Here is a 55572-nt window from a genome sequence, read left to right as displayed (position 1 = left end):
CAGAAAAACTATATATATGTTCGTTAAATCATACACTATCGATGTAACCCACCTTGCTTATTAGAAATCTTTTATTCGAACTCAACATATTTCTTTGATCGCTTAAGACTTTTGGTGGGGATCGTGTTGCTAAGTCTTTAGTTTTCTTTGTTGGGTTTAGTGTACTGTTGTATATACGTTTCTTTTTTTTTAGCCAGGGCGTGGTCATTTTAAATTCGACTTATGAGTTTGAATGATCCTATGAATGTGTTTGCCTCTCCTTTCTATATGTACTAGCAAAAAATACCACTTAAAATGTTTAGTGATACACAGCTTGAGTTCGTATATCTCAAACTGTTTTGATGCACTGATGTATCATGTAAAAAGTTGTGATTTTTTAGTAAGATTTCTTCCATATAAGTTTGAGTTTTTTTAGTGATGAGAGTCTTACAAAGTGATGAAAGTTGTAATATTAGTAAGAGTGTTTTAGCGGGGCAAGTACATCGTAGTCTGAGTTGTCATTAATTCAAGACGCATTGAATACACAACTATTTCTGCCTGCAAAGAAAATGTAGACGGGAAAAAATCGGCTACATATCTTTATTTTTGGTTTAATAAGTTAAGGTACGCTTATTTAGGCAATTACTATATAGAGTTATAATGTTCATTACATACAATAACTTATTATTATTATATAATACTATGGACGATCGTTTACTTGGAGACAAACCGGCCAAAAAAATGGTCTACAAATTCAAAAGTATAAGTTCTCCAGTTTTGTAGATGATCTTGCAAACCCACGATTTGTATTAAAATACTGATATGTAAGTCTGTTTTTATGCACCGAATAGTCAACATCTTTTGGCGAAATACAGATCTATAATTATTTAATTCATACGAGATATATGCAAAAGTTTGACGCGCCGTAATTGTGCTGTATTTCTAAAGAAAAAACATCAATCTGGTTTTAATATGAACATGCAAATTAAAGAAATAATTAGAACTATCGAAAATTTAAACTATTGAGAGTATCAAAACTGCATTGATGCATTCATAAACATTCAATTTCACAGATATGTAATCTTATACTGGCTTGAACTGGAAATTAAACATATCAATTTCATATTTCATTGTTTTAAATACTTTGACACGTAACCAATAATATTATTGTTTCAAAACATATGAAAGTTTCTTCTGAAGATTTGCGTAAGCTTTTACTTTTCTACACTGATTTCTAGGAGATGGGAGGAAAAAGGAATTTTCCCTTGTTTTATTCAAATCAATCCTCTTTAAGGTTTCAGCAAATTTACAGTCAATCGTAGTGTTCTGTCTACCGAAGATAAATTCTTTGGAAGCGTCCAGTTTTGTAGATGATCTTGCAAACCCAACATTTGTATTGAAATACTGATATGTAAGTCTGTCTTTATGCACCACTGAATAGTCAGCTTTTTTGGGCGAAATACAGATCCATTATTATGTTATCCACCCGAGATGTATGCAGAAGATTTACGCGCCGTAATTGTGCTGTATTCCTAAAGAAAAACATCAAACTTGTTTTTAATATCAACATGTAAATGAAAGGAATAATTAGAATTATCGAAAATTTAAACTATTGAGAGTATCAAAACTGCATTGATGCATACATACACATTCAATTTCACAGATATGTAATCTTACACTCGCTTGAACTGTAAATTAAACATATCATTTCATAATTCATATTTCATTGTTATAAATACTTTGACACGTAACCGATGATATTATTGTTTCAAAACATATGAAAGTTTCTTCTGAAGATTTGCGTAAGCTTTTACTTTTCTACACTGATTTCTAGGAGATGGGAGGAAAAAGGAATTTTCCCTTGTTTTATTCAAATCAATCCTCTTTAAGGTTTCAGCAAATTTACAGTCAATCGTTGTGTTCTGTCTACCGAAGATAAATTCTTTGGAAGCGTCCAGTTTTGTAGATGATCTTGCAAACCCAACATTTGTATTGAAATACTGATATGTAAGTCTGTCTTTATGCACTGAATAGTCAGCATTTTGGGCGAAATACAGATCCATTATTATCTTATCCACCCGAGATGTATGCAGAAGTTTCTGTAAAAAATGACAAATTATAATTAAGATAGCACGCACAACTAAATGGTCTTAGTTTGCAAACATTTATATTTTATTTTTATTAAATACATTGGATGTTTATCACATTCATAAACTAATCAGATTATTTATAGATTTTATCTGCAAATTATCTTGTAAAACCTGTTTGAACATATTTTGTTTAAACCTTGTCCCTTTGCTCAACAAGGTATCCGACCTAATTGATATTGCAATAATTTTATCGGACTTTCACTTTTTGATATACTAAGTATGCTGGTATTCTACTATCAAACGCGTTGTATAGTATATTTCTATAAACAGTGTATTGATCAATGGTGTTTGCTAAACGAGCGGTAGAAAATGTTTCATGCATATTAAGGTTTATGTACCCTTCTCATTGGGAAAGCCACAGATCGATTCTGCGCCTCCTTCCATATGACGTAACGGCCACAAAATCAAGGGCGACAATCGCGATTTTTGCATAGAGGGCGACAGTATCGCGCCATCTCGGTAACTTGTTTATATCGTGTACGTGTGATTTTTCGAGAAATTTATTATTAAAGACAATTTAAACTTGTGTCTTTTCATCATCAATTAGTTATATAGGTAAGTTTTACAGGTGACCATGCTATTTTTTCTTCTTAAGAGATTTTATTTTACAAGTAACGAACATCTGAAAATGGCAAGTGACATTGTTATCTTGGAAGATAAAAATATGGCGGGTGTTTTCCCCTTCTGAAAATAACTGACACATTTGCATCCTATTGGCTATTTAAATATAAAATAACCAAAAATAGTATCTATGATGATAGGAGTCCCTAAATATTTGCATAAATACTCATCACTCCGTGAAAAGGAAGCACATAAATCGACGCCATTTTTCAACAAATCCAGGTTTCTGAGTTCACGAAATCCTAGAATTATTACGTTTAATGGTTAGTAGAAAGATATGAACATTATCCATAACATAGTTTATTGATCAGATCGGGTTATGGCTATATGTTTGCCTCTGTACGATACTGAAATCCATTAAATTCCCACAGACCACACGAAATAAACCCCCCTTTCTCAGCCCGAGACTTCAATTTTGATTAAAACTTGAATTTTGACATGTCAATGTTAGCATTTAAATTTTAATTAAATTATTACGTTTGTGTAAAGCATTTGTACTAATTTGTTTGGTTGACTCGAATAGTAAAAAGGTTAATTAAATGATTTTATATTATTATTTTTGAACCCCAAAAGTGTGTCTGTATGACAAAAAACAAAAACAAACAAAATTAAAAACCAATTGTTCAAAGAACAATTGAAGGTCTTTCCACCAATAAGGATCTATTATTATATGAAAATATTAAGATTCAGTTGAAAATGTCAGTTCCTATGGCTTAATGATGTATAAATATAAATTTCAAGCATAGGTCAAAATCTAGAACGTCCAATTAACCTATAACCTTGACCTCAATTTCAAGGTCATAAACCAAGGATCCCAAATCAAAAGACCCTAGGTCTGTATTATGTATGGTCGATGAGTAATATCACATTACGCATAATTCTGAATATAAGAGGGGCAAAAACTCCCCTTTCTTGTCTACTCACCCTCCCAATGAAAATTTATAAGTTACGACATGTCCCAACTTACAATTTAGTAAAAATTATTTGTCGAAATCTTATAAAGTTAATGAAAAAGAGTGAAAATAAGCCAAAATCAAAATTTAGAATTTGACCTTGACCTTTGACCTTGACCTAATTTTCATTTTTTTGGACCAAGGATCTTAAATCAAAAGACCCTAGGCCTCTATCACTTATGGTTTACCAGTTAAAAATGCATATTCTTATATCAAACATAAAAGGGGGGAAAACTCTCATATAGAATCTCTGTACGGCTTCGGTCAAAATATAACGGAACATCCTGAGGATATAACGAGTAATTTGGAAAAATAATTTTGTCGGTTACTAATACGGTTACGAAGCCTTAGAGATAACAAGAAAAACAGTGTTTGGGGAGATAACTCTTATATGGGAAAGTATTCGGTTAAGCAGAGTTGGTTTCAAAAGCGTATAAACTGTTCGATACCATATTCCAAAAATCTAAGCGACATCTTGCGAAACAAACAGCGAAGGAAAAAAATTAGGCGGAAGAAAAAAAAATAATCAGAAGAAGAAATCCAATAGGTCTTTCCACGGAAAAGTGAAAAGACCTTATAAAATGATAGGAAAAAACATAACAACTACATAAAATTATAGTTTAATTTAATCCTAAACCTCTATCCATCATATCTATATTGTTCAGGGTGAGGATTCACAAAATAGGGAACCAGGGGTAGATACAGCTGTTTTGAAAAGGGGGTACCCTACCCAAGATAAAGGGGGGGTTCCAACTAAATGTCCCCATTCAAATGCATTGATTGTCCATAAAAAGGGGATATTCCAATCCCAGAACCCTATCCCTGGATCCGCCACATGGAATTATGGTTAAAGTATAAAGAATTGAGAACTATGACTAAAGGAACAAAGAATAGAGAAAATTTACTATGTAATAAGGAATAGAGCAAATGACATGCTAGTCCAATTAATTATGACGTCTGACAAGGCTATTTTATTTTTTGTCTGGAACGCCTCCCTACGCATCCCAGAAAAAAATGATAAAATATCCTAGCCAGATGTCACAATTATTTGAACTATTGATGTGCTAATCTATATATTGAGAAAAGAGAAATGATGGACAAAAAGTAAAAAAAAAAATAGAGACAAATGAACGTAAAGAGTAAATTATAAAGATAAGGAGAACACCCCATTCAGACGATTGTTTATCTGAACAGCAGCACTTTTATTTTTGCTGAAGTGCATACAGGCATTTCCTGTTTGAATGGTTTTTCATTAGTAATTTAGGGCCCTTTTTAGCTGTTAGGTGTTAGCCAAGGCCCTTTTATAAATTGTTATTTGGATGGAGAGTTGTCTCATTGGCACTCACACCACATCTTCCTAAATCTATGTAAAATATCTTTTAAAGATTTCAGGTATATGAAATATTAACCAGTAGGACAGTATAAATTCCGCCCCTCCTTCCATTAAAAAAACCCAACAAATTATGTGATTTATTGTTGAATTTTATTGCCACATTCAGTATTGGCTAGGTGTTGTGGCCCGGTTTTATTGGTGGTAGATACACTTAATATCAATTACTGGTATAAAGAATTAAAGATATGAATGATTGAATGAAAAGTTACCTTTTAAATAACAGATACATGGAAGATAATTTAATTATAAAGTCATTAAAAATGAATTAATTATTTACATCAAAAGTCTAAAATAATTTTTTTATTTTTGTTGAATCATATGAACCTCTGTTTGCTTATTTAAGATTTAAAATAAGAATGATTTCAATTTAAATGAAATGATAACAAACATCTGAAAACAATCATAGTTTATTCATTATGGAATTTTCTCATGTTTAAAGGCTTTCATGAAGCCAAAAAAATGCCAATATATCCACTTCAAATGAGTATTTTGGGATAGTTGTCTCATTGGCAATTATTCACATCTGTTTAGTTTTCCATTAGTGAAATTCAAATAAAAAACATTCAATTCCATATAAATGTGAACCTTCTGAAGTTCTCATTCTTGGACTACATAGAAGACCTCATAGAAATTAGTAGACAATCAAAATATATTATAATTTCATATAACAACTAGAAAAGTTGGAAATTATTTTCATTTGATAATATCATCTGCATAATTTATATATTTTCAGATAACAATAGGAATAAGAAGAGCAGGATTTCTATTTTGAGGATTTACATGTATGGGACAGAGGACTATTTGACTTGATTTTACTTTAACTTGGACTTTTTAACAATACTCTTAAATTATTTAAAAGATTTTGTACATTTGTTTCATTTTAACACTATTTTTTTGACTGTATTTATTTATCATTAAATAAACTTTTATTTCTAAATATTTTTATATTTTTAAATATACAATGTGAAACACTCAACCATTTTATATTGATAACGTGGGGTAAATGTACATGAGACAACAATGCTGTTGCAATACAATAAAACCCTGAGATTCATAGATGCAAAGCTAGCATATTCATAGGGCTTTAGTTATTGATTAAATAGGGAATCACTGGAGCGGGCCTCTCTTAAGTCAGTCAGCTGCCCCCTAGAAAAAGTTCTGGATCCGTCACTGATATCAGGCATATACATTTGTACATGTATGAACCGTAGAATTTGAGACATAAAATTTTCAGAGATATAAAAAGTCAACTTGATGGTCTTAAATGATTTATTAGGTGTGAAGGACTGAAACAGAAAGGTTTTAGAATTGTCACTTCTTCTTGACATAGTGAGGTATCATTGAGGTCTCTCAAATGGCCTATCATGACTTGACTTTTCACTGTTTTCTGAAGTATGGTATCCCCTGCATCTAAATAAATCATTTTCAGTAGTCTCTTTTCTTCATACTTTTTTTTATGAAAAGTCTAAAGTAATATTCAAATTAGAAAAAAGAAAACTGAGCAACTTGAACCAACAACATACAATTGATATCAGGTGTTCTGGAAGAGTAAGTAGATCCTGCTCCTAGTGTAGTATTAGGAATGAGATGTCTTGGTGCGTTTATGTAATCACATAATTTTGCAAATTATTGCAATTGTGTGCTTTTAGAATGGAGTAAAATTTGTGAACAATTATTATATTGCAGAAATCAGCACACAGATATAGGATTGGTATGATTCTGATTAAACTATAGATCTTGTGTCAATGCTTTGTTTTCTTGTAAATTGGTGTAAAATAAAAATGTGGGTCAAGCATTAAAATATCAATGCAAGAAAACAGGATCACTAAAATCAGAGTGAGACATTCATATGCCATTTACAAAGTAGACCTTTGTCATTTTGTTAATGCTTTAAATGGTCATATATCTTTAACATGTATTAAGAATTGGATTTACTAGGCATTGAGCATTCCTATTGAATGTTAATCTCAGGTTCTCAAGATTTAAACATGCCCCAGGGCCCAGAGTCCAGACACACTCAAACATGAATGGTTAGTGTACACTAGGTTACTTGATATGCATGATATTAAGGACAGGAGAGACATTTATAAACATGTGTGAGTGTGAACTTCCAACTTGCATAGTATTTTTTATATAAACAACAAGAACAAAGACTAAAAATCAAGTGAACATTATTCATGCATCCGATTAATATCTGTTTATTGGTACTTTTTAAATTTGACAAGCTGATTTCAGATTAACTTTTAATAAATCAAAGAATGACTGTAACCATTACCCTAAAAAATTGGCTTAAAACAAAGATTAACTGAGTGCTTACACTTTGCACTTGCGTAGGCTTTTTATCCTGACAATAACTCCCTTACTGAACTTTTTGAAAAGTTGGGGAAAAAAGGGGGGGGGGGGGTACTTTCAGACATTGAACTGAAGTCATTTGGACAAATTCGTTCATAGATTAAACCAGTTTCAATGTACTACACACATCTGTTACACACTGCAGCATAATTAAATAACTACAGAAAATGCAATACGAGGAGTTTGAGCAACATGAAAAACATCAACAAATGACGGTGTAAAGCCTTCCACCCATCATAATTTTAAGTAAAATTATATAAAATCCTGGTAACATCATCATCCTTCATTGTCTCAATCAATTTCGTGGTTAAAAGCTGTAAAATATGACATAATGTGCTTAGTTTTGCGACGAAATAACTCCAAAAACGTTTGAAAAATGTTGAATTTTGACCTCCGGTTGAAGTATTTTTTATGTAAACACTACTCAGAGTGACGGGGAATCCTATACATAGTCATGTGCCCATATGTTTCTGGGTCACATTTATTTATATCTCGACCAATGAAAAGCTTTAGGATGCATTTGTGTCAGTTCCTAGTAAACAGGGGGATTACCCGCGGTTTTTTTGAAATCAACGGAGGACGTCTTTTGATTTATCACATTTCAGTAACGCAGCACTTATTTTAATACCCATTTTGGCAGTCGTGTGACAAAATCTATTCTAATGAAAAATTAACCTCAAATACTGATGGATGTTTAGTTGTTTTGATATATTTATTGTCTGAAGCACAGGCTATGTTTTTCTTACACGCTGGTTACAGCGCCATCTCGAAATTTTTAGATTATCTCCCCTTTCCCTCGTGACCACCGGAAGAAGCTCTTCAATGTCACTGGCTTTCCCACTTTCTGTAGCCATTTTTGTACGAAGTTTTCAAACTTCAATTGTATCAAAACTACCGATATAATGAATAATATAGATTTGCCATTTTGTACATATTCCAAGGGGAAACTTGATGCTTAGCATTATTTTTTACTATTCCATTGCATTCAATAGAAAAAGAGGACTTTGTGGCAAATAAATCAAGATTTTTATAGAAAATCCACAGCCTTTATCCTTGTACTCTCATATTTGGCAGTTTGATGACTGATAGATATAGGATTATTGCATGCAGTGCTAACATTGATTTCCTTAAAACAAGTTAATAAATGTAGTTATTGATTAAAACAAATATAAATATGGCCAAAATCAAGTACACCTTTTAGAGTGCGCTCGACTTAATTGACTCAGCACGAGGTGTTTTGGTATTTACAGGTTGCTTAGAACTTTTTGTAAAAAATAAACACTAGCACATCATAGAAAATCAAGTGAGTAATTTATGTTTCAAATCTTATAACAAAAATCTCTGTTTTAAAGGCTGTGGATTTTCTATAAAAATCTTGATTTATTTGCCACAAAGTCCTCTTTTTCTATAGAGTGCAATGAAACAGTAAAAAATAATGCTTTGCATCAAGTTTCCCCTTGGAATATGTACAAAATTGCCTATCTCTATTATTCATTTTATCTGTAGTTTTGATACAATTGAAGTTTGAAAAATTCGAACAAAAATGGCTACAGAAGGGTACACAAACCTTAAGGATGATAAGCAATAACAATAAAAGCCCGTGTAAATCGGTCGGGATGGAGTCAGGGAGGAACATTTGGACTGCTCTTACAACGATGGTATGTTGTATAGGTACATAAACTAACAGCTTTCCATTGAACCTCACAACTTACAGATACCATGAAAGAGTTGTTTCGCAGGTCGGATCTGCGTTTCAACCCAGACATGACAGCGTATTTATACAGCTATGATAGCATTACGAATACCATTGGTTTTCTACTGGATAGGAGAAGTCGTGGATGACCAAACTTCTATAATATACCAAACGCAACGCATGGTGTACGGAAATATGGAAATCAGATTTTTGTTAAATTGAATATAATTTTACAAGTGGACTCGATGCTAGTATTGGAATCAATTCCATTCCAATACTAGATTTTTCTGACAATTTAATCCTATTCTTAATAAATAACTTCGAGTTATCTCCACTTGTATGACACTTAATTACACTTTGATATATCAACCGAATAACACCTATCAAATAAGTATACACAACTACTTTTGCATAGGTACTATTTCTGTACTAAAAATATGTAGTACTGGAAATTTACTTTTAATGTTTAGTACTATTTCTTCACTTTAAAATTATTATAATATTTAGGTACTTGTAGATTACAGTACTTGATTTGTTCTAAATATTTTGGTAAAGAAATAATACAATATTCCATGTTTGAAAATCATAATTTTAAGAGGTTTAAAATAGAAAAACTTTCAAAATGCTGAAAATGTAACGGTAGTAACCAAAAATCTGTAGTACTTAAATTACAAAAAGTACAAATTAAGTACTGTAAAATACAGGTACATAAATATTACAATACTTTTAAAGTAACAAAAAAGTACTGAATATTAAAAGTCAATTTCCAGTACTACACATTTTTAGTATAGAAATAGTACCTATGCAAAAGTAGCTGCATGTGTGGTTAAAGAAAACCGTAATTGTTAAACTTAAAAATCAAAATTATATGAGATCTTACCTGTTTTCTTTGTTTTTCATGAAGATATGAACGTTCCTTACAGTCATTCAATTGTAAACATATATTTTTCTTTTAGAGATTTACTGAGACTGGATTACTAATCATGTAAATACTTACCTCTGATACAAACAAATTTCTTATCTCCTTCGTTTTTATTGGGATACATATGTAAATCCCAACTTAGATTATTACACAGAAGAAGTTTAGATTTAACTTTATAAATAAACTTTTTAATTTCAGATAAGGAAAACCTTTTGCTTAACAAAAACATAATTGTCACGTCTTTAATTATTAACTGAATAACTAATGTACATTGCGAATCTCTATGTTTATTAGAGTATATGAAAAGTAACGTTATGTTCAAAATAATTTTTTTTTAAAAATAAATCAATTTTAGATGTATTCTTTGAACCTAATTGAACTTTGTACAGAAAAGTATTTCAAATAAAATTGTTTATTAAATATATCTAAATTAAACAACAAAATTATACGATGATAGCAAGATACGACAGAGATATAACTGCCCACGTCTCTGATATCCGTATTTTTATAGTAATATGTGTATATAATTAAGGGGCACAAGCTGTCAATTTGTGTTCACCGATATGACTCAAATTATCATATTTGATTTTTAACCATGTAAAATAGTCATCAAAATTATGAAAAGTCTTAAACCAACAATTTACAGGACATGTGCTCGATAATATGTAGCTTCGGCTCGTGTAAATTTAAGTCTTGACGCCATCTAATTAACTATAGAGTTGATCTCCGAAGACCTGTGATGGTCATTTCAGTGATATAAACTTGAATATAGACATAAATAGGTTGCGAAATCGTGCATTTGAATTTTTCTAGGTCATTTTTATTTTTTTATTATAGATTAAACATATATGTTAATCATCGTTTTGACATGTACAAGAATATATTTTTGTTGATCGACTCAGTCAATCAAATGGTTTATCTTGTTTAAATCATTTTAGATATTGAAATTATTTTTCTTTAAATATTCGAATACGCACAGTGCATGCGTTATCAGTTTTTGCTAAGGCGTTAAATTGAAGTTCACATGAATGCGGATTTAATGAGGTCTAATTATTCACTTGCAAGTTAATCATTCATCATCAATGTTTCTCAGCTTAATTTAACAAATTGAACCACAATTTGCTGCTAAAATCTACTTGTTACTTCACTATGTCACTTGCAATTTTTATTAAACCAAAAACATCATACTTTTGATTTTTTATTTATCTCGTAGCTAGTGCCCCTTAAATTTGTTAATAAGAATGGAAAACAAGAAATGTTCTTATCCATGATTGACAACCAGAGCTTTAAAAGCAAGCTATATACTATTCAGCTAATATCGATACTTCATATACATCCTTTAGTTTAGAATAACTTGACTAAAATCTTTTTACTTTAACAAAGAAAGTTGATACACTTGCAAATGAATGTGCTTTTCTAGAGGAAATATTTGTTCATATTTAGTAAATAAGAGAGAAGGGTAACCGTTAATTTAAAACAAATCACATAGCCGCATGAACCAAAAAATCATTTTAATAAATAAGCAAAGAAAAAACTTTGACCAAGAAACGGTGATACCTGGAGTAAACAAACAGCCGTACGACACGGGTTTCTCGAACAATTATTTTTTTACTTATGTTTTGTTTTGACATGGGGTAGTAAGTTTGTCTCCGAATAATGAATTTGAATATTCCTAGGGTATCTCCTGCATCTCATAAACAATTACCTTGACTTTTAAATAGCTTTGATAGATTTTAGTGTAAGATTTGATTCATATCATGCCAATATTGTATCACTTTACTGTTCTACTTTATGGATTCCTTGAAGAGGAACTTTCGAAACTAAATGCACTCAACGTTTATGCAAACATGAAAATAATTTACGTTATATTAATTATTTCTGCAAAACAGTTTAATGTAAATAACAAAATTTACCTTATTCTCTTCAAAAAAGAGAGTACCATCCCCAAATTTGTAGTCAGCTGATTCTTTTTTATCATGCACATGATTTTCACAAGGTACGTGGTGAAGTCTAGTGAATTGACGTTGTAGTTTTGAAAGAGGAGGGAGATCTTGTTCATCTTTATCCCAAGGTTTTACGTTTGATGATATTTGTTGGTCATTCATATTTTTGAAAGCTTTGTTGGCAGTGACTTTTGTTTCAAATGTTGGCCCTGGAGTGCAACGTTCTAACGGATATATGCCATTTGATGCTATGATGTCTTCGCCCTCTCCGAGACTGATATAGTTTCTTTTGTCTGTAATTCTCACATTTTCCTGTTGCCCCGTCTGGTTGGCTGTGCTATTATTTTCTGAAGTAGTATCGAAATCGTTTTCATCACTCATACTTATGCATTTAGAATTTACAGTTTTTGTCTCGTTCAAATGATTTGACGACTGTTGATTCGTTCCTTCTGAATTATGCTTATTCATTTCATTAGTTGTTAATGAATTGATGTCTGTTTTAGAAATATCGGTATTATCTTTAACGATATGTTCGTCCATGTTTTCATTCGAATTTTTTCGAGTATTTTCTGTTTCGCTTTCTAATACAAATTCTGTCGAAATTTTGGAACTATTTAATGTCTCTTTCTTTACGGTACAAGAGTCTTTACCATTATGCATACTATCAGACTCTTCGGTGTCGTCATTAAAAACTGGTTGTTGGATGTTAAGATCACCATCTGTATGAATCAAATTTGTGTCATTGTTATCTCCTCCTATATCATCATTATTATTCGTATCATCTTCATTGGTATTACAACCGATCTGACGATCTTTGGTATCTTGTTTAGCAGTTGATTGCTCTTCGATATGATTATTTTCGCTTTCACGTGCGACCTTAACCGTCATTTGACTTTTTTCTTCAGCATTGGCTTCTGAAAGATTTTCTTTTAATAAATTTTGAGTTGGATTACAAAAGTGTCTATCATCTTTTACATCACCAACATCGGCTGAGTTTTCTCTCCGAGTCTTGCTGTTATTTGTTAATCCCTTATCATCGTTATTGCTTTCTTGAGTGACGCTGATTTGTCTTTCAAAGGAATCTATTTTGTTGTGTTTTGTTGCCGAAGATTGTGCGAAGTTTTCGGACTCCTTGCGATCATTCTTTTCTGGAATGTTATTTTTGGAATTATCGTCTTGACATTGATTTATAACACCGTCTGGTAGTTCAACATTCGATTCATGTTTTTTATGTTTTCGATTCGACCTTGTTCCTGTTGACATGGAGTTTTTGCTTTGAACAAAATCCAAATCAGCAGAAGTTTCTTTTGTTGGTTTCATTGCTTCTGAATAAGACTTTCTACTTTCCTCAAGTTCAGTAGATTCTTTCCATTTAGAAATAGCTCCAATGACTTGTTCACTGAATAATTGCTCTTCTTGCACGTTTTTAATATAAGTCTGCATTAAAAGTTCAAAATCTTCGTTTTTTTTCTTTTTATCCTTTTCTTGATCTTTGGCTTCTTGTAAACCATTTGCAGGACCTTGTTTCAAACTCATCTGTGAAAATAATTATTGCCAATTTCAACCAATGAATGATAAAAAAAAACATGAGTTATAAGGATTTCTACAATACTTAAACCTCGATTACCATGTAAAAGGTCTTACCCTATCTTAAATATAGAAACATTTTATCCAAAAACCCTTTACATACAAATTAATAAGATGCAGTCTGAATTATACAAAATGATCAACATTACCCTTGATGGCTGCAGTATATAACTTCCAAAAAAATATATATTATTGACTATACTAAAAAAATTGGTATCTATTTATGAAAACAGCAACTACATCAATGGCGATTTTTTTTGTCTCCTTTTAAATTTATAAACTTGAATTAATCCATATCTGTAAAATTGCATGGCAAACATGACATCAATATTTCTGAATAGGGATCTATTTAAAAAACACTTAAAACCATATACTGCTTTAACTAATTCAATAATGGACAAGTTTCGGTCAAATGGTTATTGATACATGTAACATTACACTGCTCCATTATTGCACGAAAACAGTATAAAAACCATGACATAATATAGCTTATAAGTAGTTCTATCATGAACAATACAAACAAGCTGTTTTTAAAGCATACAACGCCTACTCGTTGTCAATTGTAACTTCACTTTCTGTGTACTTTTCTTACAAATTTCTTATCGATTCACTGTCAGTTTTTTGTGTGTATATAAATAATGGTGTCCAGAGTACGACATTCAATGGAGGACTAAAGTTATTTGTTGGCTGAGGTAAACGCGATTGTCATTGGACATTGACCACATGTGTATATTGCTTGTGATAACTATGTTGGAATCGTTTAGGTTTCTATGTTGTTTCTTGTGTACTATTATGTGTCTATTTGTCTTTTTGTATTTTTTAGCCATGACGTTGACAGCTGATTTTCGATCAATGAGTTTGACTTTCATTCTGTTATCTTTCGCCCCTCGTTTGGACTTACAAAAGAGTGGTTAAAAGTTAAACAGACGCCCCAGTCATTGTTTTTAGTTACGGACTATAGAATGTCAAATCAAAATTATACTTGAACCATTGAAAATACTCAATTCAACACAAAATGTTAACTATTACACGAAAAGCATTTTAAACTTAGATTCCAAAGATCTAGGATTAAATATCACAACCCCCCCCCATTTTCCCTAAATATGAAGAATTAAAATTGCCGTAAATTTTAAGCACCTGGACTGCTAAGGACAGGTACGTTTTGTTTCTTAACTTCAGAACATATTTAATGCATTTAATGTATATTTTATAAATCGAAAGACAATGCATGAAAGTAATTGTTTTTTTCAGATTTGAATACCGATAACCTGATACTTTTATTTTTTTTAGAAGACCACAGTTGTAGTTATTTGACATTTATCATATACGAAAATAAGCGGGAAATAACTAGTATCAAAAGGAGAGAAATCAAGTACAGTTAAACGCGTCTTTCGTTTTCAAATATTTTGATCCCTGCCTTCTTTTCGTAAGTTTTTAACAGCCATATCAAACTAGTACGACTAAACAATAGAAAATGACGTTATGTTTGTTTAGTAGATAAGTACGTCAACTGTCATATCTGTCAAAAGTACGTATTTTCATTTTCAATTCTATATGTTTATCAAAGATGTTTAAATAAATAACCGGGCTCGATAAATCAAAAATGCAAATAAACACAAGTATACTTTAAATATTTGTAAGTTTAAGAAAAATCAACATTGAACGTTAGAACATTTACGCTTCGTCGCGTTTGGCGTAACAAATTAAAGCTTAGTATTGTTTATGCGTGATTAAAGGTCCCTCAGTATAACTCGTCCAAGTTGTAAAAGGGAGACGGATTTATATAAGTTTTTCTTGTTTCTGAATCCCTGTATTTCATATTGTATAATTATATTTTGTGCACTTCTTGAAATAAAATATTGTTTAAACTAAGTTGTAAAAATAACTCAATCGATGACCGTAACACTAGTAAATCAATTTTTGTTTCAAACAATTTTAATTTGAACAGGAACTGAAAATTCAGAACAATACATCATTAAGGAGTTTAGTATGACGTCCATTACCACTGTCCAAGTATGCATATTTTTTTAGGGGCCAGCAGAAGGACGCCTGCGGGTGCTGGAGTTTCTCGCTACATTAAAGACCCATTGGTGGTCTTCGCCTGTTGTATGCTCTATGGTCGGGTTGTTGTCGCTTTGACACATTCCCCATTTCCTCATTTTTATTATCTAATGCAGTATTTTCAGACAAAAGGTCGTTTCCGGAGGTTGACAGATAGAGCCTGAGAGAATATTTTATACGACAGAGTCTCCGTTGTGTCATTAAAAAGTAATGTTAATAAGATACATAAATATATATGAATAGTGGTTAATTTGTGGTTTGAATATTCTTAAACTTTTAAACTTATATTTGCATTTTATTTGTCTCTTGTCATTCATTTCACTTCATTTTCATTGATTCGATTATAACAGAGGGGATGTATTACTAAAGGATGCAGTTGAGCTTCACCGCCTGATTCACACCTTAACGTTTGGTTAATCATTTATAAATATCATTATAGATAGCTGGTTTCATCATTACAGACTTGTATTGCAGGGTTATTGTCATATCTTTTTAATCTATTGGATGTGTATGTAAATGTTACCTCTGTGCCAATAAATTCATCAATTAACCTATTGAAAACAGCGACTTTTGAAAAGAGAATGCAAGGTACTGTGCATATGCAAACAACAATTAATGTCAGATACGAGTTGTAATTAGAATCAGAAGTAACTTTTTTAGACAGCTTCGTGTATCTGTTTATGAAATTGCAATCTAAATTAGAAGCGTGTACGCGTCAGTATGTGTTTCGGTCATTTGCATACCCCTAAAAAAAACCTGGATATTGTTGATATTTTTTTCAAAGAAATCTAAACAACCGTCATAGTCATGTGATATTTTTGTGAGTATTGTATAAACACACTTCATGGTTAATGATATATACAAACGTTACAATAACCTGCTTACCTTGTATGTAATGTTATAAAGCTTACAAAATCTGCCCTTACGAAATCTGCATTTACATCATTTAGTTAATTTAAATACATCTGAATTCAGTAGAAAAATCAAAATATTGATTATTTTTTACTGAGTTTTTTTTTTATATAAACACTAGAACACACCCGCGAAATCGCGGGCATTCAGAGCGTAGTTTAAAGTATGTGAAGTGTTGTTGGAAGAATTTTGTAAAATATTGAATGACTGGAGAATTTCAGCAAAAGTATCATAAGTCATAGGTTATTGGGGACAGGAAAATGCTTTTTTTTTTTTTATCCCTCCTCCTTTATTTCCAATTTTCCAATTTTTTGTATTTCTATCAATTTCAATATGAACATACATTGAGTATGTTATGAACATTCAAGTAAGGACCCTGTAATTCAGTGGTTTTTTGTTTGTTTATGTGTTACATATTTGTTTTTCGTTCATTTTGTTGTACATAAATAAGGCCGCTAGTTTTCTGGTTTGAATTGTTTTAAATTGTCAGTTCGGGGTCTTTTAAAGATGAGTATGCGGTATGGGCTTTGCTCGTTGTTGAATGTCAAACGGTAACCTATAATTGTTAATATCTGTGTCATATTGGTCTCTTGTGGAGAGTTGTCTCAACATGGCAATCATACCACATCTTTTTTGTAATCAATGAATTTTGTAAAAGATTTAATGACTGGAGAATTTCAGAAAAGGTAGCAAAAGTTCACATGAATATTTTTAGCGCTTATCTGTATATTATGAACATTCGTTACTTTATAAATATAGTGTATTTACTTTCAATTCTAAGTTTACTAATCGATCCATAGTGGTCATTGATATAGTATACAGACCCTCTTTATTTAATAAACTCTGTGACTGCGATGGATAGTAAACTTGAAAATGATAGCAGATAGAATTCTGAATATATGTATGTTCAAAGTATACAGAAAAACGCAAACCGGAAGTCTAATCTGACTTAAAATTTCGTCCAATGACGGGTCAATATCCGGATGCCATTTTTCTCGTTTTTCTCTGAAAATAACTCAATCTGAATAATCATATGAATGGATGACAAATGGCACTACGCACTGTACCTATAGGACACAGAGGCGTGTTGATCAAATAATTGTGGAAAGAAGAGAAGCTACACCCAAAATAAGGTCTTCTCGTTTAATAGTATAGATTGATGATTGCGCGTGGTTTTTAAATACTGTCGGATTTAAAACGATATTGGATAGGGTTTTGTGACAAATACTGGATAGGGTTTTGTGACAAATACTGGATAGGGTTTTGTGACAAATACTGGATAGGGTTTTGTGACAAATACTGGATAGGGTTTTGTGACAAATACTGGATAGGGTTTTGTGACAAATGAACCTGTCTAATGTTTATGCATTGGAAAATAATATATGAGATGCTTTAATTTATACATATTTATATGTAGTGATTTGGGAAACACTTTTTACAACTTAAAGTATTTCCTTTCCACTTTGCGGGTCCGAGTTCTGCCTTGCTCTTTTTTTTTAAATCTACAAGGGTGTATTTTACGTGCTCTCTCTGAACACGGGTCTGCCATTTATCGACTTCTTCCGACGGACTATCTTCGTTTCCGCAAGATCATACTCGCAAATGGTGTCAAGGGAGAGCCGAACATTCAATTGCTGATAAATAATTTTGATTCACACAAACAAAGCAGTATTTTTGCTATGATTAAACTGATTCATGTGTTTCTCAAAGTAACAAAATATCAAGGCTGCTGCCATTTAAATGGAGTTTTTGTAAGGCGATTTGTGAGATTTAAAAAAGCAATGAATTTAATTTTCTTTTTGCCAAAAAAAGAAACATAACTAAAAGTTTTAATATGGAAAGTTAAGTCATCTAACATATGCATGTTTCTGATTTTGAGCCCCATTTTGAAGTAATAAAATCATTTTAGATTCATTGTAAGCATCATTGTTCTAAACATCAATCGGAAAATAGGAGCGGAAATAAAAGCTATGCTTTAATTGATTATCTCTAAATTTTAAATGGTTTGTTCAATTTTGTCTTTTCAAAGATGAAACAATTAATATTGAAAATTTAGTAACCAACTAAATTTTACTTGGATGGAATCAATAAAAGTGCATCAGACAAATTGTACTTAATATTATATAATAATGTAAATAAAATATACATTATAACCGGTTTAGACCAGTTTGCTTAAATTTAACAAAATACAAAATGAATTTTTGCTCTATATGAAAATTTTCACTTAGCATTTTCATTAAAATTTTTAAAATGAAAAGCAAAATTAAAAGAAAATTTAAGTGACCAGGAGTTGAGTAATATTGTCTTGTAATGAATATAAATTTGGATGTGATAACTACATTAATAGAGAGTGAATACGATTAATAGTACCAATGTTACTGCACCGGGGGCACGAGTTATCATTATGGTACGGTTTTACGTGCGCTATTACGAGTTGGTTTAGCCTTATGTGTCATAGATGATCATAGATGACAACTGATATGTTCCCATTGTCGGACCAACAATCCTGTCTTTTCTCGATTGCGATATTACCGAATGAGACGTATCACAGAAAATGTACTTTAAGAACAACATGATGGGTACCGTATATGGAGTAGGACGAGTTTATGTTTCTCAATCTTTCTTTTTAGTGTCTAGTGTTCTTACTCGTCTTATCGCATGTTGGTTTTTTTGCCATGACCTCGTCGTTTAAAAAAAAAAAGTAAGTATAATTTTTTGTTATAAGTATTAAATGTTCCCTTGGTACCTTTTTCCTTCTTATTAATACATTAACATAAAGCAATGATAACTGATATGATCATACAATTGTGGATATCGACTCAGTACAAGAAATGAAAAGTACACATTATAATTATCTCCACCAGAAACGCTCAAATCCAAAAATTGTAAAGCCGGATGTGTATTTTACACTTTATACATTTGTTGCGACTGAGGCGTTTTTCTGGTTGTACCTTCATTCAGACAGCCTAAATCTAAACATGGAACACCCAGGGATCTGTAAGTATTTTAATACGTGTGTGGCTATATAACCATGGTGGACGTAAATAGAATAGCCAAATATATCTAAGGTCATCGTGTCTGTGGGAGTATAAGTATGAAGTAATTATACAATGTGTATTTGTGCATTTTGTTTATAGATATGTTACTATGAAAAAATATAGTTATTAAAAATACCTTTGACACAGATCCTCTTTTTGAAACTACACTGGTGCGTCTGTCATGGTTATCTGTTTTAGAAATCTCGGTTCTCTTGTGTGAACTATTCTTCTCTGGTTTCTTCATTTTTAAGTTAGACCTGCTGTGTTTAGATGTATCTTTAAGGTTTTCTTCTTTCGTCGGAATTTTCTGGCTTTTATGATCATACCCTGTCTTCTCTGATCCTTTTTTTAATCCAGATAATTCAGACTTAGGTTTGCCTTGCACTTGTTTGTCTTTCCCTCCAGTTTCTGTTTTTGAGATATTACCTTGCTTGCTTTTTACTTCTCCTATATTATCCGAACACAATTGTTGTTTTTCTTCTTGATTTTCATCAAATTCTCTCTCTGTTTCTACTCGTAGTTTTTCTCCGATTGACTTGTCTTCCTCAATAATGTCACTTTTTCTGACATCTTCTTCTCTTTTACTACTACCATTTTCTACTTTGTTATCAGACATAGTAATTTCGTTTTTATTAAAATGTGGAATATCGTTCGCTTCATCGGGATTATTATTTTCCTCGCTTGAGTTATGCATAGTCGACGTATGTTCCATATCTTCATCAATGACAGGTAAAACAATAGGCTTTTCGTCGTTGTTTACAGGTATTTCAATATTTACATTCAAAATTTCGTCTTCCTGACTTGTACTACTTGTGATTTCTGTATCCTCATTAACTAGTTCGTCATGTTGTGATCCCTCAACAATTGAAAGAAGATTCCGAGTCTTTTTAGGTGTTATTGTAACTTTTGTTATGTGTTTAACTGTTTCGTCATCTTTTGAATTACTAGAGCCTGGTGCAGTGTTCTGCTTTGAAGAATTTCCTTCATTTGTTTCTCTTTGTACTTGATTGCATCCAGGATAATTATCCTCAATGGAAACATTGTCGTTACGTCTCAGTTCTTCTTTATTTATTGTATTTTCTCGTGATCTACTTGAATTTGAAATATCGCATACGCTTTTCTTTGATCCTAATTCTTTTATAACATCTGCCAAAGGTTTGGTTAGAGATGATGGCCTTCGTCTGTTTTCTGCACTATTAGAATCCCCATATACAATACGACTTCTAGGACTATATTGGGTAGAAAAAGTTCTCATGGTCTGTTTTCTTTTGCGTATAGTTATAAGGCTTTGTGAATCGCTTTCTATTGTAGCTTCTGTGGTCGGTGTAAAATTTTCTTTATAAGAAGTGGTACTTGGTACCGTTTCTGTATCGTAATTGATCTGTGAATTTTGTTTTGTTTCTTTTTTTCTCTTTTTCATTCTGTAATTAATAACATCTTCTAACGATGACACAGTACTAGTTCCTTTGGTTGAAGCCGAATTAAGATTTCGTACATCTGAACTTGACGTTGAATTCGAAGCTGGAGTAGATATACTTGATGGATTGTCTTGTCTTATTCTTATAATACGGTCGGCTAGTGTTTTCTTTTGCATATCTTAAATTATAAAAATATCAACATAGAAAACGACAAGTGCTACAATACTTTGTTACTTGGATAGGATAATGAAAAGGTTGTTCGTGGACTGACATATACTCAACATTTGTTTTTCATACTGTAAAACGTTCAAATATCCATGAAATGGTTGTCAGCTAGAAATATTTTCGTATCATTAAAGAGAAATATTTGTTTTAGTGAGCAGGGTCGATGAAATAAAGATAGAAAAATAAAAACTTACTAAAAACAAGGAAATATAATCTTAGAAGGAGTTCATTTGCCAGATTCCTAAATTTATACAGTATTTGTTCGAACAATGCATATTAAAAAGCAAATTTTGGGGATAAAAACTATCAGCAAATATTGAAAGTTTTTAAAAAGGCAAACAGCGTATTCGATGTACAAATAAATAATTTTAAAACTTTATATTCGTTTTGTTGATTGTTTTACGCATAATTTTCTTTCTTAATTTTATTTAAAAAAGCAAGCAAACATAGATCTAAATAAAAATTACATTACTTACTGTATGATCGAATGTTGTCAAAATAAATGTCTCTGATGGCTATAGAGTCAAAATTGAATTAAATTAATGACAATCAAGTTATTTATGAAAGATAAAAATATCAATAAATCACTTTCATATACGGTTACTCTTTACAAAATCCTACTCAGTCAATACAAGGGGATTTATACAGTTAATTAAAACATGTATATAAAATTATCTATATATTATCAATAAAGTGCTCTCCATGGAATTTACAAAATCAACAACGTCAAAATATTGATTATTGTTTGTCTCTGACAAAATTTTTACTGTAAACTAAGTTTCAGTTTTAATTTAAGTTTTGTTTGGTTAATGCGATGTAGATTAAATAATTGATTAAATTCAATAGAAATGTATCCATAGTCTAAAAAATATTAAGCTTATGCTCGGTTGAGCCATAGAAATAATAATAAAAAAAATAACACTAAAAGCTTTTTTAATTTGTTGATGGGTATGGAATGCTTAAATCTACAAATTATTTAAAAATAAAATAAGCTGTAGCACTGTAATATCAATATCTGGAATTTAATACCATCAAAATGATAATCCCAGTACAATCAGCCCAACAAACATTGTTTTTTTGGACACGTATTGAACTATAGTTGAATATAAAGTTTGAAGAAAGTGGATATATGAAAATTATCAAAGAGCAATCTGCTCAACCCCTAGACCTTCAAGATGTTTACATACTTCTTAACAATAGAATTATGTCGATAAAATATTTCTAGCTCTCAGTTACTTGGACTTGGAGTTTAGACAACCTATCACAGAAAGTCTCAAATATCTTCAAGGAACAGTGCATATAAAAAAAAGATGTGGTATGATTGCCAATGAGACAACTGCCCACAAGAGATCAAAATGACACAGACATTAACAACTATAGGTCACCGTACAGCCTTCAACAATGAGCAAAGCCTATACCGCATAGTCAGCTATAAAGGTTGCACTTTGTAAATACTCAAACCAGGCCTCTTTTCGGAAGATCTTGAATATGCATAGAAAATTAGTTTTGTTTACATACTGATTCCCAGTTGTGCTCTCCGTGTTCAATCTCATAGGGACATAACTTGAATGTTACCAGTAAATATACATGTGCATATTGTTTACATTAAAATATGTGGTAACAACTACGAGCGATTGATTGATTAATACGTGTTTAACAGCATTTTCAGCTCTATTGGTCTATTTCGTGGCGGTTAGTTTATATTGGATGATGATTGGTAAGAGGGAACCTTCGACCTTCGGTAAGATAATCTTAGTCAAATAAGATTGGAGTCAAGCGCACTGTGCCACGTGTGGGATTCGAAATTCACAGCCTAAGTGTTGATACGCTAATGATAGGGTAATTAAACTAGGTCCTTAGCCACAATCGAGGTTTTAACCAGACATTGGTACAATAATATGTGATGGGGTTCTTATAAGCTTTTACCACTTCCCTTTAAATTTCGATGGAATACCGAGAGCAACATAGAACCATCATGTATCTATTATGAAGTTGGTGCTTGTATTTATGTGTATTGGTGTAGGAATAAACACTGAACAGCTCTGTTTTTATCAATAAGCATTCACTGTGTATCCGAGTTAGTTTTTGTGTTTTACTATCGCTTAAAAATTAAAAGTCCTCCATATCGCATACATATGAATTGAATCAGTTCGACCTATTTATTGCGGCTGGTGAATAAGAAAAAATCCTTGCAATTTTCCTGCTATCAAATATGAATGTTATCAATTGCCGTCTTGTCATATAAATTATAAAGTTTGTTCATAAAATTTACCCTTATAAATGATATATCCCTTCCTAGGAATCCACATCTAAGATAAATTGATAAGAGAATGCTCTTTTTCTCAATAACGTCGAGAATATTCGGAATAGAGTAGAAACAAAATCTTTGTGGATAATTTTGTGGAAAATCTGGCCTCATTTACATTTCCGAAGTTAGATGGAAAATGACTTCCCAGAACATACAAAATTGTTCTTGAAATATTTGTCTGATCATAACAGATATCATATATAAAATGCATTAAATAAACTATACAACTTTTGAAATCACAACGTATCTTAAATACAATATATGAACAATATCTCATAGAAGTATGAATGGACCAAATAAACCAGTTACTTAATTAAAGACCAACTCTGAGTGAATCTGCAAAATAAAATTCGATTGTATCCCCTTGTACATGGGAAGGTGATGTATATTCCTTTTAAGAACTCAAAAGCTTTGTTAAAAAAAAAAATTTCAGGATTTCAGATATTCAAGTACTTATAAAGTTTCTTATTTAGTAAGACAATGTAGGCTGCGATCTACCAGGGTAAAAAACACTCATCAAAGATATTAGGGGCCTGATTTTCGAAAGTATCCTTATAAAATAAGATATGTCATAAGAAATATCTTAGAACAAATTTTATGACATATAATGTCATTCAAAGTATTGCTAGGATTTATGCTCGGAAAATTTTAGAAAGAGAAACTGTTTTCTTTAATTTTGACAATGTAAAAAGTTTGAAATATTTTCCTTATAATGAAATGAAAAGTAATTACAATTTGAGTTGATAATGTGTTTAAATTTAGTGTATCTTTACCTAATCAAATTTTAGAACTTTGCGTTTATGCGTAATTAGGTCTTTCCACTTTTCTGTGGAAAGACCTATTGTTTTTCTTCTGATTTTTTTTCTTCATTCGCCTAATTTTGTTCTTGCGATAAATATTTGTTTCGCAATATGACGCTTAGATATTTGGTAAATGATATTAAACAGTTTATGCGCTTTTGATATTTACCCTGCGTAACCGAATACTTTTCTTTGTAGGAGTTATCTCCCCAAACACTGTTTTCCTTGTATCCACTACTCCTTCGCAACCATAAAAGATTACGACAAATTCAATTATAAAATTGCTCGTTATATCCTTTGCATGATTTGTCCAATTTTGACCGAAGCAATATGAACAATTCATATGAGAGTTTTTCCCCCTAATGCATTTGATATAAGTGATATGCATTTCTATCTTGTAAACCATAAGTGATAGAGAACTAGGATCTTTTGTTTTGAGGTCCTTGGTAAAAAAATATATGAAAATTAGGTCAAGGTCAAAGGTCAAGGTCATATTCTAATTATAGAAGTTGGCTTATTTTCACTTTTTTTTCAAAAACTGTATAAGATATCAACAAACAATTTTTACTAAATTGTTAGTTGCGACATGTCGTGACACGTAAATTTTGATTGCAAAGGTACGTTGAATGTAAAAGGGAGTTTTCTCCCCTCTATTTTTACGTGTATGGTGATATAACTCATTAAGCAAATAAAATTAAGATCTATGGTCTTTTGATTTGAGGTCCTTGGTTTATGACCTTGAAATTGATCTAAAGGTCATAGTTTAATTTGACGTTCTAGAGTTTGACCTTTGCTTTTACCTCATATGTATACATGATAAAGCCATGAGACTTTTGTCAAACGGTATCAACCGTTTAGGTAGCACTCCACAGTTAGGTGTGTAGTTTCGCATTTTGGCCCCTGTGGATTTTAAAATATGAGAGCTAGTGTGAAATAAAATTCATTTTTGGATAGCTGAGTACTAAAATAGCCTTCGTATTGGGTTTATATGAACATCAATATAATGTAATGCAAGTAATATAGGCTGTTTTCTGAATGACAGTCTGTATTTGCATGCCCATACCATACATTGGTTCGGCAATTATAGTAATGTTTTTTCCCACTTTTTTGTCGCACGAACTTTGTGATTAGATTTTACGAAAAAATGTGGCGAAAGAGACATCCATTTTTTATTTGATCATTAGGAAGATCTATGTAAACAGTTTCTAAAAAGGTATCACTCAAAGGCATTGGAATTCTAGTTTAATCCAAATTTTGAGGGGGATATGTGACATGTTTACTCCTCTTTTTGCAATATTGTATTGTAAATAAATGCAGAATGTTGCCATGGATACACATAAAAGGAATTAGTTTTCACCCTTTTAACTTTGAAAAATCAAATCTATGGAAGATACTGATTACATACATATGCACATGTACAACACAAACAGTAAGGTCAATGTATTAGAAATCCAGGAATAGGAGATGATGAAACATTTTGTGGCTCATTTCTAATTTTATTTTCTAACTGTGGAGTGCTACCTTAACCTTGAAAAAACAACTGGAAGTGACCTTGTGTAAACCGGAAGTAGCTATTTATTGTACCTTATTAATATAAAAGTATATAGAACCAGACATTTTTGGAATCAGTATCAAGTAAATATTCAAATATTATCGGAAATAGCATTTTTTCAACCGGAAGTAGAAATGATCTCCCTTATTTAAAACATATTGTATAGAAACCATATAGTTTTGGAACCAGCGTACAATAAGCTATCGTTAGACGATTGAAATGACTTTTTAAACTTAATTTCACAACTTTCATATTAAAATACATTGTTTTGTTGGAAAGACTTTCAATTGTTCGCCTGAACAATTGGTTTTTGATTATACACGAGTTGTGATTTTTAACGAAATGCCCTTGTAATTACGGTAATACACTACTATATAAGGAAAGAAATATAATGTATATCAAATATAGAACATTAGGTAGGTTGACGAGAGGCCTTCTTACAACTCGTAGATTAATGTTTACCAAGATTTAATTTGAATTTAATGTAACTCCTATCATTTTACATTCAATTCTATTTCTTTTAAGATTTTGTTTTGCCAATTTTCAAAGCTTGAAATTTATCTGGATGAGCTTTAACTAAATAATAATCAAATCAGTACAGCATTTTGACCACACTTTCTTAATTTTTATGACATTCTGTATGCCAAAATCATTATAGGATAAGGTGTTGTTGTCATCCGCATAATTATATATAGTACTATTGTCAACTTAACCACAAATACTATTTATGAATATATTAAAAAGCTAATATAACACATACGTTTTCAGCTGATCCTTATAATAAGTTTAAATAACACGAACTAGAGATGATATGACTTTTTTAATGTAGGTTTTATGAACTCGTATCTAATTTTTAAAACAGGTGCATTGATTCAGAACAAGGAAGTGAGATTTGGAAATTCGGTTAGCTATCGCCTAATGTGTAACAGGATCCTATTCATATATATTGAACCTTATATAAAAACGGTGACTACATCAACGTTGTTCGTGCAGTTTAATGTAAGTGCAATTTTGATTTTTTACAAAATTTAGCTAATTTTGTCTTCAAATTGGTTTTAAACAAATGTCACTGATGAGTCTTAAGAAAATGATATTCATGTACATGCGTGCTAAATTATATGCTTAGTATATTGACACTTAGATGTCATTCATTTAATGTACTAAGTTTTCCCGCATTTATCATGCTTTGTCATAATATAAGACCATATGGCTGAACAAAACTACCTCTCCTAAAATTCATTTTGTACTTACTGTAATATTTGTGTAAAAATTAGATACACAAGTCGGGCTCGCAGTCTCTTGAATATACATGCATGTACGTATATGTTTTTTCCCTAAAATCTGAAAGATAGATACAAAAAGAAATTTGTCAAAATGCCCTGGTTTACAATGAATGCTAAATCACTTAAGTATGAAATTAAATAATGCAAAGAACAAAACCATTTTTTTTATTTGTTTTTTTAAACAAACAAAATCTACGACGTTCACAATGTCTGGATAAATCTGGTCTTATTCTCAAGATCCACCAAATTAGAGTTGAAATTTATATGTTTTGAAAGTACGAATGTCCAAAATCTTCGATGATTGGGTTTGTCCTTTTTTGGAGGATAATAATTTCGACAACTATTAAGCTACATTTATTAATAAAATGGTTAATGAACATTTCTTAATATCAAAGAAGTCAAAATGAATATTAAAATAAGGAGGTGTGGTATGATTGTCAATGAGATAACTATCAATGCGGACGATTGATAAATGACAAAGATGTGAAATAATTTAGAAGAGAACACAAACGACCAGATTCATGCTATAAACATACAAATATATTAATACAATTGTATGTGTCTGCCATAGAAATACAAAGAAAACAAATGTGACAGAAAAACAAGAAGCATAACCACTTGATTAAAGGAAATGAATATAGAGATTGAGACGGATCTAATAGGTTTATGAGCGCTTAACCATTCCCTTACACTGGAAGGGATGTAACAATACACGTTTCGTCCCCAAGGGTATCACCATCCCAGGAGTCAGCACTTTTGACATGACCATCATTTATATGGTCATTTTTATAAATTTTCTGTTTCAAAACTTTGATTTTTTCCAAAAACTAAGGATTTTGTTATCCCAGGAATAGATTACCTAAGTCGTATTTGGCACAACATTTTTGGAATTTTGGGAACTTAATGTTCCTCAACTTTGTACTTTGTTTTGTTTTGTATTTTTTTTTTATCTGGGCGTCACTGGTGAGTCTCATGTAGATGAAACGCGCGCACATAGTACTAGTAAACTAGACTGAGCAACAGAAACCACACAAAAAAACTTGAATTACCGTTGCTCTAGAGGGTAAGCAGATCATGTGCAACATGAAGAATTTACCAAAACTTTAATAAAAAGACAAACGTTACAAAGTTTCGATTCAAAATGTCATTACTCAAAGCTAGCACAAAGTCAAATTTCTACCAATAAATACATGTAAATAATTTCATAGACAAAAAGTATCAGTCTGTACAAACCCGATAAATTTAGTGTAAAATTGTCATTAGTGTTCAGAGAAACTTGCCAGTGGAGAAATTTAGTTCTCAGCATGATGTAGGACCATAAGTATTTTACATTGATAGCAATTCATGTTTAGTAACGATCCAAACTATAGTTTTCATGCAATGTATAAATCTTACAACAATGAAAAAACTGATAACCTTTTAGAATTTCTTGTAAGAACAATTATTTAATATAGAGTAATTTCTTTTAATTTACGAGCTCTTTCAACAATCTAATATAATTACTGACTTATATAATTGTATGACGAGTTTATTGAACTACATATTCATATACCGTACCCTTTATACATTTACATTAGTATGCCATTGAATGTAATTGAATATCTGAATTTATCAAGATTTCTTATAAAACTTAGAGATAGAAATTCATCCACATTTACTTTGACACATTTGTTTCTCTCCATTATTATTTAATCAAGTACAGAAAGATGGTAACTTATTGATATATATCCTTCAGCATTTACAATAACATATACAATGAATTGGTGTTAATTGGGTAAACGGTGTATATAAAACATATACATTGTTATGAATAAAATAAATGGTTTACAATATGAATATAAGGACATGTTATTATGATTAAAACCTTATACAGCAAAGCCGCCTATACATGTCCCCGAAACGAAAAACATGAAACAATTTTCAATTTATAGAACAGTCAAATTTAACAAAACAATTTACGTAAAACAAATATGAGAGGCATGAACCAAAGACAAGCATTGAAGTATAAACTCATCACAGATACCAGGATAATTTTTTTTTTATTTACGCCAGACGCGTGTTTCGTCTACAAAAGACTTATCAGTCACGCTCGAATCAAAAAATGTTAAAAAGGCCAAATTAAGTACGAAATTTGAAGAGCATTGAGGACCAAAAATTCCTAAACGTTTTGTCAAATACAGCTAAGGTTATCTATTCCTGAGGTAGGAAAGCCTTAGTTTTTCAAAAATTCAAAGTTTTGTTATCAGTTAATTTATAATTATGACCATCTCAATGATAACTCTAGTTAACACAGATGTCCTGACTACATGGCTGGTGATACCCCCTGGGAAATAAATCTCCACCAGCAGTGGTATCGACCTAGTAGTTGCAAATAAACTCATCATAGGATCCTGACTTTGGACAGCTTATACAGTGTGTGGCACGGCTGAACATGTTTGAAGGTGCCAACACTTCCGAAACCTGGGACACTAGTGCAACAGTACCACATAAAGACAAACTATACACATCAGTTAAAAGGGACTTTTTCTTATTCTTTATCATCCGGGAATTTTCAGACCCCTAAATTGGAAAATCCAAAGATGTATAAAACAATGATAGACAAGGATATTCTAAAAAGAATATATAATTGACGCAACAAGTGTTTATATTCCTATTTAGTCATTCAAAAATTTAAATATTTTCATTACTAGTATAAGCAACTATATTTATAGAAATAAATCATCACTAGTATTTTTGTAGTTAGATTTAACTTCCTGAATAAACAGTTATCATTATCTTTTTAAATACTTATTTACTTTGATTCGAAAAATGTATAACAAAAAGCCCGTTCAACAGACTTTTCTAGTTTGTTCTTATGTCGTTCTGTTACATCACTGGCTCAGTTTAGTGGAGGGTTTGTGACTTCGAATATGTTTGTCCCCGCCACATGATGTATGTACCTTTCCGAAATCAGGAGGCTGCAGTTTATTGGTTGTTTTTGGTTCATGTTTCCCATATTTAATTGTCGTAAGTTATTTGTTATAAAAACAATGGTGTTGAGAAAATTCAAACGACTCATTCTTAATTGCCTCTGAGTGAGAAGGACACTGGGCCGTAAACATAACAATAAATCAATTCCACGGTAGATTTATATCCCCAAACCTCTCAACACCAACAAAGTAAGCTATTTTTGAATCGATGATAATTTATGTTTCAATATATTTTTTATAATTAGGTTTAAGCATTTATAACTGTTTTGAAATGGTTTTTGATCTTTTTCGTTCTTGGTGAAGTACACAAAATTGCAAGGGTTTGCAGTTTCAATCAGTCATTATATATGTCAAAATATTCAGCTTTGATTGTATACCTTTTCACCAACAATTTTAGTTCTTTCATGGGTATAAATGCAGGATGACGACTATTAGATTATACATTTTACCATAAATATTGACATCTGACAAACTTATATGAGTCCAGGCTATTTAAAACATGTATGCTGGTTACAATATTTGTTCTTATAATTCTGAAAATAGGAAGTATTAAACAACTATCCTGACTGTTTATAAATGATTTCAATCTTTAAAATGTGATGCATCAGTGATGACTTGTTCCTATAAATAGAGTTTTTCATGATGAAATATTTAAGATATGTGTATTCAAAAGAAATATTGAATGATTGCATACGAATTTAAACAGGTGTTGCATCAAGGATGAAAAAAAATCTTTTCATAACATCCTTTACTATTAAGCTGTCATTTGAATTATACATCTTTGGCTTTTCCAAATCAAATGTCTAAAATTTCCTGTTGGAGGGTATTTCCTTCAATTTTAAAACAAAGATATGATAAGAAATTCAAAAGGTTGCAAATAACATTAATAATGAAATGTTTTTAATTGAAACAAATAGTTTATAAGTAGGTCCGGAAAATATGAAAATATAAACAAAATATTAATCCTCTCAAAAAAGTTTGAAGAAATTTTCTTTTTATTTATGAAATTTCAAATGAGAAAAATTGAACCCAATTTTTTAATCACATCCCCCTTTCCCTTATTCCAAAACTAATCTCAATTAAAATATTCTATTGGAGTTTGCAACAATAAATACTCATTTAAATACATCATAAAATATTAAGATGTAAAAAAAAACTGCGTGTTATCACTGAATGGTAAAGATTATTTAAATTTATCAGTTGGTAGTAAAAAGTGAATATACATTGTATATTGTATATAACAAAGATTTAAGTTTATTCTGGACAAAGAAAGATAACTCCAATTAAAAAAAAATCTTGATATTGCACAATAATGTGCAATAAGATATTTCTTGCTTAATATTCTGGACAAAGAAAGATAACTCTAATCAAAACAAAATTTGCTATTTCACAATATTGTGAAATTTGATATTTCTTGCCATTGCACAATACTGTGCAATTGAAAAGACTTGCTATTGCACAATACTTAATATAAAAATTTTAAATCCTGATTTGGACCAACTTGAAAACTGGGCCCATAATCAAAAATCTAAGTACATATTTAGATTCAGCATATCAAAGAGGCCCAAGAATTTAATTTTTGTTAAAATCAAACTTAGTTTAATTTTCGACCCTTTGGACCTTAATGTAGGCCAATTTGAAAACGGGACCAAAAATGAAGAATCTACATACACAGTTAGATTTGGCATATTAAAGAACCCCATTTATTCAATTTTTGATGAAATTTAATTTTGGACCCAGATTTGGACCAACTTGAAAACTGGGCCAATAATCAAGAATCTAAGTACATTTTTAGATTCAACATATCAAAGAACCCAACCGATTCATTTTTTGTCAAAATCAAACTAAGTTTAATTTTGGACCCTTTGGACATTAATGTAGACCAATTTGAAAACGGGACCAAAAGTTAAGAATCTACATACACAGTTAGATTCGGCATATCAAAGAACCCCAATTATTCAATTTTGATGAAATCAAACAAAGTTTAATTTTTGACCCTTTGGGCCCCTTTTTCCTAAACTGTTGGGACCAAAACTCCCAAAATAAATACCAACCTTCCTTTTATGGTCATAAACCTTGTGTTTAAATTTCAAAGATTTCTATTTACTTGTACTAACGTTATGGTGCAAAAACCAAGAAAAATGCTTATTTGGGTCCCTTTTTGGCCCCTAATTCCTAAACTGTTGGGACCTACACTCCAAAAATCAATACCAATCTTCCTTTTGTGGTCATAAACATTGTGTTTAAATTTCATTGATTTCTATTTACTTAAAACTTAAGTTATTGTGCGAAAACCAAGAATAATGCTTATTTGGGCCCTTTTTTTTGCCCCTAATTCCTAAACTGTTGGAACCAAAACTCCCAAAATCAATCCCAACCTTTCTTTCGTGGTCATAAACCTTGTGTGAAAATTTCATAGATTTCTATTAACTTAAACTAAAGTTATAGTGCGAAAACCAAGAAAATGCTTATTTGGGCCCTTTTTGGCCCCTATTTCCTAAAATGTTGGGACCAAAACTCCAAAAATCAATACCAACCTTCCTTTTATGGTCATAAACCTTGTGTTAAAATTTCATAGATTTCTATTCACTTTTACTAAAGTTAGAGTGCGAAAACTAAAAGTATTCGGAGGACGACGCCGACGACGACGCAGACGACGACGCCAACGTGATAGCAATATACGACGAATTTTTTTTCAAAATTTGCGGTCGTATAAAAAGAAGTAATTATAACGAACGGATATAGTTTCAGAAATCCCAATACGACTTTAGAACATTGACCGGTCGTCTAAGTTGCCACTTATAGAGCCGTATTAAACATACACTCATTGTGTTTCTGTTTTGCAACACATTGTGCAGTTCGGGCCTGTTTTCGTATATGTCACTCATACGTCCTATTATACCGGTTTGAAAGTATTTGTAAATGTTTTCGAACAGAAAACCTAACATCTAGATCATACAAGGACGAAGAGATTCCCCCCTTTAATGTAGGACTGTTTTAATACTAGTAGTTGTTTGTAGGTGTATAAAAATCGTGAAGTCCTTTCAACCATTCACGAGTTCGAGTACCGTGTGATTGAGCTTGAAACTCATTATGTTCTACATTTATCTTTACATTTCGATTTTCATTGTTTTTTCAGATACACGCCTTTAAATGGCAGAGAAAAGGGAACCCCACATCGAGTCCTCTTTCGTAAACAATCCATCGACTGAATCTGACGAAATTTTGTGCAAGATACATCAGAAAGAAATCGTCTTCTTTTGCAGATGTCATGATAAATTACTGTGCGTGGTGTGTAATCGTTTGGATCATTCAAAATGCAAGGACCAAATCTTTGAAATTGAAATTGCAGCACAAAAAGTAAAAACATCAACAGCAATGGCCAAACTTGAACTAGACATATTAGATGTTTTGCAAAACGTAAAAGAGGGCATACAAATCCAGAAACATAATTTATCAAGCTTACAAGAAGTTGAAAAAACAATCCGAAAGGAGGTTCAAAAGATTATAGAACAAATTCATCAAGAACAAGAAAGTCTTTTGTGTGAATTGGAATCCCGAAATGAAAAAGTAAAACAGGCAGAACAAGATTTATTACAACAGGAGTCGAGAATTTGTAAATTACAGAAACGACTATCAACCATTAAGCAATCTGGTACAGATAAACATGTTTTTATTGAAATGAAAATGGCTGAAGAAAATGCATTCAAAGAACGAAATTCATTTATGGAAGAAAGTAATATGAAATATAAAATCGGTTTTCAGATTAATCCCTTCTTTTCCTCAGCGGAAAATATATTGGGAGAGATCAAATTTATATCAAAATTTAGATCATATTCTACTTCTTCATCACATGAAGCACAGATAGAGCTGCCAATGGCTCCAGATATTAACAAAAATGTCTTGAAATGTGAACACGATTTTAATATACACTCATCAAAACACCTGATGGAATTATACGGATGCGTTTTACTACCTAATAAACTTGCAGTATTTATTGACAGTAGTAATAAGCGACTGGTCATACATCATGAGAATGGAGCATATTTTAAGGATTTACCGCTAACTGAAAAGCCGTTTTATATAACTGCTGTTGGTATGGATGAGGTTGCTGTATCTTATTCGTCAAAACTGATCAGTATAGTAAATATAAAAACTTCAAAAGAGTTAAGACTTACAAGGTATATTGAACACTATAGTCGTGGTATCTGCTATGCTGATGGAAAGCTCTATTTTGTAGATTATGGCGTTGGAATAAAGGAAGTAAGTATTGATAAAGAGGTTGCACGAAAAATACACGTCGATATAGCCGGAATCGGGAATATTGCTGTATATAAAAAGAGGATATACTACACAGCTGATCACAACAATAAAGTGTACTGTTGTGATACATCAGGAAAACAAATATGGACGATAAGTGACGACCGACTCAAAGCAAAAAAGAATTCAGCTCCATTAGCCGTAGATAATGATGGAAATATTTTTGTAGCAGGACCCGATTCCGGGGTCGTCATAATGATTTCACATGATAGTAAAAAAACGGAGGTACTTATTAACGAGATTAATGCGATACAACATCCCCGTGGACTTTTCTATGACAAGCATCACAAGAAACTACTATTATGTTATAAGAAAAATGGAATGGCGCACCTTTTTCGTCTTCAATAAATGACACGAGCTTGAAGAACAAAGACATGAAGAAAGCTTTAAACCAAATGTGCTATTCTTTTTACTCTCAGTATAGTTTACAAAGAGTTACATTATGCGAATTTTATTGTTACAAAAACTTTTTAAACCAGATGCTCCGCAGGGCGCAGCTTTATACGACCGCAGAGGTCGAACCCTGAACGGTTGGGGCTAGGGTGGACAGAACGTTCAAACTGGATACAGCTCTGCATTTGGATTGTGATTAAATAGTTGACACAGCATAGGTTTCTGACACAGAATGAATGTGTTCTAATGAACTTAAAATGATTTTTTTTGCTTTTTGAGCAATTCAGTATGCTGTTGAATATTATTCCTTTGATATTTGAAGAAATTTTCTTTTTCATTATGAAATCTGAAATAAGAAAAATTTAACCCCACAATTTTTTTAACCTCCCTTATTCCAAAAAATGATCTCAATTCAAATTTCTTATGGAGTTTTCAACAATAACTAATCATGTAAATACATAATAAGATATAAAATGTCATACAGTCATGATTTAAGTTGATTTAACTACTATTCTGGACAAAGCAAGATAACTCTAATGCAACATTTTATATTGGAAAATTTCCAATGAAGTTCATTAACCTAAAGTTTTTGGCAAATATCCAATGGAATTTATTAATAATAAAGTTTTTGGCAAATTTCCAATATACATCATTTAAGAGCAGTTTAGGTGAGATATTAAAATGACTTTAAATTACCAACCTTATAAACTGCTTTTAACTTATGTTTTGTTCTTAAGTAATTGTCCATTAACCTGGAAACCCTTCCCCTCCCCTTTGTGCACCTTATTCCTTAATGGTTTGAGCCATAACTCCCAAAGACAATTCTTACCATCCCTTTGTGGTATTCCAATATCCAAAATCTAAATACATTGTTAGATTCGTCATATCAAAGAACCCCAAGAATTCAATTTTTGATGAAATCAAATAAAGTTCAATTTTGGACCCTTTAGACCTCAATGTGGACCAATTTAATAAGCGGTCCTGAATATTAAAAATCTAAATACATGGTTAGTTTCAGCATATTGAAGAACCCCACATATTGAATTTTTGTTGAAATCAAACAAAGTTTAATTTTGGACCCTTTGGGCCTTAATGTAGACCAAATTGAAAACGGGATCAAAAATTAAGAATCTAAATACACAGTTAGATTTGGTATATCAAAGAACCCCAATAGTTCAAATTTTGATGAAATCAAACAAGTTTAATTTTTTACCCTTTTGGCCCCTAATTTGTTGGGACTGAAACTCCCAAAATCAATCCAAACCTTCCTTTTGTGGTCATAAACCTTGTGTGAAAACTTCATAGATTCCTATTAACTTATACTAAAGTTATTGTGCAAAAACCAAGAAAAATGCTTATTTTGGAACCAGTTTTTAGCCCCTAATTCCTAAACTGTTAGGACCAAAACTCCCAAAATTAATCCCAACCTTCCTTTTATGGTCATAAACCTTGTGTTTAAATTTCATAGAATTCTATTTACTTTTACTAAAGTTAGAGTGCGAAAACCAAATGTCTAAGGACGACGACGCCAACGTGATACCAATATACGAAAAAAAAATCTATTTTTGCGGTCGTTTAAAAACTACTCAAACAGGAGATATGTGGAAGAATGATTGAATTCGACACTATACAAGTTTTACGGTCACACTCAGAAATAGATTGATCAAAACGTTGCGTCGTTGTTAAAACTAATAAGCGATATACATTAACCCTACTGAGGCACTCGAACTTGCTCCTGGCGGAGTTCATCTGATACCTGCAATTTTTGTTTCTTAAATTGATAGTCTCTTCTTTATCGATTATCGAGACTTTGCCATTGGTAATCTACCGTCGCAGTAATGTAGTGAGATATTCGTTATTTGTGTTTTGAGAAAGACAGTTTCGTTTTACTTAATTCCATCTTAGTATTGTTTATTACTTTGCCAACTACATGTAATGATTTCTATCATTTACTGGGGTCTCCATACTTCATTACAATGAAAAGCCAAATTTTATGATGCATTGAGTAACTAATTATTAAAAGAAACCAGGTGCTTAGATTTCGTCTTATTATATAAGAATATGTTAGTCAACAATATACTCTTATCATTTTTAAGATTGGCATTTTATAAAATGCAAATAAAGGAAGAATATATAAAGAAAGCAATCAACAGCCATAACTGAAAACAACAAACACCACTTGATAACCAAGCTTCTCATCAGTTTCACATTGAAGATATGTATGTACGCATACTGATGCAAAGAAATAAGATAATATGCTCAAATAACGAATTTACAAACATTTAATTATAACTCTCAACTTGTTCTAACAACTGTTAACTTCAAAATGGCGCAACAAAATTTTCATAAAAATATGTAGGTAATAAATCATCGTTGTTCGCATATGCTCTCGACGATAGGAACATGTGTTCTTGGGCATGTTTCAACACTGATTCCATGTAAGTTACTGGCGCAATAAAAGACATTTTGGCCATTATCAAGTCCTGATATCAATGGCATCAGGTTCTGCGTTATCAGATTTGATTTCAATTTTCTCATTTTCTTCATTCATGTGGTCATATAACGGAAACTCAAAACAACAGAGACATTTCAGAAAATTAGGACACGCTCCATAACATGACTGAGGTAGAGGAACTAAAGCACTTGTTCTGTTCTTATAGTCAATATATAACTCATTCCTGAAATTAAGAGAAAGTATATTTTGTCATTAAAATAAAGATACAAATTAACATGATAAAGATAAGATGCAATCATGTGTTGGCATACACAGTATAAGATCAAAATGTTATATGTGTATCACCTCATTTAAAGAAAAACAAAAACAAAGAAATAGAATCTGTATACTTCAGAGGCCAAATTGTATTCCAAGGATTCATGGTATTAGTATGCTTGGAGAGTGAAAAATTGTGGCTTCTTCTCATGTACAAATGTTTTACGATTCATAAAGATATGTCATCCGGTAACAAACCCAATTCATGTCCGATGGACTCAACAGCATATGTCTATTGCTTATTGGCAATGATACCACATCTATTTGTATGGTTTCATACAGCGACTCAATTTACAGACTTTTAAAACAAAGACTTTAATTTTTCAGCGTTTAAAATGTGATTCTGAAATAACTAACTGGAAAATATTTACTTACTTTCTATAACGTTCATCTGACTTCTTTTCCAAAAGAGGTATTCCACTAAGGAATAACAGTATGGTCATTGTGAAAAGGGGACTAAGTATGGCAGCCCACTGTCCATAGGTCAGTATACTTGTACTGATAATAAATACTCCCCACCAGATTACTATTTCTCCAAAATAGTTAGGATGTCTGCTGAATTTCCACAAACCTGAAATCAAAGTTAAATTAAAGGCAACTGAACGTATCATTCACATCATAAACAATAAACAATAAACACAAAATGGAAATAGTATTTGATTTAAAAACTTTGATTTTGTACAGCAATTGCAGAATTAAATTTATACAAACACATTTCAGATATTGTATGAGACAACTGCTCATCCAAATTACAATATAAAAAGTTAACAGTTATAGGTTAAAGTACAGCTTCAACACAGAGCCTTCAAAGTTGGCTCACACCGAACAGCTTTAAAAGTCCTATAGTCAGTTTAAAGTTTGATGTCGGATACGAAAGAATTAGAAGAGTCTGTCATATTCTAATTGTCCTACTTATGGAAGAGGTTGCAATCAGAATAAAAATACAAAAATACAATGTATATACAAAAATTTAATCAGCAGTTATAAATATGTTGGGATTAAAATCACTACTTTAAATCATTCGGAAGGAGAATAAAATTTTGGAAAACGATTTTTTTGTTTTTTATTCAAAACAAAAATTGGAGAGCATATGTTTAGCCCACTTTAGAAATACAGTCTATACAGTTTATAGTCACAAAACAGGAAATATTTTTTTATATCTCAATTCGATCTCGATACGCTGATGATAGGCATAACACTCTATGATTATTTAATGATTGGACATAATGTGTACAGGAGAACATGATAGCTTTATTTCTTTTTTCTTAAAGAGCCTTGTACATTTCTATCGAATGACGAAAACAATAAATAGTTGAACAACAAACAGCCGTCTTTAGAAATAGACAAGTACCATACCTTAAACTCTTAGTTGACAAAAGTTTGGTCAGAATGAAAATTTCAAACATCTACTATCAACATAGTTACAATCATCAAATAAGAAAAACATTGAAGGAATGACTGTAATATTTTTACTGTCTATGAAGAAATAACATAAAAAAATATGGTACTCACTGTATAACGTGCGTAGCGGGTTATTTAACAGTGTGCACCACATTTTTTATGTTATTTCGAATAGACAGAAAAAATATTACAGTCATTTCTTATAATTTGATTCTAAATTCCATTTTAAACCATAGAAAACCATGAAAAAACATTGATGACGTCACGGTCACATGACTAAATTATGTCTATGGGCTGATAACAAAATAACGTCAGCCAATCAGAAGAAGCTTTACATCCAAAATTAAATATTGATAAATAACATGTTGTCGAAATCTGACTTGGACATAAACGATTAAAGGATAAGTGTGGACAGGGAGAGGAGTGCGATGGACTATAAACCTTTGGTTATAAACACGTGATCACACTTAGTATTAAAGACACGTTGCCATTCAATTGAAAACTTATATATAAATCTATTCAGTTTACCCAATGAGTTAGTATGCCATAAAATTTGGTGAATTCATGTTGATAACTTTCATGCAAACTCTAATGTTAATTGGTGTTCTTTTTAATATCAGTTATCTTTCAATAACTTCTCCATTATGTACATGTTACATTTAAGAACGTCCTCATCTATTTTCATAATATATTTACCAATATCGCACCATTTTCCTTTATTGATAGGATTGTTACGAAAGTTAAACTTCTGTATATCAGCAAAAGCTTCACATAACAATCCTACAATAAAGAAAATAGCTCCAACTATATCTTGTGGTGTCCAATTATCAACTGGATTTAACTTTTTAGCACTAGCTGGTGCATTTACAAAGATAACTGGTAAACTTACTGTGAACACCCAAACCGCCTGGAAAATAATGAATATTATTAAATCTATATACTATCAATGTCTATTGGCACTCACACCACATCTTCCTATATCTATTAGATTTCTTAGCCAAGATTGTCATGAACATTTTGTTCATACTTTAAAATATAATTGAGGATGGAAATGGGGAATGTGTCAAAGAGACAACAACCCGACCATAGAAAAAAAACAACAGCAGAAGGTCCCCAACAGGTCTTCAATGTAGCGAGAAATTCCCGCACCCGGAGGCAACCTTCAGCTGGCCCCTAAACACATATATACTAGTTCAGTGATAATGAACGCCATACTAATTTCCAAATTGTACACAAGAAACTAAAATTAAAATAATACAAGACTAACAAAGGCCAAAGGCTTCTGACTTGGGACAGGCTCAAAAATGCGGCGGGGTTAAACGTGTGGGAGATCTCAACCCTCCCCTATACAGCTAGCCAATGTAGAAAAGTAAACGCATAACAATACGTACAGTTAAAATTCAATTCAAAAGAAATCCGAGTCTATTGTCAGAAGATGCTTTATTTTATTGATTTTTAGACACAAGCGCAATGATGCATTCTTGTGGGCTATATATTTTCATCATTCTAAAGCATGCAGAAAAGCAACAACAACAATATTAAACAAATAAACAGTAAGTAGGCAGACATTGCTCCGTACAGTTTAATTCTGGTGAATTAAGTGTATAAGGAAAGGACTTACGGTTCCATCGCTTTGAATATTTGGTAAGCAGAAAATGAACATTAATAGATATAAAGAAACATTTAAGGGGTACAACATATTTACATGATGCCCGATTACAAATTTATAAGTAAGCTTCTAGGGAAAATGCGGAACGAAAATTTCGTACATGACCACTATATGTAAGAAAATATGAGTATTTGGTAAACAGACGTATGATGAGCAATGAATCGGAAAACGCATGCTAACAAAAAGCCTAATCTCGAATTTGAGGAAACTCTTATTGACATTGTGGTTTTTGAGGAATATGCAACAGAAGTTTGGTAGGACATACAAACATACAAAAATAAAAGGAAATGATATACACGCAATAAACATTGGGACAGATCAACTTGTGGCCGAATCGATAGGAAACCTTCTGATACACCCTTCAGATGTCAATGACAAAATATACTAACTTCTTACTACCAGCTATCATCACCTCAAATACCATATTATATGTTTCAAAAAAGACACGTGTTTTTTTTATATCGGGAACAGCAGTTTTTGTCTGCTGTTCCGAACAACATTGACATTCAACAGATTTTGCTATCGTGTAGAGCCGAGTTTGGTCTGTGTTACTGGTAGCATCTGCCGTTTGATAGGGTGCATTTGAACAAATAGATGAATCCATTACTACCTGGAAAGTCCAAAATCCGGCAAAAGCGAGACAGTTTTCTCTTTTGTCATCAAATCTTTTATCTTCTCCGATTTTTATAATTCTGTATAGTAGATAACCAGACAGTCGTAATCCCCAAATTACTATAAATGCCGTCAGCACAATTTGGCGCCAATTCCATGTCTACAAATGAAGTGTTACACATGATTTACATAAATATTCACGATTATATTGAAAAATATCAAAGTTAGTTTACGATTAACATAAAAAATTGCTTCTGTAACATAATCTTTTAATAATAGTCATAAAATCTATTACTGAATCGGAGACATATAATACAATTCTGACTGAATTTACATGTAACTATCAGAAAAGCCAAGAATGAAAGTCATCGGGACTGCATTTGTAGGAAATTGTAATTTAATATACACACATGGATTTCAGGAAGTCTAATTACATTTTTAAGCCCTGGTCACAACGAACTCACGACACATCTATACAGCGCCACGACAAGAAATATGATGAAATCGCAGGTCATTTGTGTTTGTCGTACGACAGTCGCACGATATTTAGAACACTGTCTTGTGACTGTCGTACGACAATCTCACGACTGTCGCAAGACACTAGTGATACAGTCGCACGATTGCCTCACGCATACCAAATTTCGTACGATGCTCGCACAACATTGTAACAATGCACAGTAGTAAGTTAGTCGTGCAACATATTTTCGTTTTTTTAGAAGAACACAATTCGACGGGAATGAATGTAAATAACATACTGCCTGCCGTTTAAAGGGGATGGCTATTCCACCAAAACGTTACGATTTGCCTTGCTGAATAGAAGCCTTGCCGGACTCTTGACAAGAGAAAGTCGTTTTCTTGGACCGAACTTATAATAACCCTGAATAATATTGAAAGCAATTGGCAAATGGCACGCAATATATCATGCCTTCTTTATATACTAGTAGTTCGGATTCAAACGTGATTCAAAAAGTGACCCACGACTGTTGTACGATAATCGTACGATAGTCGTACGACAGCGGCACGACAGTGACACGACAGTTACACGCGAATCCCATGCCAAGAAAACCTGAAAAATAGCCCCAAACAACTCACTATTGTCGCACGACTGTCGCACGGCTGTTGTATGGCCGAGTCGACTTGTGACAAACCCACGACAGTACAATTACATTTTTTTCGGTCGTGTACCCATCGTGGAACCATCGTGGACATGTCTTAGCTGATGTGATCACTCGCAATATTTTTTTGACAGTTCAAGTTGCACGACAGTTCCACGATAAATTTTTTATAGATCTTCCACGACAAAAAATCGTACGATCTGTTGTGACCGGAGCTTTAGTATTCCAAAAAACTTATTTATAAAGACTGAACTTGGATGAAATATAAAAGTAATCGAAACAAGCTCAGTGTACAATGAATTTAATAAAACTTAAGACTAAACATGATGATAAATAGTAGCAATGTCAACTAACCGTTGCTAGGCAAAACGTAAACACCGCTAACACTACAAAATTTGTTCCACCAGCAAAATCTGTAACTTTGTCAAATTTACACGTGCATGCAACCAAAAAGAATATGAACTGCATCGCGACAGTTATTATGGCACATATTGCCAAGTTGTTTTCATCAGCATCGAAGATAATCATGTTCGTCTATCTAAAATATAATGAAAAATAAAACTTAGAAGATATGTTTCTCCTCTGCAGCAGCTAATCTTCGAATGACACAAAGTTGTTACAAAAGGGAAAGTGTATGTTTTAGTGAAGGTATGCTTAATTAACTACCCACTCCCCTAAACTGAACTACAATAGTCTATTAATGGTTGAATAATAATGAGAAAATAGGTATTAAAAGAGTTGCCTTATGTGAATAGGAAAATATTCCATAAGTGCTTACAAAAGTTGTAATTTTTTAAGAAAATCAACTTGTTCTCGAAAAGTATGTCAATTCAAAGTAATTTCAAATAAAAGCATTCGCATTACAAGTTGTATTGGTGGTAATGATTAATTCTTGAGGTCTTGTAAGTTTTTGTTTCGAAAATTGTTTCATACACCTTTTTTTTATTTTGAATTATATCTTTAATTAAATATCTGTTGAGTTCGCACTCTTAAAGTGAGAAGAGGGTCAAAACTGTGTTTCATTAAAATGTCAATATGGGACATAAAATTATTTAGCGTAAAACATGTCACTTTCCACGAAGCTTCGGTTTTTACATCTCTATTCCAGTCGGACGTGCCTGCGTATGTATACATCCAGTTGAAATCAAACAGAGTTCCCTCTTTGGCATGTGTGCTACTGTCGGATTCTATTTTTAATAATGTATGCATTTAGTCAATATTTTTTGTTCTTTCTGTACGAGGTGTAACAAGTGTATACATAGTGGTTTAACCGAACCGCCTTTGAGGTTATCTAAGCATAACCGTTTTTATTGATCCATGCAACAAAAAAAACCCCATGAAATAAATACTTAATTAACTGGGACTTTTTTTGCCAGTGAAGTCTTAAACGTTTTTTGATTATCATGATGTTGTTAACATTTATCATTTAAACAAAATACATCTTATCTCGATTTTGGACTCTCGGTAATCTTTCCTTTTCCAATGTTAGTCGTTTTTCGTTTTTATGCAATGCTATTGTCAATTTGTTTACGACTAGACTGTTATCATACTGCGGGTATGTTTCGTCTCTCGGCTCGGATAAAGTATAAAACACTAAAATGTATCCGTATATAATAGTCCAGTCAATCTAGCATAAATTTGACCCTAACCTGAAAGTAATTGCAACAGAAGATTTTAAAGTTTTAATCTTTAGCATTATACCCCAAATATACACAGAAAAAAGTCCCATAAAATCTAACTTGAGGAAAACTAAAAAAATCACCATTTAAAATTCCTATGGAGATTTGCATTGAAAAGGGAAATAACTCTAGCAAAATAGGCAGAAATATCAATAAAAATTGATACAAAATTATAACTTTACCGCTTCTATTCATCAGAATGTATGGATTCTTGATTTTTAAGCGGTCTTTAGAGTATAACAAACAACTCTAAAGTTGTTTTCATATATTTTATCAAGCTATAATCTAGATTTCGTAATTTATTAGTTGACCATTTATTGAATTTTTCAACATGTCAAGGTAAAGAATCTCAAATTAAATAAAAATAATTAAGCATGTATTCTTCTTTTTTTAGTTTAAAGTTTCCTAAGATAAGTTAGTTGCTGAAAAAATATAATATACAGATATAAACAATACCAAATTTTCACATTATTTTTTCAAAATGGTTACAAAGCTTCAAATTTGCAATTTCTTTAATGAAAAATGTACAAAAAAAATAAAACTACCCATAACACTTCGGTTTTGTACATTTCATGAGCAGAAGATTATATAATTTAGTCAAATACAAACTTATAACCCCATCAAAGTATCCTACTATACATAAATTTTAAGAAAAACAACCAAAAACTGACCAAAAAAGACTAATTTTTGCAAGAGTTATCTCCCCTCCCAATGTTAATTTCCATAGGAAATTTAAAATGCTGATTTTGAGTTTTCCTCAAGTTAGATTTTATGGGACTTTTTTCTGTGTATATAAAGGGCATAATACTATAGATTAGAAGTAAAACATTTTCTGTTGCAATTAGTTTGAGGTTAAATCTTAGTTTGACTGTACGAGGTGTAACAAGTGTATACATAGTGGTTTAACCGAACCGCCTTTGAGGTTATCTAAGCATAACCGTTTTTATTGATCCATGCAACAAAAAAAAACCCATGAAATAAATACTTAATTAACTGGGACTTTTTTTGCCAGTGAAGTCTTAAACGTTTTTTGATTATCATGATGTTGTTAACATTTATCATTTAAACAAAATACATCTTATCTCGATTTTGGACTCTCGGTAATCTTTCCTTTTCCAATGTTAGTCGTTTTTCGTTTTTATGCAATGCTATTGTCAATTTGTTTACGACTAGACTGTTATCATACTGCGGGTATGTTTCGTCTCTCGGCTCGGATAAATTATAAAACACTAAAATGTATCCGTATATAACACATAAGACATGACTTTAATACTGTCAGGTATACATAATTTTAAATTTTTCATCATAGTAAGGATGAAAATTGCAACACGCGTTTACCCTTAAATTGATTGACACTTTGACATCCGATTTATGTTTAAGTTTCCAGTCACCTTCCGGTCACATCTTTGCGATTAAAATGGGGTTAAGCGTTTTAGTCATGAGATCCAAAATCTTACGTCTGAAGGTTTATGATTTTCTGTTTATGTAATATATACGGTATCTTGGTTTTACATTCGATACATCTTTTAAACTTTTGATTTAAAGTTTTCTTTGTCGAGTATAAACATTAAAAGCACTATACACACAGTATATTTTTAAGAACCAAATAAATATGTTACAGTAGAAAATTTATTTCTTATCTACGTGTTTTGACTAAATATTTGCTATTCAATAAAACGGTCCGATAGTATCTTAAACATAAATCTGTAATATAGTATTCTTACGTACCCTTGGTACCTAAGATATACGTATTGCTACAACCAGATACAAGATATTACATAGAAAATATGTACAATTTAAACTAGGATAAATTTTCATTTATCTTATTAGAAACATTTATGGCTAACAATGAGTCCTTAATGCTCTCCAACTTCGTACTTTAGTTGTCCTTGTTCATTTCTGATTCGAGCGTCAACGATTCAAGTCTTTTCGTCACGAAACACGCATCTGACGTAGATATAAACAATTGTGATCCTGTTGAGTTTATTGACCTCTACCACCAAAATACGTTGTACATGTATCAACTCGTGCAAATACTTTTTATTAGGGTCTATTATTCATAGATCTTTCTATACTGAAAGCAAATGTGATTAAATCAAGATACCGCATATAAAATGTAGACTATAAAAGCATAAACTTTCCTATTTTAAGTACCACCTAGAACGACAACAATTAACTTTAGATACACAGTACATGATGAATGAATTTCACGAATTGAAAAAAAAAAATGAGCTTATACATTATTGTATGTATCTTCTTAATGTTTCATCTATCGAATCTTAAAAAAACACATTATATAATTTTGACAAGCATAGGTAACATAGAAAGTGTTTAAGTTTTTTATATGTTCAGGTTTACATTTTGTCTCTCATGATTTTAAAGTTACGGGTATTGAATTTGACAGTTAGACACATTTTACACTTATAACTTTATCTTAAAATCAGACATACATCACCAAAGGGTTAATAAAAAGTTCAATGTAAACAGCCAACACCGCGGTAATATAAATTAATAAATAAAAACAACAACAACGTAAAGAAACATTGATCAGTCAACAAATGGTCAACAAAACATTAAAACTTGCAAGAGAGTTTTTAAACAGGGGGATTGACAGGGCGGAACCTAAAGTGCTAGTTTCCCATGAGAGAATGATTCCTAACCACTGGGTAAATGAACTCGCCCCTCCCTTCGTCGATTTCTTCAAACGGTAAACATATCATGATGATCATCAATTATAAAATTCTCAAAATAGATAGCTGAAAATATATTAAACTACAGATGCAACAAGTAATCCTTTACCCGCATCAAATTCATCATTTTGTAAAAAAATAAATAAAGAACCTACCTTTTCACCAGTCAAACAAGATTATTTTTAAGTTGTTGACAATAAAGTTGTGTAACGATAAACATGTGTGTAAATACACGTGATTACCGGCCTTCGGTTAACTGGTATCTTACTACCCACCTACAGAGTGGTAATAAAAATAACAGGGAACGAGTATAATATTTACATAACAACATTGGGTCATCTCTTTTGTGTTAAACCGGCGTGTTATGAAACATAAAAACCAAGGTTTTTTTAACCAAGTGGAAAAATAAAAATCTGACGCTAACATAATCGGGGGAAAGTGACGCTGATGAAAAGGAATCTGAAGGGAATCTGTACTGGAAATCAACTATAAGTAACTGTTTCTATAAAGAATTTCAAAAAGTGATTATTTTGGTTTTAAATTGTACGTTTGTTTAATTTAAGTGTTTTTATCTTTAAATACCTAATCGTTTTTAATCCGATTACATTAAAAGTGTGATTTCAAGACAATCTTTTAATTTAGCCTTCTAAGTTCATGGTCATGTATCGCTAACGTTACATTATTTATTTTTTACAAAGTTTGAGGCTAGGGACACCGCATTATTACATAAGATTGGACACTAGTTTAAACCAGAGACATATATACACAGAGATTGGCAACTCCGTGAAATCCCGTTAAAGATCGCGGCCCAGAATGAGATTCTCGTCGATAAAATTTAGAACGGGGATGAATAACCTCGATAGATAATCAAGAAAAGCAATGGGAAAATTATATCAGATTATATTATAATTTCTTTTGTCCGATTTTCCGGTAATTAGGTCCTTAATAGAGTTGTGATTGTTGATTCACAGGTGTGCGATTACGCAATTTATTGCCCTCCGATCACCTGAATATTACCGGAGGTGAATTCTAAATGGATTATTACTTGGCAATTGTTTTTTAAAGATTAACAAATTCTGACATACTATTTTAACCATGACCAGAACTTTATTTTAACAGAAGCACTCGGCAATACTATAGTGTATATTCAATCAGGAAAACAAAAAGAGTCTTTTAACATGTCAAAAAAAGAAATGAGGCAACTTTGTCATATCAGAGACATTATATGTCTCTGGTCATATATATAAAAAATGTAGCCAGTAGAATTTTGTGGCCGAATTTTGTCTCGTGAGAAACTGAATTTATATCTGTTTTAATTTAATTATAATGTTTAATTGTCGATTGACCTAAAATAAAATTATTTATGGAACATTTGCGTAAATTTCCTCAATGAACATACATTATAGTGTTGTCGAAATCACTATTTTTTTCTGCCATGAAATATTGAATATATGAATCCGTCATTATTTGTATTTTTTTAAAGACTTAATATCACAGACTTTAATTAAAAACAATATGTTTCATAAGTACAGTAAAATGCTCTGCTCAACTCTGGGAACAGTATATTTATCTTACGTTAATATATATGTTCCTGCTCAACTGTAGAATTTTAATGTTTTGTTTCATAAACCACTGGAGTATTTCAACATTCTTATCTTTACTCTTTCCAGAGACATATATACACAGTGAATCTTGAGTTTGAAATTAGAAAGATTTTGAATAAAATTGTGCACAAGTTTTATCTGATCTTTTGTGGGTTTATGTTGTTCAAGGTAATTTTCTGTGCAGTTATTTTCATTTCATTTGTTATTTTTTTCTCTGTGTTACAAGACCTTGTACTTTTTGATTTGCCCCTTGACATCTGCTGCTTCTGTTTAAACCTTAACCACAAATATCTCATCTGTTTTAAATAAAAGTCTCATTCCCGGAATTTGTTATACAGGAATTCATTTTAATATCAGATTTTTATAAGCATATCAACTGCTTGGTCTCTTCCCACAACTTGTGTCAGTTAGGACGGAATGCATCAATAGGTACATACATGTACCAGGTCATGGATATAAAATAAGTACACGTTATGTGCTTTTGAACTTCACAAGAATTTTTAAACATTCATAAATGTGCCAAGAATATTGTTGTCGTTGGGTTGTTGTCTCCTTGACACATATACATGTACCTCACATTTCTGTTTAGTCATAGCATCTGTGCCTTTTCAACTTATTGCAGAAAATATTAGCATAAACATTTTTTCAAAACAGGAGAGGTGAAATAGTGATCACAGAATGAGGACATGTAAAACTGAAACAGCACAGCACAACAGATAAATATAAATAAGCACCATTGACATTTTTTTAAAGGACTGAAACAAACATAGATGGTGACCAATGTAAGCGACTAGTACATACAGAAGTAGAGTGAACATTTCTTGCTTCTTTTCCTACACATTTTGTCATTTTATGTGAACAATTACATATGTTACTTTCCATGAAGAGGAAGGTATTTGTGAATAGAGTGGCCTTCTAATGATAGTCATACATGTAAATCCTTGTCTCATTAGCAATCATACTACATCATATTGTTATACATCTACATGTATGGTTTCTTGTAAAAACTATGTAAATTTTGTTAACATAAATAAGACTAATGAAGTTGAACACAAGATATTTATTTGCTTTTTTATCCATTTTACAGTCAGGATAAGCACATGTACTTTTCTCTCTTACATAATAAAATTGAGAATGGAAATGGGGAATGTGTCAAAGAGACAACAACCCGACCAAAATAAAAAAAACACAACAGCAGAAGGTCACCAACAGGTCTTCAATGTAGCGAGAAATTCCCGCACCCGGAGGCGTCCTTCAGCTTGCCCCTAAACAAATATATACTAGTTCAGTGATAATGAACGCCATACTAATTTCCAAATTGTACACAAGAAACTAAAATTTAAATAATACAAGACTAACAAAGGCCAGAGGCTCCTGACTTGGGACAGGCGCAAAAATGCGGCGGGGTTAAACATGTTTGTGAGATCTCAACCCTCCCCTTATACCTCTAACCAGTGTAGAAAAGTAAAAGCATAACAATACGCACATTAAAATTCAATTCAAGAGAAGTCCGAGTCTGATGTCAGAAGATGTAACCAAAGAAAATAAACAAAATGACAATAATACATAAATAACAACAGACTACTAGCAGTTAACTGACATGCCAGCTCCAGACTTCAATTAAACTGACTGAAAGATTATGATTTCATCATATGAACATCAGGCACAATCCTTCCCGTAAGGGGTTTAGTATCATACCATCATAACATATATGAGAAGAACATAACCCGTGTCATGCCAACAACTGTTTTTAGAATAAATGTGTTTAATTCCGACGCAAAGACCTTATCAGTGACTCAATATTAACGCCAAAATATGCAATCTTTAATGACTTGACAACAGTATCGTAATTATATCCCTTCTTAATAACCATTGTTAGTTTTAAGTATCACATTGATAGTAGTAATCAGTCCACAACATGACTGTGCCGTCACTATTGGAAAAAGTCATCACTAGTTGTTCCTGTTTGCCAGGAAGTCTTATTTTCAATCAGAAAGACTTGGGAGTCCTACATTCAGCCCATGTACGATATTATATCTCTTGTATGCTGCACTGACAGGTAAATTTGATCAACATCTTTCTCCTTTTATAGCAATCAGGACCCTGTTAAAAAAGAGAAAGCTGTCAGATACTGAATGTAAAAATATATAAAATTGTAAATGTCATCAAAGTGGTGGAAATAATGAAAAAAAAACACCCCTATACACAAATCCAGTTTGTCATGAAAGGAAAGTAATGCATGTGCTGGGTACAATAATTCTCTGAAGATGGAAAAGTCTACTGTAAATTCAGAAATTAATGCAAGGTTTTCATTATTGCGAAAAATGCGAAAGAGTTTAAAACTCACTTTTTGAAAAATTTTGAATGAATTTAACAGGATTCTTAACAGAAGTTGTAAAAATTAAAATCGCATTTCAGTTTAAAATGAGAAAATCAATAATAAATGCAGGCAATAATTTCTGAATTTACAGTATCAAGTGTATACGGACAGGGGTCTGTCTTGATATTGAAACAAAACACCATGGCCGTCAGCTATAATGCTGATTTTTAATTGTAAATTGCATCAAAGTGGGTGAAAATATGATAAAAACAACCTCTTTATGCAAATTCAGTATGTCATAGGAAAAAAAATAATGAGCTAGGAACAATTATTCTCTGAAGATGGAAAAGTTTTAAACTGTAGCCATGGACAGGGGTCTGTCTTGATATTAAAGAAAATAAACATGGCCGTCAGCTATAATACTGATTTTTAATTGTAAATTACATCAAAGTGGGTGAAAATATGATAAAAACAACCTGCATATGCAAATTCAGTATGTCATAGGAAAAAAAATAATGTGCTGGGAACAATTATTCTCTGAAGATGGAAAAGTTTTAAACAGGGGTCTGTCTTGATATTAAAGAAAATAAACATGGCCGTCAGCTATAATACTGATTTTTAATTGTAAATTGCATCAAAGTGGGTAAAAATATGATAAAAACAACCTCTAAATGCAAATTCAATATGTCTGGGGAAAGTAATTCATCACGCAATTTGTTTTATTCCTTTTCAAATAAAAATGTTTTGATAAAAATTACGACCGTGCTAAAAATTTCCATAACGTGCATCTCGGCCCAGTTTCTACCATTATTAAATACTGCAATAAAACGTTAATCGTCTCAATATTTTAAATAATAACTACTGCAAACTGAATAAAACAGGGTAATACATAGTAGAAATTGAAATATATACTTACATTATGCTGTTTTGAAATGCTTGATGTGAAATAAAAATCGAAGCGTGGTGGTGTACTTGTCGTGATAAAATCAATATGGCGATCTCGTTAAAGTCTCGTGAGATGCGTTACGTGGATTAGATTTCGTTGACCACTGTTACAGTTGCCAATCTCTGTGTATATATGTATCTGTTTAAACATGTATCTGTTTAAACATTATATATAACATATATTTTATAAAGAACTGATTAACTTTGAATGAATATAGGGTTGATCTTATCAACTGTTGTTTACGCATTCATAGCCTGTATTTACGACTGTAAAATGTCTAAATAAATCTGAATTTTATATTGAAAACGCTCTATATCGTTTATACTTAAGTGAATGCAGTTAACATGTAATCAACAATTTCACGGGATTATACTAACATACACACAGAGTTTGGCCATAAGTATTCGTCACTTGAGATTTTTCGCTATATATTGTATATAAAACTACATTTAAAAAAAACATCATTTGGTTTGACTTTAAGCAATTGGTACCAATAGAAGCAGAATTGTGACAGATTTGTTTGGTTTTTTTTTTGGTGTATATTATCATTATCATTTTTTCACAAGATAAACACAAATATAATTTTCTGCTAAGAAATTCGCTATATATAATCAACCAAATTAAATTATAAAAATTTATTGTATCAAGAGAAAACAAAAAAAAATACCAAAAAACACATGCAGACAAAACTATTACCAAATAAACAAACATGCCTTATACAATTCTACGTCTTTTAAGGCCTTATTGATAAAATACATCCATAAATGCCCTCAGATTTTTTTTTGGAAAAATGTGTTTTTATTCGAAATATAATTTTATAGCAAAAAAATGCAGGTGACGAGTACTTTTGGCCAGGTAGCTAAACCTTTGGCACTAAACGGTCGATTGTTTTCACTACTTTTTTTTTTAAACGTTAACATCCTGTATAGTCCAGTCAAACTAAGATTTAACCTCAAACTAATTGCAACAGAAAATGCATGTTTTAGTTCTAATCTATATCATTATGCCCTTACACAGAAAAAAGTACCATAAAATCTAATTTGAGAAAAACTCAAAATCAGCATTTTTAATTTCCTATGGAAATTAACATTGGAAAGGGAGATAACTTTGCAAAAATGAGTCTTTTTGGGTCAGTTTTTGGTTGATTTTCTTGAAGTTTATGCAAAGTATGATACTTTGATGGGGTTATAAGTTAATAGTATTTGACTAAATTATTTAATCTTCTGCTCATGAAATGTACAAAACCGAAGTGTTATGGGTAGTTTTATTTTTTGGTGCATTTTTCATTAAAGAAATTGCAAATTTCAAGCTTTGAGACCATTTTGAAAAAATAATGTGAAAATTATTATAGATACTGTTTAACTTTAATATTTAGATTTTTGAATCTATATGAATACTGATCTTGGTCACAAGTTTTGTGTGGGAAATTTCTATTATTTAGTTACTTTCTTTTCTTCAATTTCTTTATTTTTTTAAGTTTAAAGTTCCATTGCTGGATTGCTATATATAATTCTTTGGTTATTGCTGAATCTCAGGGAAATGTCTATTTTAGTCGGCCAAAAGTCAATGGTGTATTCGTCGTGTTTTTCTCTTAATGTGTGCAGATTGATACGTTTATGCATATAGTTGTTTACGTTTTCTTTTGAAAATATGCATTATAATGACTGTATAGTAGTTTTAGTAAGCTAGAACGACATGTGTTTCATAAGGAATGTCAGAGTGCTCTTTCTTTTCGCCAAATACTTTGATCAAAGTAATAGCATAGTTCACCCCATTTCACAAACTAGCAATAGTTAAGTTATTTATTCTTTGTCTCAGATATATGATTTTTTTTTAGTTGTTATCGGCTTTGAACTAGCTGTCATTAACTTCGAGTACTATGTTCTTAGTGACTTTTGTTGTTGTAGGGATTGATAAGTACGTTTATACCTTGCTATGTCTGGTCCATGTTTATGGCGCCTGGTTTAACATTTGTCATTTCGTTGCGTTTCAAAACTGACTACGCGGTATGGGTTTTGCTAATTTTTGAAGGCCGTTAAGCTGTTTAAAAACTTCTATGTCAAAAACTTCTATGTCATTTGGTCTCCGCTGGAACAAATATAGTCCCTAGTGTTGACAGTGGGGTACTTGCCATTAATTTTTATACCCCTTCCAAATTTATTTCTCCAAGTTTAATGCCTCAAATTGCAAGTAGGGGGATAAAACTACACTGTAAAAATATTTGGGTCCAAAATTTTAAAGGAAAGTAGTGATTTGGTCCAGCTGAAAAAGGTTGAAAATGAGCACTTCGGAAGCTGTCAAAGGATTTCAAGACGCCCTAAACATAAAATTGTCCATATTTTGAGTTAGAGGCGATGAAGTTTTTTTTATAATTTTGATATAATTTGTCCCAAAAGTAGTACAACACACTGTAAAAGTTTCTTTGAGAAAGCGCAGGTGGGATTTTTTTTATTTTCATTTATGTTCTAAAAGAAATGCACTACGAATTAATTGTGTTCTCGGACCAGATGTCTCACTTGCATATACCGCATCTTTTTATTTTTATATTTGCTGATTTGTATCATTTACTAATACTGCATGTCGAAATATAGTTTTTGTGTATGGAAATAAAATATTCATTACAAATTAGTTTATGAGCTGGATAAACAATTTAGAAAAATAAGTTCCATTGGGGTCTAAGATGCAGAAAAAAACATCAATATACATTACAACTGAGACTACTATATTACTGTGTAGTAGTTGTCTGAGATTAAAATGACAATATATTAGTTTTATAATGTGCGTATTGTTATGCTTTTACTTTTCTACATTGGTTAGAGGTATAGGGGGAGGGTTGAGATCTCACAAACATGTTTAACCCCGCCGCATTTTTGCGCCTGTCCCAAGTCAGGAGCCTCTGGCCTTTGTTAGTCTTGTATTATTTAAATTTTAGTTTCTTGTGTACAATGTGGAAATTAGTATGGCGTTCATTATCACTGAACTAGTATATATTTGTTTAGGGGCCAGCTGAAGGACGCCTCCGGGTGCGGGAATTTCTCGCTACATTGAAGACCTGTTGGTGACCTTCTGCTGTTGTTTTTTTATTTGGTCGGGTTGTTGTCTCTTTGACACATTCCCCATTTCCATTCTCAATTTTATTAGTAAGAATTAACGTTTTATATGGAATGACCTAATATCTTTCTTTAAAAATTCATCACTGAGTATTGTTATCAACGTATAAATCATATTCCACTTGGTTTCACATGCTAGCAATATCCAAGTTATTTTATTCTTTGTCCTAAAAGTTTTCTTACAAAAATCGAAAATGAAGCTATTATGTCGAAATTTGGACGGCACAAGAAAGAACCCCAAGAAACAATTAAACTAATAATATAGGGTCTTGTATGGAACTCATTCAATCTGAAGACATTAAATATTCCACGTCCATCTTTGTTCGTCCGTTTCTTCATTTCCGGGTTTAAGAAACGGAATCTTGTGAAAGATTGACAGATATTTGTTTAGTTATATTTGCATGGCCTGCAGTATTGTGTGTACCAAATTTCAAGAGATTCCGTGAAGTTCACTCCTGGACACTTTTGCATGGGTTTCTGTAAGAGACAAATGAACAAAACCCGCTTTTTGATTGCCTAAAAGGATAATAGTTACGCTGAACGGTGCCCACTGGTCACCCGAACAGAAACGGTTACAATTGAGTTTATACGCGACAAAAAATAGTACATGATTTCCGGTTTAAAGTGAAAGTACGTTACTAAGGGCTACACAGTTTATAATTGCTGCTATATAATACGGATATTAGCTTAATGCAAAGTTCCGGAATAACCATATTTCAAAGGATACTGTTGAGAGAGATACAAAAAGTAAAGAAAATACCAAATAATCAATAATCATAATAAT

The 55572-nt window shown here is 31.7% G+C and overlaps 3 protein-coding genes across 3 annotated transcripts; 1 reads left to right on the top strand and 2 right to left on the bottom strand.

The window, feature by feature from the left end:
* Positions 1-776: 776 nt before the first annotated feature.
* LOC134721288 (bromodomain-containing protein DDB_G0280777-like) lies at positions 777-21832 on the bottom strand. The gene is made up of 4 exons (XM_063584168.1): positions 21724-21832; positions 19741-21200; positions 11977-13542; positions 777-2078 (listed from the first exon to the last, which is right to left on the bottom strand). The coding sequence occupies exons 2-4, from the start codon at positions 21196-21198 to the stop codon at positions 1740-1742; spliced, it is 3363 nt and encodes a 1120-aa protein (XP_063440238.1). The 5' UTR covers positions 21199-21200; positions 21724-21832; the 3' UTR covers positions 777-1739.
* A 4961-nt stretch (positions 21833-26793) lies between these two features.
* LOC134721286 (uncharacterized) lies at positions 26794-35236 on the top strand. The gene is made up of 2 exons (XM_063584166.1): positions 26794-26906; positions 33299-35236. The coding sequence occupies exon 2, from the start codon at positions 33313-33315 to the stop codon at positions 34825-34827; it is 1515 nt and encodes a 504-aa protein (XP_063440236.1). The 5' UTR covers positions 26794-26906; positions 33299-33312; the 3' UTR covers positions 34828-35236.
* A 1900-nt stretch (positions 35237-37136) lies between these two features.
* LOC134721287 (uncharacterized) lies at positions 37137-47117 on the bottom strand. Its single transcript, XM_063584167.1, has 6 exons — positions 46964-47117; positions 42794-42977; positions 41323-41484; positions 39740-39950; positions 38018-38213; positions 37137-37550 (listed from the first exon to the last, which is right to left on the bottom strand). The coding sequence occupies exons 2-6, from the start codon at positions 42965-42967 to the stop codon at positions 37349-37351; spliced, it is 945 nt and encodes a 314-aa protein (XP_063440237.1). The 5' UTR covers positions 42968-42977; positions 46964-47117; the 3' UTR covers positions 37137-37348.
* Between the last annotated feature and the right edge of the window lie 8455 nt (positions 47118-55572).

Source organism: Mytilus trossulus, chromosome 6 (assembly GCF_036588685.1).
Source record: "Mytilus trossulus isolate FHL-02 chromosome 6, PNRI_Mtr1.1.1.hap1, whole genome shotgun sequence".
NCBI classification, from domain to species: Eukaryota; Metazoa; Mollusca; class Bivalvia; order Mytilida; family Mytilidae; genus Mytilus; species Mytilus trossulus.
This window is presented reverse-complemented; position numbering and strand designations above follow the sequence as displayed.

Excerpts from the sequence above, each read along its gene's own strand:
- LOC134721288 (XM_063584168.1), bottom strand. The coding sequence starts at position 21,198 with ATGCAAAAGAAAACACTAGCCGACCGTATTATAAGAATAAGACAAGAC. Across the intron at positions 13,543-19,740 it reads AAAGAGGATCTGTGTCAAAG|ATGAGTTTGAAACAAGGTCC; the intron begins GTATTTTTAATA and ends TTATTTTCACAG. Across the intron at positions 2,079-11,976 it reads TCTTTTTTGAAGAGAATAAG|AAACTTCTGCATACATCTCG; the intron begins GTAAATTTTGTT and ends CATTTTTTACAG.
- LOC134721286 (XM_063584166.1), top strand. The coding sequence starts at position 33,313 with ATGGCAGAGAAAAGGGAACCCCACATCGAGTCCTCTTTCGTAAACAAT.
- LOC134721287 (XM_063584167.1), bottom strand. The coding sequence starts at position 42,967 with ATGATTATCTTCGATGCTGATGAAAACAACTTGGCAATATGTGCCATA. Across the intron at positions 41,485-42,793 it reads TTACGTTTTGCCTAGCAACG|ACATGGAATTGGCGCCAAAT; the intron begins GTTAGTTGACAT and ends CTTCATTTGTAG. Across the intron at positions 38,214-39,739 it reads AGGAAAATGGTGCGATATTG|GTTTGTGGAAATTCAGCAGA; the intron begins GTAAATATATTA and ends CTTTGATTTCAG.